Here is a 72,089-nt window from a genome sequence, read left to right on the forward strand (position 1 = left end):
AAAAGAAACTCTCTCTTTAAATTCCCTTTGTCGCTTTATATATATTTCTACCAAAAAGTATTTACGAGTCCTCTGGTGCTGCAGATGTTCATGTTCGGTGGTAATTACTTAACATCAGATGACGTCGGTCGTTTGCTCGCCATTTCCATAAAAAAGCTGCGCTTGACTTTACAGCGAACGACCACTTTATATACGTTTCGCCTTAATCTTAATTTACTGAGAGTTTATGATAGGATTAGCGAAATTAATCCCGACTTGATATAAAATATTCTCAAGCATTGATGTTCATTGACTCGGCTAACTAGATTATCCCTTTATGTTGTATTTCGATAAACCAAGTTCACTGTTTTATTACGAAACAGCTAAGATTATAAACTTAAAAGACCAACTTTGTAAAGTGCAAAGTATTAAACAATAAGGATTGAGTAACTTGTGAGCAATTTAAAAAAAGATAATTATTTTTAAACGTGTAATCAATAGTAACAACATAATTTCTCGTTTTGTTTACAGCAGTGCTAAATGTGTAAGAATAAGCTTAGTATATTTTACCGCCTGTTATTCAGTCGACCGGTAATTGTGTGCCGCCACTAAGTTAAAGTTGCACGCGAACAGACCATAACATTTATTCAATCATAGCATTCCTACCAAATAAACAGGTAAGTTTAAAGTATCTGACTTCACTAATTTGTATACAAAATCTTAAGTTTAAAAAAAATCTAGATATCATTTTTATAAAAATAGATCTACGAATATTTTAACCCTTAATACTATTTACTTCACGAAAGTTCAACACTGTTATAGTACCTTAATTAAGTACCATCTCTTCGACTAAAAATAGCCGTATATAATTTATTAAAAGGTCACTGAATTTAAAAAGGGAAATCCCCGCATTAAAAATCCTAACAAGTCCTAGAATACGCTTATATTAAAATGAAACATATATTCTTGTCAACTTAACCAAACGAGAGAATTACAAATAATATTCCGTGTGTACTTAACTATTTATAAACCTTGAGAAAGACAGTAAACATGGATATTATTTACGCTGTGTACAGAGCTGGAAAAAAATGGAAACAGTAAACAAAAATGTATTTGCGGTGTTTCTTTGTTTCGTAAAATTTGCAACATACATATAAAACTTTGTTAATATTCAGGAGGGCTTTGTGACCTTTCATAAAAAACTGGTAAACTGTTGTCCTCTGTAATGTTCAACGAAATGTATATAATAGTATATTACAGACTTTAGGAGGCAGAACAATACTAGACATAGCATAGCTTATTACCCGGCTGCTTTAGAAGTTGTGTATTTGTAGGGTTTAAGCGTGTGTGAGTGAATTTACCGCTACTATAGAATATTACAGACTTAAATATATTTGAAATTGCTAATAATATTTATATAACATTATTATTTGACATAATGTAGATATGGTGAAATTGAAACAATCGTATTTTTACTTAATCTAATTAAATGTTATTCTATTTAAGTTTACAACATCATCGGGATAAGGAAATTTAACGGTCATATTAAATTTCCTGATTCTAACGTCCTATATACATCTAATGATACAACATTTGTTGATATATACATCTAATGACACAACATTTGTTAACCTAGCCGCTCAGACTATTTATATTAAGATCCACATACAAGGGCGTGACATATCTATCTGTAAAGATAGAATAAAGAGTTTTTTTTTTCTTATATCATTCCTTCAATTTTAATAATTCCTTCGTAATCTACGCTACGTAAAAGTAACATAGTCTACCTATTAAATATTATGATAAAACTGGGTGAAAAGTCAAAGCAAACTGGAGTGAACACAGAGATCTTTTTAAAAGGCAAAGGCAGAAATAAGTGAGTACAGCTTAGCTAGTATATTGTAAAATTTAACACACAAATATATAAGAGCCATGACAAAAAAAAAAAATGGTTTTAAAATGTCAATAACATAAAGACAGAGACTATTTAACTTTGTTTTCTATTATTACTACATTGTAACATACAACCTCCTTGTCACTTGTCCTTTCAAAATTGAACTTTTGACAACCAATTTATACAGCTCGTTCTTGCTTAGTACAGAGAGCGACTTCAGAATATAATTACCTCTTGTGTTGGTAATATATACATATATATTTAAAAATACAAAACTAAAAGATAACAACGCTACATTTGCCAGTAGAAAGAACCGTTACGTTTATTAATAAATTATATATTTTTATTAATCAACTAGTTCGAAAATATAAAATGAAACGTGCACCGTCAAAATTTTATCTACATTGTAAAATAACGCTTGATATAAGTGCTTGCACTACACTAAGCTTGCTCACCAATCTTGTTGTCACCTGTGCACATAAAATAAATTTAAAGATACATTATCTGTGCACTACCAAGATCAAGTTAATTTAACTGCATTGTAACTTATTTTTCGTTACAGGAACTTTATTTTTACACCAGTAGTAACACAAGTTTTATAGTTCTTATACTAGTTTCGTTATTAGAATTAAATTTAATCAAAACAATAACAATTAAAACAATTAAAATCTTACGGTTGATTGTAGAGATGAATGTGAATATTGGCAAAAACACATGTGTTATATACTAGACATTTATAAATGTCATAAATCTCTAGTGATAAGTAACAATACAATCATTCATCATCATCATCACTTCAGCCAGACATCCCGGTTTTCCGTAATCCTCATCTAGCCTACACCGGCAATCTCCAGCAAACCGGCAAATCCAGCGAGGCGAAGGGCGACCCACACTTCGTTTGCCAAGACGCAGTCTCCACTCCAGGACACGTCCGCTCGAACAGTCATCGGTCCTGTGACAAAGAGAACAGCCCACTGCCACTTCAACTTGCTAAATCTCTAAGCTAAAAAAAAGAAAAAATATATAAATAAATAAACGCAAAAAGTATTCTTTACAAGTTCCATTTGATAACAAGTTGTAATTCTCCAAGGTTTTACATAAAAACAGTTAATTAAAATGTTAAATTTATGTACGTGGTTTAAATACTCTAATAATAATAACATCATAATCATCATCATCATCATCATTTCAGCCTATCACAGTCCACTGCTGGACATAGGCCTCCACAAGTTCACGCCAAAAATGGTGGAAACTCATGTGTGTTACCCATAGTCACCACGATGGGCAGGCGGGTTGGTGACCACAACATAACAATATACGAGTACTAATAATATAATGTGCAAGCGATTGTAAATAAAAATCTTAGTCAATATAAATGAAAAATTCCCGTGCCCTCTTTTTAAGTTTCATTTCACTTTTATAATAAGCGAATTTATTTACTTCACAAACATAACAAAACTAATTAACGTGAAGCCCGCCGTAATTAGCTCACAGAGTTCCGTAGGAAAGTAAAACAATAAACGATAACGCAGACGCGGAAAATTGGGCTTCTGTTACTTACTTCTTTATCAAAGTTATTATTACACGCTCATTTTGCTTCTAAACACGTTAGAAATTATTCGGTTGAAAGTTAAACTTTCTGCTACACTGAATTAAAAATGAATCATATGTCTGAAACGATCTGAGAATATTTTTAAAACAATATATTTAAACAATCTCAATTCAGCCGGAATACTAGCAGATACATATGAGTGAATGTAGAACCCAAGAACCGAAACAAGTAAGACAAGTACCAAAATAAAAATTTGAATCGTAATAATTTCAATTCCAATTATGAACTGATTTTATCACTGTCACAACTATTTAATCATAACATAATAAATTAAATGTTTTTTTAAAGTTTGACGTAACAGAAAAAAAACCTAATAGATTCAAAGCGCGCGAAAGCCAGACTTTCATCATTTCAAAAAAAAAATTTTTTTTTAGTACATGCTCCCAACACCAGTAAAGCAATGGCCAAATAATATATGAAATTTAACTCATAAGCGCTTTGGCAGATACCAGGTATCAAAGGCGTAAAGGTAGCATGCGGTAAGAAACTTTCAGCTTTTTTAAAAAATGAAATTTTTTACCAGAAATGAAATTTTGTACATTATTCTTCACTGTCTAGAATAAAATAATTAATGAAAAATTAAACAATGACGACCCAGCTTTGTACTGGAACTATTTAGTATTGATGTACAGTGTATAGCTATCGGCACGGGTATTGAGCGCTCGACAACAAAGTAATCACTTTTCATATCATGCAGGGGCTGTAAACAGATTTTTTTGCCACAAACACAAAAATAAAAATAAATAAAACTTACAATATAATTCCATTAAATACCTACTTCTATGCTCATAAAATATTGAAGTACAGCTGAAAGTCAGCGTTAAATATCCGTGCTACTAACTCAAAATATTTTGTATGTTATATAACACCAAACGCATGTCATGCCTTGTCACACCCAGGATATCCATCTGAACACGTCCATTTCCGCAATTTGAATAGCCCTAATACAGCATTGAGTGTCTGCTGCTAGCTATCAGAGATCTAATTTGCACAAATGATTATCCTGTTTAGGCTTATACGTAAATACGTTACAGATTTATACTATAATCATGTTTTGTGTAAATATTCCAAATTGAAGGTAATTTGATCAAAATCTTTTCTAATCGTTTATTAGCTACATGTTCTTTTAAATCTTTAATTTCTAAAATAATTTATTATGATACTGAAACATGAAAAAATTACATTTCATAAAATTGATTGCTTTAATTTCTCTTTGTACAAATAAAAATTTACATACAGTAAAATGAATATAAAATTTATAGTTTCAGCGCGTTTTTATTTCACACAAAAAAAATTTAAAAGGCAAATTAAAAATAATCTTAATCAGTGGAACTACATGTATTATTATTATTATTTCAATTCCCTAAAAGGTTATTTTACTTCTTATCCTATTCGTGTTATTACAATAACCCTGTAGTTAAGTCATAATTATCAATCATATTTTTTTTTATCAAAGGCTACGCGTTTGTTAGGCAGGTAGTTTAAATTTGCGAGTCAAAACGTTTTTAGAGAACGTTAGTTATTTGAATTTTTACTGTCCGCCCTCATCCCTAACTGAGTTATGTTATTGTTTTGGATCTATGTGAACCGCAACGGTTTATTCACTGCACATTTTACGCGGGTTTTTTAGTTGAATCAATTAATTTTATTTAGAGATATTCGATATAGACCCACTTTTTTATAATAAATCTTTATTATCATACATCTCTATTTTAAAATTGTAATATTTAAAAAATTATTACTCGGACAAGCTAGCACTTGATAAAATTCAAATTTGGAAGCCATTACGACTCGTCAATCTTAATTTAAATGCAACTCAAAAATAACATATTTCGAGTCGTTTCAATAACATTACACGTATCAAACAATTTAAGGTATCTTTCCACCACCTTCGATCACCACAACTGCATGTGACCCGTCGGACTCTAACTGGTTCACTGAGGTTTTGTAATCGCTCGCCAGATTGCAGCACCTGATTTGTTTCGGATTTTAATAGTCCCTATTTCAGTTGTATCTGTTCCTAATTGTACCTGTGGTATAATATATCTATGCCTAGGACTGCTTGTGGTAATTGGTTGAGAACAACTAAGCCTTTCAGTATTGTCTAGAGATAGAGTGATCTAGCAACTATATTTGCCAATCACTTTTCACACTTTTCACACAAATGGAGACGCACTATGTAAAGAAGATATATATCATTTTTATAATCAGAATAAGGGTAGATTACTCTGGCATTCTTTCTTTTGTTATAATAAATGGCCTTCTTATAGCATTTGCGTTCGTGTATAGATTACAATTAATGTAGCAGCTGCATATGCTACAAGTGAGAACCCAAGACGGATGTAAAGAAATCAGATTAGAATCCTTTTGCCCCTTAATTTTCTTTTTCAAATAAATAAAATATCACACAAAATCTTTTTAAAGTCTGATGTTTGTCGTTATCTTTTACATATTCAGACGAATCGTGGCGAGTAGAGGGTTAAATATTCATTTTGTATAATAATATTATAAATTGCACTGTTTATTTTAGTGTCAGTGAAAGCAATGATTAATAAATATAACCTATAATTCCATAACTCACCAGTCACCACTAGTCTAAGAGGAGTAATGAAAAAAATAGCTAAAACATTTATAAAAATAATACAAAATAAAGCTTAAGTTAATCCTAAAGTTTACTTTCTCGGCAAAGGAATTCATTCTATTTTTAAACAGGAAAACAAATTCGCCCACCGGCAACGTAATCAACGAATAATAATATCGGAAATTGTGTGGATATTTGTATTGGAGCCGCCTGGTAGTGAGGAAACGGTCCGCTTTGTATTATTTTTAAACTAAATAAATGCTACAAAAAACAAACTGAATATAAATTCATACAGTAAAAACTTTAACCTTCATTAACAAAAATTGTCAAAAAGGTAACTTTAAAAAAAAGTAATTTAAAGTAAAATGTAACTTTTGTAGCAGTAGGACGACCTCTCTGGTGTAATGGTGTGTGTGTCGTGTTGGCACCTACACACTGGTGTGAATATTTGTACGTGTACAAATATCTTATTACCGGTGTCGGTGTCAGTAGTATACGTATTTACTACATTTTATTAATAATAAATGAATAAATGAACACCTTAACCGTAAAGGCTTTCAGAAGAAATTACTCGTGTGCTATATCTTCAGATAGTAGGCATCAGGTAAAACATAATTCTAAAGTCTAGTCTATTGAAAGACAGTTTCTGCGGGACGTTTCTATGAAAAGAAGATTATTATCACCCAATATCATGTATACAACATTTTAAATGTAATATTATGCTAGAAATATAAATAATTATTGTCAAACAGAAAATTATTAAATTAATATATTATAGTGAAATGTGTTGAACAATTTGTAAACAGCACATTACAAGCTCATTAAAATTTTAACATAAATAAAATTTATTTAAATATGTACTTGTTCATCCCGGCTATATTAAATTATTTTTTCTGTGTATTTGGTGATTCTTGAAATGTAGGATTCATTAATCACTAATTATACCATGCATCATAAATAATTCCGTCGTATTACATAAATGCCATTTTGGTGTTAGTTTGTACGGCTCAACGAACAACAAAGCAACTTTTGACATAATGTTTGTCCGACACTATTGACATTTATGACACATTAAGCGCTTCGATCATGGCGTTTGACAAATCACTTGCAATAGAGATAAAATTTTATCTATACTTTTCACGTAAAGTATAAACCAATTATCCTAGAAAAGTATGCTTGTTTCAGCCTGTAATATCCCACAGCTGGGCATAGGCCTCTTTTGCCATGTAGGAGAAGGATCAAAGTTTAATCCAGCACTCCGCTCCAGCTCTCACAGTACTGTTGTTATAAATGGGTGGGTTATATGGGTTATAAATGGGTATCGAACACGCGACCGCAAGTGCAGCAGCCTGTGTAGTGACCATTGCGCAAACACGTTGTCAAAATTGAAGTAAAAACAAATAATTAACTGCTTACATGCGGAAAAAAACATCTTCAATTTACATTGACAAGAAATATGAAGTAGGTAGTCAAAGAAATTATTTAATCATTATTAGGGATGACTCAAAATATACTTATCATATCTCAATTGGAAACTGTTTTGTATAATGTACAGTTTGTTTCCATAAAAATGAATTAATAAAATTAATTAATCATATCTCCCAAATGTAAATGGGACAAAACAACGAGCACTGGTTTGTAATAAAAAAAGTCTTCAAAATTGGTACACCTAGTAAAAAGGTAGGAGGTAAATAAGAACTTACTACTATTTTTGAGGTCTGTCAGAAATAATTTATATTAATGTATTTCGTATGAGAAAGACCCCTTAAAATTTTAATATTTCATTACATATTATTCGAAACGTTGTGGCGACACATAAGGAAAATGATCCTCAATTTAAAAGCTATCACTCAGATTGTAAATTAAAATACGAAATTATTTACGGCAGAAAATAATATTGAGTTTGTTCGCAAACGAAAAAAAAACCGACCTCAATTACATCGACAAGTTTTCTTAAGGCCCCAGTATCTTTTAATCTTGGAGCACGGTATACTATAACATCAGCTGCTAATGATTACCTATAATTTTATTTGCGATTTCCATTCCGTACTGATTCACATATAGTTTTCTAATTTTTACGCAAATTTCACTCAGTATAATGAAACAACTTTATCGGATTTTATCGCGGTTTATTAAATTATTTAGATGCCCGACGGTCAGGGGAGAACTCAGTACCTAAAATCTGTTAGATTCTCTGTTAGATTCGGTAATGTTTACCGTGAAGGAGCAATTATTTATTTATTTTTTTCTATGAATGTTATAAGTGGTTGTTTTTAAACGCATTAAGAATCATCTTTGGAAATACACTTCAACTGAGAAGTAAGAATTTTTACATAAGAAACTTTTGAAATGAAAATTATTTTTAACTAACTTAAAAAAAAGAAGGAGGTTACTCATCTATATATATAACAGAATCTAATGCTTTTTTGTTGGAAAGAAGATATCCCAAGGGTGGTACCATGATAAAGAAACCAGGATCGGATGATGGAATCCCAGAGAAATTGAGGGGAACCCTCGAAAATCGTGGTAATGACTAGTGCGTTTGTTAATTTTTTTCTTTTTTTTTTATGTCACTAGGTCGGCAAACAAGCGTATGGCTCCCCTGATGGTAAGCGATTACCGTAGCTTATATACACCTGCAACACCAGAGGCATCGCAAGCGCGTTGCCGGCCCAATCCCCAATCCCCCCAGAGCTCTGGTCACCTTACTCACCAACAGGAACACAATACTGCTTGAAAACGGTATTATTTTGCTGTGATCTTCTGTAAGGTCGAGGTACTACCCCAGTCGGGCTGCTCCATATTTTGAGCAGGAAATTCCTGCTGTGCCCTACCTCAGTAGTCTACTTACGTTGTATTACTTGTCGATGTAATTGGTTTTTTTCGTTTACTAGCAAACACAATTATCATTTTAAAATATGTGGTAATATAAAATTATTTTCTCGTTCTTCAATACATTTAACGTAAAATATTATTAGATCCTATAAAGATGGCGATAAACATAATGTACACGATTCAACTGTAGTTCGATACATTGTACACGACATATAAAACAACTTTGTTGGTCTTATTTTATTTGAACGTTTTACTATGAGACGATGCATTTCAGAGTCCGAATTACATAGACTGTGGATGGAGTATTTTATTTAAGATGCTACTGAGATACGGGTAGCGACTAGCGGAGTGTTAAATTAAACACATCATTTAGACCTCTATTTTATTGCAATATGGATTATTATTGCGTGAATATTTATGAATTTAATGTTGCTCGTGGATTGCTGTAGCTCTTTGGATGACATAAATAACTTGAGGAGGACAGAATAGGGTGGAATTAGGTGCTTGGGGTCGGAGGGTAATTTGAATTCAGAGATTAAACCGTATGCGCCAGATTAAGTCAAATATATTTTATTTACTCTGGCATTATATCATGAAACCTTATTTGTTGCTCATAATTGACAATCATAAAAAATTAGGAAAGAAATGTGCTTTTTCATTCATTCATTTTTTTTTTCACTTTTAAAATGGTTTGAACGTTTTAGAAAGAAATGTTTTTCATTAGCCTTTTGTAATTATTATACAATCACAATAGGGATATAGAACGTAAAGCGAACAGGTTAAAAATATTGATGATTCCGATTTTAGTAATATTCTTATGTGTTATACCTGTCCTCAGTCTGATTGAATAATATTATGCCGTAATATTATATAGTTATCGAGATAAGACATTTGAGTAACCAACAGTTGCGCGCTACTGTAAGTCCCATTACTAGGTATTTAAAAGTTATTATAAAATAAAAGAAGATAGAAAAACATGAACAACTCCATAACTATAATTATTATCATAAGATCAATCACGAAAACACGATTAGATTTCCAAAAATGTCTTATCAATATAATCGAAATTTAAGCAACAAATAGAACATAATAAAACGACTCCACGAAGGAACCAATGAATATGGCAATAAATTTATTCAGCGCAGTTAGCGGCGAACGTTTCATGTTGTAACTTAATTTGCTGTTATACCTCTTGCAGTATTAAAATGCAAATATTTTCGTAACTACGACTCGTTTATGTTTCCGCGCTAAGTAATCTATTCGCTTTATTTATATGTTGTACAACTTAGCTTTAAATATCTAACAAGATAATTAGCTGTCCTTTCATAACATCTTTTCTCGCTCAGTAGTTGATATTAATATTTTCTTTTCTTAAATGTTTTATTTCTGAAATCGCTTAAACATATATTCATTTATTTCTAATCAATAGCCATTAATTAAACTACTGCACTTTTGACTTCAAAATTGACTAATAATTAACATATAGAAACCTATATGTTAATTGCTAGGCAATTTATTATTTTGGCATTTCTAGATAAAAAATCGAAAACCTATGTTCAAACTTTCAGCGCTCATTTTACCCCTTCAATAATGAAATATTTTAAAAAGTTTCAAAATTTTAAATTGTTTACTGGTCAAATGCAGATAACTAAAACGAATAAAAAATATATTTCCAAATTGAATAGTGGTAAAATAAAACGTAAAAACAATACAATATATATATTAACAACAAATTTTTCAAAAATAAGTTAAAACTAAAAGCGTTAGCTAACAGTAAACATTCATGCCTGTACATCTGTTTCCTTAAATTGCCCTCTACGTATAAAAATTTAAATCGTAAATTTTCGTAGGTATATTTCATTTTACTCGTAACTTCTAACACATCTAAACAAGCTTGCAAAGCACTTTTACAAAGTGAGCTATCACCGATGTTTGCTTATGAGACGATGACCAAACGTTTACTCAGAGCAGTGTCCGGTAGTTCGGCTAGCGAGTCATCAATATGCATTTACTTACGCTTTACTTTAAATGCAAACTTGCATTAGTTAAAATTAGCAGAAGTTAAATTTGATTAGTAAATTGCACAAATTTTTTTTCTACAGATAATCAAATATATTTAGCTTATAAATACCGGTGCGTAAACACAGGTCGCGGATTCGATTCCTGCTCGGGGTGGATATTTGAAAAGAAAAAATGTGGCATTTGCATTAGAGTAGAAAACTTAGCAAAACTTAGCTTTCAAATGGTATATATTATTAATCCTACTAATATTGTAAAAGCGAATGTTTGTGACGATGTATGTATGTATATATGAATGTATGTATGTGTATATGTATGTATGTATATATGTAAGTATGTATATTTGTTATCCTTTAGACAACCCAATCGGTGCACCTTATATGTGTTGACTATATGGATCACAATACAACAATATTCGGACTTAGATTTATTCAACATGTCTAAAACAAATTAAAAAAAAAAAACACTCAAAAGTAAAGACGCAGTTAATAAAAAGACACACACACACACACACAAACGCGCGCGCGCGCGCGCGCAAACAAATAGATTCTAGTTTATAATAAATATTAATATATTTAAGCCTAAACTGTGTAATCCTTTTTTGGTTTTTAGTCATTGTTATATTATATTCTATGTAAAAGTTATGTATCAAAAATGTTGGATTATCTAATAAATAAATAAAAAATGAAGATAATGAAAATGAAGGTACGAAGGTCACCGGATCAGCTCGTGCTTAAATAAAATAAAATAAAATAATATTTTATTTATGGTCCTTGATAAATTCTACAAACTAGCTGTACCGACTCACTGATGTCAGAGAATTTCATCTGGAGGCATTGTAAATAATTACTTCTGAGATTAAGAAAAGAACAATCACTTCCTCATCAATCACAATCACTGACCTCAGGTCGCCTGCGAAAAGATGAAATATAAAAATATTATTCTTTCTTCAAACCTATGTAAATAGAAGAAAACACTATTTCCCTACATATCTATGAGAAGTGTTTACCTTTATTATTTTACAAGAAGATCCTTTAAGGAGTAACCAAATAGAAGCCCTAAAATAGAAACCCTAGTAAAAAGAACAAAGTGATAACTTGCCATATGGAAAAACTTACAAAATTAAAAATAAATCACCGAATTTTATTTACACTCACCTTCTGAACGACTGCACCAAGTTAAATATTTTTTTTTTGTTGCTGTAAGCATAAGGTTTGTATGATAGAAAATATTAAATGAAAAATAGAAAAAATTACCAAAAAAAGTTGTGGTACGAAGTTCGGCGGGTCTGATTGTTTAAACAAAGACAGTGAAACTAATTCGTAAGTTATAAACTGAACTCAGTCAGTCAGTCAGTCGTTCAGCATATTGCAGACCACTACTGGACATGGGCCTCCCCAAGTTCTCGCCAGACATCCCCATTTTCTGTAATCCTTAATCCTCTACCAGCAAACTTACACAGATCGTCGGTCCAGCGAGAGCGGGCCAGAGGAAATCGCACACTGTGTTTGCCAATACGCGATTTCTACTCCAGGACACGTCAGCTCCGATGGCCATCGGTCCTGCGACACAAATGACCAGCCCACTGCCACTTCAAGTTGCTAATTCTGTGTGACGGTTACTTTCGTTCTCTCGCGGATAATCTCATTTCTAATCCTATCTTTATTTTTTATTTTATTTAATTTTTAATGGAAACAAACAGTATATAATAATTTATATTAAAAAAAAGCACACATTTGGAAAATCATCACCAGAACAGTTTCCAATGACTAATAATACATAATATATCTTTGAGAATAACCCCAAGCACAACCCGTTCCATTGCACGTTGAGCGACTTTAACCTTGTGTACCAGTCCCTTCGTCAGTGTCCACGTCTCGTCTGCGTATGTTAATACAGGCAGGACGCATTGTTCGAAGACTTTTATCTTCAAACATTGCGGAATCTTCGAACCAAAGTATCTGAGACTGATTCAATTTTTAAATTGTTACTTCAAGTTATGCCGAACTAGCACTAATTATTTCGCCAAGTTTAGTGATATTAAATAGACTAAAATTTAGTTTAACCCTGTTAAACGTCATTTTATATTCTAAAGTGACGTATCTTAATTATATTTTAAAGTGAGAGAATTGAAATACTTGATTTAAACGTTGAATATTGTATGTTAGTATCTAGGAATTGAAACACGGAATACACCAATCAATATGAAATAAGTAGCTTTAGAATGTGAATCGGCTACATTTAGCTTTGTATGGGCTTATATTCTGGCATTAACAATTATAACCATAACATATCTATCAATAGCTGTTAAAACCACCAAGTTTTTGACAAAATTTATAAGTTATTGATAACTGAACTGGAGTCATTGACATCATATATAAATATACTATTTTAAGTAAATAATAAAAATATTATATCCCCGGTTTATATTGTTTGCTAAGGCAAATTATGTGATTTACCAGGCTAGTCTAGATGCTATGTCCCGGGGCGAGGGGGTGAATAATAGCGTGACCCCATCTCGCCCCACCCAGGCGGATGACTGCTCACACGTGGTGGTTTTTTAGTCAGTAGGAATCTGACATAACCCTTTGGCGCCCCCGCGCTGGAGGGTATCCATGAAGGACTTTCCCCACGTAAAACATAAAAAGATGCTATGTTAACGCTTAGATTAGCTCTAGGATCTTAAGCATAATCTCCAATAAACTACACTATCGTAGTGTATAATTGTCTTTAAGAAATTCATAAACTCAATTTTCCAATGTAAAATCTAATAAATGTTGCTCTAGATTTTGGTTAGTAGTGACCGAATTAATCCAAGGTATTATTTATAGTACATACATTAAAACTATTATAAATTCTAATGCCACAAAATATATTACGATATTCAATTAATTAATTTTCCAAAATTTTATATCATAAGTATTTATTTATTTACACTTTTTGCACACAAACCAAAAGTAACAAAAACAATAAAGTTGCATTAGTTGCAACAGGCGAAAAGTATTATGGTATATTTATAATAATAATAAAAAACGCTTCACACTCAATGGCCCCCAGTAGGATTTTCTCCTGTCCGGAAACACACACAATATACAAGAACTAACACCCAGACCACGACAAACATCTGTATGGCCGATGCAAATGTCTGTCGTGAGTGGGGATCGAACCCACGACCGCCAGCACAACAGCCAGTCCTATGACCTCTGCGCCAACGCGTCGTCAATGTTCGATTTTCAATATTCGATTAACTAATAAATAATTAACAAGATTCTTAACTTTGCTTCAGCCTATCGTAGTCCACTACTGGATATAAGCCTCCCCAAGTTCACGCCAAGATTCTAGAAAGACAATATTTTAATTTAAAATTCAAAATTTTTCTTACTTTTTATTTGCTTCTTCGTATGTGAACATACTATTCCTATTTTGCGTATAAACACAATAAGTGAAGAACAAAAACAAAAGTGTAATTTTTAAAGATTACTTCTAAATAAGAATGTTTAATAAATATATATATAACTAAAAACGGCAAACAAGCATACGGCTCATCTGATTGGAATCGATTACCGTAGCATATAGACGTCTGCAAAACCAGGAGCATCACAAGCTCGTCGCTGACCCTGCCCTCAATTCCCCCTCCCCCGGAAACTCTGGTCACTTTTCTCACCACAAGAACACAACACAACTTGGAAGCAGTGTTATTTAGCTGTGGTATTCTGTAAAGTCGAAGTACTTCCCCAGTCGGGCTGCTCTAGATTTTAAGCAGGGATCTTCCTGCTGCACCCGACTTCAGTAAAAAAATTGCAATTTTTTAGTATCTAATTTTATTTAGCGCCAATACATTTACAAATAACCTCATGACAAACAAACTACTAATTTATACGTTAATCAATACATTGACATATTGATATCCAATACTTACCTATAAACCGTTATGTTCAGAATTAACGTTATATACATTTCACACTTGCATTGGAGCAGCGTGGTGGATTAAGCTCTGATCCTTCTCCATGGGGAACATGGAAAACATAGGGAAAGAGGCCTATGCCCAGTAGTGGGATATTACAGGTTGAAGCGACATTTCACACTATATAATAATATACTATGGCATCGCGCCAATATTTCTGAATGTCTGAAACTAATATCCGCTCCGGACATAACATCGAAACCAATATTATGATATCACAGCAGTGCTTCCCACATTCAATATTCTAACAATCGTAAGATTAAAATTAACAAAATGCGCTTAGCAACATTCATTTTATTTATATATATTTTTTTAAAACATCAACAAAGTATACACCATATTTCAAGAACATCATATAATAGCAGTAAATACTAACTGTGACTTTAATTATAGGTGATAAATTTTTTTCTTTTTGGTATCGCAGGGGAACCCATTTATGGGTGATATCCAGGACGCCCGGGTAGTCAGTCCTAGACCATATGTCGGATTCAGCACTTGGGGGTGCAATACCGTACTTAACCAAATAGGTGATAACTACATTAAACTTGACTGACATACAGTAATAACATACATAATAATACATACACATGGCAAGAACTTAAGTTAGTGTTTTACATTACAATGAGCTGCAATAAAAATTAAAACAAAAAAAAAATCAAAGGATTAAAAAGAAAGAGAAATAGTATTTACATATTATACAATACTAAAAACTGATCTCAATTAAGCTTACTTTGCTGATAAATATAATTTAATCATTTTTTTTTTAATTTAAAAATAGTGTCTTTAAAAATATCTATGTCCAGATTTTTTGAAATACCGCTGCGGAACCTCACCATCCTGTTTAAAGGTGCTTGATAACCCAAGTTAGAACAAACATTATTACAACGTCACCGAAATATCAGGACCCCAAAAAGAAGACTACTTCTAATCGCAATATATCTAAAATTATTTCATGATACGTAATATTATTGTCACTATCGCAACAAACAAATAAAAATATTGAAGTAAAAAAATAAAAGGTTTCCCTATTTTAAGGCAAGGTCATTGCATGCCTCCAAAGACGCTCCGTCATATGTTTTCTTCACTTTTTTACAATAAACACAACGCCGATTGCTTATTTTAACGACAGTTATGCGCTTTCTTTCAATGTTAGTATAATTTTTAATTGCACAAATGGGAGTTCCACAGTTGCCTTTAGTGATAAGAAGAATGGAAATGCAAGACTATTCAAAGAGTATGTCGCATCCTTTGCGCTATGGATGACGCATTTAGTTCACTATAAAGTTACCTAAAAGCATCTCTTTCAATGTTTCCAATTTGTCTGTTTTCAATTCGTTTACGTTTGCATTATTTTCAACTATAATGATGTTTCTGAGAACTTGTCTTCCATCCGCCTTTGTGTTATGTGAATTGCTCGTTTCATTGACCTAATTGTGTCTTTTTCAATATAAAATATGTGTACAGTAATTTTAATGAAGTCTACATTTTGTTGATATAGAGAATTCAATTTAAGATTCAATTCGAAGAGCAAGCTATTATTAAAGCACAGCTTTTCTCAAAAATAGATATCCTTTATTAATATATACATATATATTTTTCAAGTATTTATTTGCAGTTTTGGACGTACGAATGATAGCAAAATAACAATAGAACCACTTGACGAAATAAGCTGATCTTTTCTATTATGACAGAAAACTATTAAATAAGAAGCTTATTGAATATAAAGGGTGGAAAATTGTACATTTTTTACAATATATATTTATATTTTTAGTTTCTCACATAATCAAATAGAATGTGATAAAAATATCGTGCATGAATTAGATCCATGTGTGATTATCTGCAAGAACAAAATCAACAAATCGAACTTGAATGGTAGATTATTAGTTCTTAAACAGGCTTCTAGAGGGCGCTGCAGAGTATTAGCTGTAAACAATAGTTTTAAATAAATGCTTGGAGGCGTGCACTTTAGGATTTTTTAAATAATTATAAGTTGCAAATAACTATGGCGTGTGACATCTTAAATAAAAATAAAGTTAAATTAATTTACCACTTTAAACCTAATTATCTATAATTCATTATATAGCTCATACTAAGACTTATTATAACAAAAGCAAAACTTTAAATATCAAAGCGGATATAACACTCTACGTTTCCTAGAATATCTAAAGACGATCTAACACCATAGAAAGTTTTAATAGATGTAGAACTCAGGTAGCGTTTGATAAGTCCTGCTGTCGGTGACAAAGCACTTTTGTTGAAAACAAGCGAATGTGACCAATATATCACTGAGTTTAAATTTCATACCCAGTAGGGTTATTTATTCACATGTCTTTACATAGTATATTTTACTAAAACGTTATTTCTTGGAGTCCAGTCCATACATCACGTGTATTTCAACTGATAGGTCGAAAGTACTAATACGGATCAGTAAAATAGTATTTTTTTTAAATGATAATTTATATCACCTTGAATTTTTAATTTGAAAGCACTTATCGTTTTTCTGTGATAGAAAATCGCAAAAAAAAATAAAGTATGAAAACTAATTAATACAAAGTCCTGAAGACCTTGACGAAATAAACTCCGACATTTTTCTTAATTAAAATAGGCTTTTATACAACTATGCCTCTATAAGCTGTTTTAAATAGAGATATTTAATTTACACATAAAAATTTCCATTCTATCATCGAAACCCTTCCAATTAATTTACTTTTTATATATTTTCGTTTTCCTCGAAAAGAAACTGGAGTTAATCCACGTCAAAGGTTAGGTCTAGTAATTATCTTTTCGACGCAGACTTCTACACAAATATGAATATAAAAAATATTTGCAAAAATAATGATATAAAATAAACACAACGTATGATTGTAACGTATGATGTGTGAAACGGGCTATTTATTACATCTATACTGTTACTTATTTTGAGTTCTCGATATTTCAGCAAACGCCATAATCACGGTGCACCCATAAATCATAGTTCTAATAACTTAAAAGTATATTTTTTTTATAAAAGCTACGTATTATAATGATTCTTAAATATACGAGGAAATTAAATTGAGGAATCTGTCAGGCTGTAGTGAACAAGCGTAACGGGTCAAGTCTCCCCTTTCCATTCGTCTAACCTGCGCCCTATATAGAAGGAGACCTTTACAGCCTGTTTTAGTTTCATTTCAATAACCATTTGATGTAAGTTTTACGACGGTGTATCTTTTTTGCGAGGAAAGTCATTTATTAATAACTAGCTATCCGGACAGCTTTCGTTCTGTCAAAAGTTAATAATTTAAAAAAAAATTGTTATTATTTTTTTTTTTGTATCAAAACCTTCCATGCGCCTTAAGGAGCATAAAAAAATTACCCGGATTGGTAGAGCCATTCTCAAGTTATGCGCTTAGCACTGAGGTAGGGCACAGCAGGAATTTCTTGCTCAAAATATGGAGCAGCCCGACTGGGGTAGTACCTCGACCTTACAAAAAACCACAGCTAAATAATACTGTTTTACTGTTTTCAAGCAGTATTTTGTTCCTGTTGGTGAGTAAGGCGACCAGAGCTCTTGGGGATTGGGGATTGGATCGGCAACGCGCTTTCGATGCTTCTGGTATTGTAGGCGTCTATAAGCTACGGTAATCTCTTACCATCATATGAGCCGTACGCTTGTTTGCCGACCTGGTGATATAAAAAAAATGCGCTTAGCAACATTCATTTTTATTTATATAGTATATATAGTACCTGGGTGACCGAGTATAGCTCGGTATTTTTAGTAAATCGTGTTTTTTTTTTTAAATCATATTTAAATATGAATTACATATTGATAAAATATTAATAATATTTTCCGATTTTGCCGACATAATAATGAAAAATATAAACTGGTTAATTAAATAAAAAAATCATGATTGCAATTAGAAAAAAAGGAAATAATAAAAATAATCGATCTGGAAACATGAAGATTTCTGACCGGCCGATTTCTCACCTGAGCTATTACAACTTGATTGCCAATTGCAAAATTTACCTTCGTATTCTAACGATATTGTAGCCATTTTTTATTGCTTAAAAACAGGGATAAAACGACATTTTCTAAAAATGAAACCGTGGGAGCCGTTTCCGAGATTCAGATTATATATATATATATATACAAGAATTGATCGTTTAATAGTATTAGATATAGCACGCTATGAAACAGCATACGCTACAAATTTTAGAAGCACAGGAGATCAATAAATATAATAGTCTAATTATAACACATTACTTATGTACTTGTCTTCTATACAAATATTATAAACATCAAAGTTCACTTAGATTCGATAAACTTTGCAACTGTGTAGGTACATTAACAGGGATTCCACCATAAAAAAGACATATTACGCAAAAATAATAATTTTATAATGTAAAACAAAAGCCTTTAATATCAATGGTAACAAAATTAGGAAATTTATCTGATAAGAAATAATAATAAAAGGCATTTAAATTAATAAACACAAAAGCAATATTGGGTGTACAGTGCTACAAATTAGCACACGATAACTACTGCGCTCTAATTGCCCTCTCTACCCGTCGACCAAAATCGACCGAGAAAATTGAATTGAGGAATTTCAGATGAGCACTGAATATACACGAGGTTTTGTAACGTGTGATGAATGTATCTAAGGACTGAGTACGGAATAACGTCAAAATTGAAGTTAAAGGACAAAATGAACGAATATGCCAATAGAATTATCTAATTTGTACAACACGTGCAAGGCATCGTAATGAGAAAACAAAAATTTGCCTCTGACGATAATACATTTAATACGTTCCTCACATTTATTTTTGTTAAAATGTTTTAACGAAATAAATGAGAATTGTATTATTCATTAATTACATTAAGGTAGAAAGCGAATAAAGTATTTCGGTCATTAATTTTCTGATTAGTACTAATTATTCTTAATTATGTACAGAATATAATTTATTTAAAATGAAGTTAAGAAACTTTAACTTATTTCAAATATTTTACCATCACATCAAATAGCTTTGTAGGTGTCATAAACAATAACGGAGTGATCCACAATGAACTCTCATTGTTATAAAATACTGCACCCATAAAAACATCTCAATCGTAAATGTAACAAGTCAAGACGAGTCAGCGTTATACTGTAAAAGCTACAACGCTATTCAATTTTGTCAAAACACAACTATCACAACACCGACAAGCATATATGTTTATAAGTACTTCTAACAAAGGGAATTCTACAATATATTCATTATTCTGTTGAAAAATAATATCTGATTCAATCTCGCTGCCTTTTGTGTCTATTTTGTGTACTGTTAGTAAAGGAAGCGCATTTATGATATACGTATTTATTTATTCTAACAATACAAGTAAAAAGTATGGGAAAAACATAAACCTCGACTGCAGTGGAAAATATCTATTCGTATCTAAACTTACACACATAGATATCTCCCTTTAAATTTCATCTTAAACGTGTCTACACTTTATGTTTTCTGGTTTTCATTTGTTCTCTTAAAAATACTGCATTCTGATATTAATACAAACAGATTTTTACATAGTTGTTACTTTATTATTTATGTGACACAAAAATAATTTCATATGTAAAATATATAAGGAAAAACAATATAAATGTTCAACTGCATTGTTTTTGTATAATCTATAATGTAACTTTGAATTCTGAACAACTCGTAGCAATCTAATGAAAAGTAAAAATTGTAGAATTCTTGGGAGGAAAATCGCTTCTCCTTAATACAGATAGCTCAGCTACCTAGCTAGGAGAAGTAGAGATCATAATAGTAATTACTTTCAAATTACACCTAGAAACTGATTGTGCCTTTTTTGTTACTTGTTACTTGAATATGTTGTGTAAATACGGAAATAAAATAAATAAATAAATAAATTATTGATCTTTATTGATCTTTTATAACTGTGGTTATGTTAAGATTTATTTTTAGAAAAGTAAATATATGCCCAACAAATAATAATTTATTCAGCTTGAATATCCAACTGCTGAGCATAGGCCTTTCTCCATGTAGGAAAAGGATTGGAGCTTAATACACCATGCTGCTCCATTGACAGTTGGCGGATATGTTCTCTACTATGAGTAACGATCGCTATCAAGTATCTATGATAACAACCGTGACCGACGACTTAACGTGTTCTCCAAGGCACGGTGGGGAGACCAAGAAGAACAGACGTTCAAACCGAAAAGAAATATTCGTCCAAATACAAATATCCAATCCTAGCGGTAATCGAACCCGCAAGCCGTCGGTTTTAGGCGACTATACACACCACTACAACAGAACGGTTGTTGCTAATATAACAAAATAACTATGCATTTATTTCCATAACAATATTGATTTATTTCTTTCTTTTTATCATTCAAAGCGATCTGAACATTTGACACTGATTCCATGTTAAGTATAATGGGTACAGAAAAGTAATTAGGGTTGTAAGTCTAGTTAGAACTACCTCGCTCATCGTTTGGAGACATCATAAGTCATAATTATAACGTATTTAGCTTGATGTACACCTTGAATACGAGCTTGTCAATTATTGCATTTACATTTATACAGTTTCAATAAATAATCATGATTCAAATCATAAACCTATTTTTTTTTAATATTGTCAAAGATCAATTGAAAATAAAAACTTAGTTAGGTATAGTAAAAAGTATTTTTTTTTTTATTGTTTTTGAAAAGTTGAATATCTTTGTTTTACGTAAATACGATCACATCACCCAATTTCGTACTCAACTTAAGTGGCTCCCAATCCAACTTCGCCGTGATATGCACATCCTTTCTTTTCTCTATAACATACTCCATGACCAAAATGCTCCCTCCTACCTTCGGTCCCGTTTCCTTCTTTCTCCTACCCCAACACGATCTAGAAGGTCTTGCATCACATCGATGCTCGAAGTCCCCATAACACCAACTTCCTCCTCGATTCATTCACAATACGCGCTGCAAAACTTTGGAATCATTTACCGAGAGTGATCCAAGACAGCACTTCAATTTATGCTTTCAAGGACAGGCTAAGGAATCATCTTCTCTCCGAAGCTATGCACCTCTCATAATTGTTGTACTCTCAATATATGTATGTATGTATGTATGTATGTATGTATATGTGTATGTATATGTGTATGTATGTGTGTATGTATGTATTTATGTACGTATATGTGTATGTATGTATGTGGGTATGTATGCATGTATATGTGCATGTAACTGTGCATGTATTTTATATCACTAATTTTGAATGTATATATTGCAAAATAAATATATGGCTTTTTTTATTATTTTTTAACTTTTTGTACAGATTTTTTTTTTACTTTATCACAAATGCGCTTATGAGTCCCGCGATAACATCATCTCTCACCACCATGGGTAGACAGATCTCTGACAGAGATAAGTTCGCCCTTGCCAACAGTCTTTGTAAAAATGACTTGTAATTATGATTTTTTTAAGTGCAATAAAGAATATATATATATATATATATATATATATATATATATATATATATATATATATATATATATATATATATATATAAACTAATTGTTAAGTTTACTAGTATATATAGTAGTGTATTTACTTTAAAACTGAACCACTTAAAGTCCAATGGTTTAATCTGTCTTAATAGATCTTAATACTAGTAGCCTTCAAAATTAAGACTGTCGCGGTCGAAGTCACGATAAAGCTGGTAAATAATAATAAATTACATTAAAAATATCTATATTAGGCAGAGTTATTTAAAATTGGATTTCAGTTGTCTGCCTTAGAATCAGATAATCGAAATTGTATGTTTAGTTAGTTTTAATTGAGGTAGGGCACAGCAGGAAATTTCCTGCAAAATATGGAGCAGCTCGACTGGTATAGTATCTCAACCGTACAGAAGATCGCAGCCAAATAATACGGCTTTCAAGCAGTGCTGTGTTCCTGTTGGCGAGTAAGGTAAACAGAGCTCCTGGGGGGAATTGGGGATAGAGTCGGCACGGCAACGCGCTTGCGATGCTTCTGGTCTTACAGACGTCTATAAGCTACGGTATTTGCTTACCGTCAGGTGTGTGTGTGTTTATTTAATATTCTTTCAATACTTATAAAGTGATGGTCATGTTATGAGAGTAATGAAATGCTAAAAATATATTTACGAATTTTTCTAATAATAAATAAATATAAAAAAATACACTTGTCAATCTATATTTCATTTAACTTAAATGTCTCACATAAAGATCTGGATAAACGTGATACCAAAATTCTACACAAAAAATTTGTCATTTAGGAAAACATCGTTAGAATACTTACACGTTTCAAAAGAATTTTAAAAAGCGTATATCAATGGAGGGGTATGACCTAAGCTTCTTAACATTTGCTATATAAAGTGACATTTACCGAAATACATATGAGAAAAATATAATTTTTATACACACTCACAATTATAAAATTTAAATACAAAAACATTAAAAGCAGCTATAGGCTACAGTTATTATATGTATCGAAAATGTACAAACGCGTTAAATTAGTATTTAAAAAATTAAAAAATTATTATACTTCAATAAAATACTATGTACTAAGAGGTTAAAGGTCGGTCGAGAGGTTGGTTCGAAGTCCTGATATAGATCGAGATATAACATTATTTATTTATACTCGCTTCAGCCTGTAATATCAAACTACTGGGCATAGGCTTCTTTACCTCATGTAAGAAAAGGATCAGAGCTTAATCCACCACGCTGCTCCACTACGGGTTAGCAGGTTTCCCTACTATGAGTAAGGATTGTCATCAGGTGTACATGATACGCTGAGGAGACCCATAAGGACTAACAACTAGACTGAAAATAAATATTTCTATACAGACAAATATTCACTCCGAGTGGAAATCGAATCTGCGACCGTCGGCGTTTAGGCGCTGCCGACACGGCACAAGCACAATTACACCAGAGTGGCATTTATTTATGCATTTTATTTTATTTAGTTAATACTTTATAGCACTCTTTAAAAGTACTTAAAAACCCATTAATCTAAATAACAGCGTCTAAAGACAGTCTTATCGCCACATAACTACAATGATAGTAATTTCTATTACCGACAGTAATTTCTTGTACATAAGCCTATATTTAAACGGGATTTACATTATTATTATTATCATTATTATTATTATCATTATTATTTTATATAAATTGATTACCCTTAAGAACTTAAGCAATATTAGAATATAGACAATCGTGTAGAATTACCTTGTAACACGTACGTAGCAGATGCAGAAAGCTACGAATGTGGCTGTTCGTAGCGCATTCAATCGACTCTAACATACAAGTTACGTAACTACTAGGTTCTTTGTCGGCACTAAATCAAATGACGTAGCGGTGGCGTAGCGCTGGTGTAGCACTCTTGAAGCATTTGGATACTTGACTATTTTCAAATCTTTTTGTTTCAAAGCGAATATTCTTCTTTGTGTACGTAATATATTTTATGTTAACAATTTATATTTTACTATTAAATTAGGAATTTATTGTTCTCACTCTATACGACTCTTACCGTTTTAATTTTTATTTAAAAAGTTTATTCTATCAGAAATTCTGCACTAGCATTTTTAACACAACAATAAAATAGAAATTAATTTTCAGCTAGTAATATTATTGTATACATTTTATATACCTACTGTAGTATCTAAGTGTAAATACCTATGTTCACACATTTATTTTTCATAATTTTAAAAAGGCCCCAAATAGGGAATTTTCATATTTCCATTATTCCTGCTTTTATAAATACTTAAGCATTAAGTATTCACAATAAACTTTTTCTTTTGTTTCAATACATACAATCAAGCAAACGATACATAGAACCTGTTCAAGCTAGTTGAGAAAGTAAATGCACAATGAAGGTGATAGTTCTACCAGTTACTCGGACACTCGACTAAGCCAAAGCTAGTGTTTCACATATTGTTGTCCGTCCATTAGCCCGCAGCGGCCCGCGCCCGCAGTTTTTGCGCGCTCTACCGATCTCCATAAATCCTCGTAAGTGCCTCGTTAGTAGTTTCTGCTCGATGCAAGTTCACTTTCTATCTACTACACATTTTTAGGCCTTTTGAGCAATTTAATTTACTTGTTGAAATGTTAGTTCGTTGAGTAAAAGATTTCAATAAAGATCGAACACTTTTAATATTATTTTTAAACTAGAAAAGTAGTTTTCAAACCATATTTGTGTCTTCTTTAATCTTAGCACACCCATTTACTGTATGGCTAATATATGATCAATATATTAAAATGCGAAATCACTTAAGATTAATCTGACACCAAAAGCAAGTTCAAAGTAAATAGCTTAATTTATTTCACGAATCAAATATTTAATAAAAATCCTTTAATGTTATAAGCCAATAAACCTATTAAAACATGAAACATTCAAACATAATGGTAAATCGTTTGAAAGCTTATTTAACGCCGACATTTACTATTCGTCTGCGAGAAAAAAGATTAATAGATACATTTTTTATGGTTTTTCTTTTATGACAAGAATAAATATAAAAAGGGGATACTTAAACTTCGTTACTTGATTTCACGAATTGTAAAAAAAAATATTTTTCAAAATATTCAAATGCAATCCAGAGACTACAAATAAATATACAGCGAAATATGCAAAACACATTAATCCATAATATCTCAAAAAGTTTCAATCTCCGGATTAAAACACCAACCAGTTTAAGTCGCCTAATTTCACTCCCTCTGCTTTTCCACATATTTATTTAACCCAAACAAACTTGGCAAAATAAACTAGACAAGCAATACACGCTCATATTTATTATGAATAAAGATCAAAATTGCGTGAAACATCGTTAGCTATTTAAATTACTTGCTGACTGTATTTATGTCTTTTAGCATTCTTTTTTGGCTCATTAATACAACAAAATATCACGAAATAAGAACATGATTCGTATACAGTATAATTATCTTAAATATATATTATATGTAATTATTCCTGTAATAAACAAAGCTTACCTTCCAAGGCTGAGTTTACCTAGTGGAGTCATTATAAGGTTAGGAAGCTGCTGACTTGAGTACAATAAATATTTTCTTCTATAAGACGTACTTTATCGAACGAAATCAGGGGGTAAATGTCTCTGGGTTAGTTTCTAGTTTTCCATATATATATATATACTATATCATAGTATAACTATTTATAACTAGGTCGGCAAACAAGATCGGCAGACAACACCTGATAGTAAGCAATCACCGTAGCTTTTAGACGCCTGCAACACCAGAAGCATCACAACCGCTTTTCCGACCCTATTCCCAATTCCCTCCAGGAGCTCTGGTCACCTTACTCACCAACAGGAACACAACACTGCTTGAAAACTGTATTATCTATAGTCTTTTTATAAACATAAAAGTTTATATCTACGGATCTAATAAAAAGCAATTAAAATTTAATAAATTTATTCCTAACGTAACAAGTTTGTATTTCATAATGGTATTTATAACATTTAAACACAATGAGATTTATTTAAATTTACAGAAAGAAATATGTTTAAAAAATGCTTACAGTAAATAACTTATAGAAAGTCCGTCTTCTGCAGAATTAAGACAGTATCATCATATGAAATGGATTATTAAAAAATAAACATTTAATCCAAATTTCGGACAAAGCTGAGTGAAATATCTAGTATAAGTTAAATTAATTTCACAGTTTAAAACCGATATATGCAATAAATTGTTCGTTGTCGTACAAAATGCAGCGATCCGTATGAGTCCGGCTTGGAAACAATTACATAACACAATTAGTACTCGGAAATTGATGGTAAGAATGGCAATCATTTTACAAAAATATTGTGTTCTCGTTCAGCTTTTTAGCCGACATGGCTAACTTCATACCGAGATATTTTTTTTGTTTACGTACCATGTTTTTGTTTAATATCTTTCATACAAACCTTATCTTGAAAATAAAGAACATATAATAAAAGAATTATTAAATTTATTGTAGTCATTCTGAAGTTACGCGCGACATACATTTTGGTGATTTATATTTATAAATATTGAATATATAGATTTAACACTTTAATAAGTAAATAAAAAAATTAATTAAAATAAAACGATTCCCGGGGCACTGTTATCATTATTGCGATAGTGATTTCTAACAGACAACTGGTGTCTATATTGAAAACATTGGTAACAATAATTGTTTGCTAGCAAACGAAAAAAACCGACTTTAATTAAATCGGCAAGTAATACAACGTAAGTATACGAAAGAAATTAACAAACGCACTAGTCGCCACTACAATTTTCGAAGATCCCAATCGAGAATACCAGAAAAAGGTTATTTTTCTGGGATACTATCATCTGGTACTACCCTTGGGATATCTCTCTTAAAAAAATATATACGATCGAATTGAGGAACCTCCTTTTTTGAAGTCGGTTAAAAAGGAAAACTATGTGGTTAAAAACCTTCACAACGAATATATTTTGAAATCTGAATATAAACATTTTACAATTTTTTTCACCAATTCGACCAAAGTAATTAACAAAATGGAATGTTTATTTATTTAGTTCAAACTATTATCAGCTTATACACAAATGGAAAACATCTATTTGGGGTTGTTTGTATACGTTAATACAAACTTCATAACGATTCTACCATAATATATCAATAAAATATTGTACTATCTGACCTACCAATTGCTATCAATAATTTCACCCACAACTTCAATACACCAGACCAGGCGAACTATGAGTTCTTTTTGAAATGTTCTTTTATACAAACCATACCCTAAAAATAATATTATTACACCCTAAAAATAATATTATTACATATATTTTTACAAGTGATATACATCCACGGGCTTATGAACCCATGTTCTTTTTTATTCTAAAAACATGCAATTTTTATTTTTATTTTTTTCTATTTCAAGGTAGGCGTTACTAATTTGATATATTCAAAAGTTATGCACGTACCTACATTCACTTCAGCGTTTCATTTTTTCATGACACTGGCTTTTATACCTACATTAAAAAGCGCCTTAAATATACATATCATTACATAGTATAAAACAAAGTTTATTTTATATTTTATATTTAGTATCAGCATTGCACTCGTGCAAAGCCGGGGGGGTCGCTAGAATATGTATATAAAAAAAAACTTCATTTTAGAACAATTTGTATAAAATATTGCAGATGCGATAGTGCTATGGACAGGTCAGCTCCATCCTAAATTTAAACTGCCTTCTGATAAATTACCTCTTTGTCTTTTGCAATGTAATTTTAACTGTTATCGTATTACTAGTGAATTTTGTAAGTGAGTCTAGAGTAAAAATAGCTTATGATTATGAGATGCCATATTTATATACATAATATATTCAATATATTATAAATAAATGAATGGTGGTAATATTTAATTAAAAGAAGTCAAAAATGTATGTAACTTAAGATGAGCCAGTGAAGTTCGTAGCGCCATTTTTTTATTATTTTACACAAAAAAATATATTATTCAGTTTGGTGTAGTCGTTCGAAAGTAATTCATCATGTCATCTATCCATTTTTATAGGGTGATCGACTGCTCCTATTTACACATACAGACCTACCATTTGAAGGAACGCAGTTAGGAGTCGAACACCTGTACATAACGATATAGATTTAATATTGTCAATAATAATAATTCATCAAATTATAAGTTATCTTTACGCAATCATATTTGAACCTTGGAACTTAAGAAGCCGACCGATGGCGGGATAACCATCCAACTGCTGGCTTTGAAATACACAGGCCGAAGACGGGCCCGTACTGCGGTCACCAACCCGCCTGCCCAGCGTGGTGACTATGGGCAAAACACATGAGTTCACGTTATTTTTGGCGTGAACTTGTGGAGGCCTGTGTCCAGCAGTGGACTGTATAGGCTGTAATGGTGATGATGATGATGAATCATATTTGAATGCGGTTAAACAAAAGGTTGACGAGGTGGACCGACGGTCTGATCAGGGTCGCGGGAAGCTGCTGGATGCGTGCTGCGCAGAACCGATCGTCGTGGAAAGCTTTAGGGGAGACTTATGGCAAGCAGTCTGGGCGTCTGTGAGCTGATGATGATGATGATGATGATGATGATGATGATGATAATTAAACCCAAAAGTTGAATTATATTTTAGACACGAATGCGTGTGTATTAAAGCAAGCTCACATATATTTCATTCAAAGAGTCATCAAAATAAGAATTGGTTTGAACTTTTGTCGTTGGTAAGTAAATGCGAAACGGCTTTCTTCGTTCATTTTTTGTTTATATATCTTGCTCAAAATTTTGAGCTGCTCGACTGGATAAGTACCTCAAATTTACAGTTAAATAATACTTTTCTTAAATAGTGTTGTTTCTGTAATGAATAGGAGAGCCAGAGCTCCTTTGTATTATCAAAGTCTAAGTGACTGCCAAATTATCTCACCATTCAAATAATGAAGGCCTAGCTAAAAAAATACGATTATAGTAAAATGATTTTTATTCGAAGTTCAGTACCATAAATGTCAAATATTGATTTGTGTGGTCTAGGACTGCCTACTCTGGCGTCCTGGATACCGCCCGTAAATGGGATCCCCTGCGATACAAAAAAACTAATTTGTGTGTATACTGCCCTATACGACTAGCCCGTTGGGGCAGTTTGTAGTGCTTTCTGTTCTGCGGGTTGCGGGTTCGATTCCCGCCGGAGTCTGCGTGTAATATAATATTTGTATTTATATATGTATTATTTTTATGTATATTTACTAAAAAAAATATAGTTATAACAGTCGGCTGTTAGTGTAACACAAGCATTATGTTACTTATCATAGGAACAGACGACATATTGTGTGTATGTTATATGATATTTATTTATTTATTATACTAACTACCTGTAAAGTACATCTTTTTTTAAGTATTGTTTTCAAAACTGATAAAATCTTGTGATTTTTAATACTCTTAAAATAAATAATAACGTTGTTATAACCAATGTAATTTAAGTTTTTATAAATATATACAATGTATTTCATTTATACTAAACTATTTACATGTTTGGACTAGTTACATGCTTATTTTATGTAACCATTAATAACATTAAAGCATTTTAATTATTTCATCACTATAAAGCTGCATAAATAAGCAAACAGTAAAAATAACCACACATATTTCAATCCGATTTAAATTAACATACATTCAAAAATAACGCAGTTTATCTGACCCGTACACCAGTGAGAAGCTTAATAGTCCAATCAACATCAATACTAAAGGGTATCTGTCATTTAATTTGTATAAATCCTTTGTGAACTGTTGTTTAAACACGAAAAACGTTAAGAGTTGCGCAGTGTTTGTCTCTTCCAATAAATATGTTTACAGTATTGTAAACAGTTTTTTACTCTACGGTGTATTGGAATATATTAGGTCAGGGAAACATTTTCTTGATGTTTTATATGGAAATTCAAGGTAAGATTTTACAAAATTTATTTATATTAATTATAATATATATGTACGATTTTGTTTGATAACTTACCGTCATCTCGTAGGTAGTAACAGGATTCCGTTGCTATAGAAATTTCGGGACTCTAGGGCGTTGTCGTGATGAAAAACCGCACCCAATCTGTTTCTTAGTTCTGGCCACTTATTCTCGATTTCTTGCTTGTCTCAACAGCTGTTAACAGTAGAATCCAAATCGACGGTTTTGCCCAGCGGTAAAAGCTCATAATGAATGACGCCCAATCCCACCATTTAATCAACATCACCTCATTGCGTGTCATCCCAGGTTCGCGAACTTGTACAGCTTGACTGACTTTTGACTACGATCTCTTTTGTACATTCTTAATCGCAGATGATCCACGTTTCGTCACCAGTGATCAACCTTTTCAAAAATGGTTCGGTATCATTACGTCTTAAGAGAAAATCGTAAATAAGTACACAGTCCATTGAATTTCGTTCAGTGAGTTCATGCGGCATCCATACATAGCTGTTTTGTATTACCAGCCTTTTTCAAATGAGTCAAAACTATCTTATGCTCAATTCTCAGATCTTCAGCTATATTTTAATTACTCAAATGTCGATCTAACTCCACTTTTTCAAAAATTTCGTTACGTTTATCTTGAAATGCATCTTTCATCTTTCAAAATTTCTTGAATGAAAACGCTTTTGACCAATATTGTGCTACTCTTACTGACAGGTTAGGTTCATAAACGTCACCAATTTTTTTCGCGGCTTAAGTCGAATTTTTGCCTTTTTTAAAGTAAATCTTTAAAATGTACTGAATTTTATTTGTTGGATTCACTCATTTTGGAGGATAGGAAAACAAATAACCAAGAAAAAAACAAAGAAACTGTTTTTTTACTTTTCAATTTCAATTTTTAAAAGTCACCTTTTCATGGTATCAAAACCAGCCAGTTACGAACAATATATCCAAAAAGATTTTATTGCAACTTTTTACTATAAAATACGAAAAGACTTTTTCCGCGACCTATTAAAAAAATTCAGATATGTCTCATTCATGTTTTTTTTACAAAGGACGAAATACATTTTTAACAAAAGAACAAACAATGGCAAATATTAAATTGAATCATCATTTCTTTGTATTTCTTTCTAATGAACGGTTAAATATAATACAGAAACATTTAAGTACGCTTAAAAAGAAAACACTGATCCATATAAATTTATTTCTAGTTACTAATTACTATTATACTGAAATAAATGAATGAGATACCGGCAATACATTTACATGATAAATTTAACTATATATGTACATATACATGTACGTATGTTGGTATTAAAATTAATTTTCATCACAACTAAATAGAAAATGAAAAGAGGTTTTTTTATTTAAGTACGGAATAGTCATTTATTGCCACCTTTTAATATTTTACTATATTCTTGCTTCGCTTTCTAAAGCTTATAAAGCCATATATAAATGAAAGTAAAGTTATAGCAGCCTTAGTTGAATATGAAAACTATTCATTAAAAAATACGATACATTAATTGTGCAACAACAATTCACGCTCGACTTGTTTCGTCGAACTTTTAAAACTTTTACTCTAAAACATAATGTTCACACGAATTCAACGAACACGCAACATTATAACACAGCTTTGCAATGTAAATTTAAAATTATACCAAAAGTTACGATATACCCACTACCCTCACAGCACAAAGCTTTAAATAATGAATTAGTCATGTAAAAAGCGTATAATATCGAGCATTGATATTCACAGTAATTTAACAACCATTGTTTAAACCATTGTATTAGTATAAAAAAGGAGTTGTAATCAAATGTTATTCAAGAACAAAAAACAAGCACCTTTATCGATTTTTGACAATTATTACGATTACACCCACTTGGGAGCAGATTTTTGTGCTAACAAATGTCAAGGTACCTTGCCGTCCTTGTTACTAACAACCAAGCCTTGAAATATGTATGAAGCTATGTATTTGAGGTTGAATAATATTCTGAAATTATTTTAAATTGGACAGTAAGTAGGAATCCGAGCTGGTATAATAAGTAGACCTCGGTAGCGGAAACTAAAATATCTCAGTAATATGTTCGTCAAATTTTAAAAATTGTTGCTACTTTAGTTACTATATAGACAGATATATACCGACTACATCTACTTTTTTATTTTTGACAAAACAACTAATAATATCTATACACATAAATAAAATTGGAGTATCTGTTTGTAATAATAAAATATCCGCTTTTTACTAAATGCATATGGATGTATACACGATACATATACTAAAATAACATTTTTTACAATTTTTGTATGTCTGTCTGTTTGTTCCGACTTATTTCTGAAATGGCTGGATCGATTTTGACAGGACTTTCACTGGCAGATAACTGATGTAATAAGGGGTAACTTAGGCTACTTTTATTTTAGAAATTTATTTATTTTATAACTCGTCAAAATGAAAAATAACTTTTTTGTTAAATTCCACGCGGATGAAGTTGCGGGCACAGCTAGTAGTTACATAAAATCAGTACTAGCCCATACAGCCAGCAAAAAAAAAATACACAAAAAAAGAATCACAATAATAATTAAATTCTACATATTATTTATGAAATAGTAAGTTAAAATAGATAAAAATAGTAAAAGTACTATGAAAAATAAAACATAAATTAAATTTGACAATTTAATAAGCCTCTAAAACACTTTTCAATTGTCATTTTTAATATAGTATTTATTTATTTACGATTATTGTGAAGTAACCGCTGATTCGGAATGTAGATTTTGCTGAGAAGAATCGACAAAATAGACTCTTTAAAGTATACATGATGCCCAATCATTAGTATTATATGCTCTTATATACATACTAATATATACACGTATATCTAGAATGAAGCTATGGCTACATGAACCGTATGGTAGGTTTTTTACGGCGTCTATTTGGACCATAGTAAGATGGAATTGAGCCAAATGAAAACACAGGTTTAATCTAGCCTGTACGAGTGCCATGCGACAACTGTAACCCCTAACAATCGTGAGTAGTTTGATTGAAATTAATGAACTAAGAAATCATTTTAGACAGTTTTTTTTTATGAATACTTATTATTATTTTTTACTGGATTACTTTATATGAAACTAGTCATACCTAGCTGACTATAATTGTGTTTATTTACACTAGGTATAGGAAACTAATATTTACTTTTTTTGGTATCGTGTAGTATCGTGATATCTTGCTTTTTGAGATTTTTTTTTTGTATTATGATTTTTTTATAATTATACTACTAAATAACAAATAAGGGAAACAGCCTTAAAAGCGGGAGCCGCAGCGGAAATAGCTGAAACGTCTAAACGGCACAAATATTCGTCACTAATTCCAAATTACATCTTTGTGCCATTTGCAGTCGAAACACTTGGACCTTGGATTAGCAGTGCTAACAAATTTTTAAGTGAGATAACTCCTCTCCATATCTCCTAATGGAGGCACATTGGTGACAATAGGCCGGTGCATTTTTTGCCCAGAGAATCGGCATAGCGATTCAACGGGGAAATGCTGGCAGCATTCTTGGCAGAATTCCACGCGGACATGATTTGTACCAAAACTATCTGTAAATATTAAGTTTTTAAGTTGTGAATTGTAAATATGAATAAACTATTTTTATAAAAAAAATACTACTAAATTAAAAATAATAATGAACAGATATGTTCATATATATATGTATAATTTAGTTATACAACCCAACTCAGTTTAGATTCTATAAATTGATAAATTAATAGTAATGACATAATTATTTATTCCCTTTGTTCGTAATAATTTCGGGTGGCTATAAATGTAATCAGTTTCAATTTTATATGATTTTTTTCTTATTTCTCACTTTGATGACAAAAAACCGCTAAACTATAATTAAGTTATCCGTAAAAATTCTGTCCACTATTTTCCCCTCTGATGGTTAATAAGTGAATTCAAAAGTTACTAACTTTAAAGGAAACTTTTTTTTTAAATATCATACAAATAATGGTGTAAATCGAATAACGCACTACAGAGTTATTTGAAGTAGAATGGTCATCTATAGACATATATTGATTTAGGGTAAGCAATCAATCTTGTTCTATTTTCGTACCCTTAGGGTTTGAAATTTTTATTATAACAAATATTATGGTGACAACTTCAATACATATGTTATCCAATAAGAAAATAATAATCGAAATAAAACTATTTTGTAAGAAAAAAACTTTTGTGTTTCAAAAATAACTCTTTATTAGGCAATAGGACATGTATGTATAATTTATATGCCTAAAGCTATAATTTAGTAATGAAGTAAAGAGAAGTAGATGGTGGTACATATAAATACCAATACACAAGTTAAAATAAAACAAATTATCCTAAGTTATTAATAAAAACTTTTTTATTTTAGTTTGTATATTAATTAAATTGTTTAATTCCTCTAACTCTTCAATGATGTACCAAGATTACATACAAGTTACTGACCAATTCTTAACTTAATTACAGTCAATTAAAACAAGTGAGTTAAGTTAATTTCGTTAATTTCATGTAGGCAATAATAATTACAAAACCGTAATAATCATGACCAATTGTTGGAAAAATTAGGGCACAGGGACGTTGAAATAATATACCCAAATTACTGTAGGGAATATAGTACGTAAGGATAATGATTATATGATACATAATTCATTTTTAAAAATAAATAAAATAAGTAATGAATTATTGTAACATAACACAACTGAAGAATACTATAGGAGGAATAGCGGCTAGGCTTTAGATTAAGAGCCGCATTTTGAAGTTAGATAGGTTAGGGTTATTTTTTTTTGTAACGAAATCATGCCGATAAACGATCAAATTTTGAGCTTAGATAATTCCACGGTTCTTAATCTAAAGCTTTACCGGAATAGCTAAATAATACTGCTCTCACGTAGTGTTGGGTTCCTGTGACGAGTAAAGCGGCCAAAGCTCCTAGGGAAGGGGGGGTAGGCTCGGCAACGCGCTTGAAATAGTTATTGCGCTGCAGGCGTTTATAGGCTACGTTTGTATGTTAATGGATGGAAAAGAAATAAACATATAGACAAACAATAAATGACTCTAACTCACACCCACTAAATGAACCCTAATTTGTCATGAAATAGCCGATGATACGCAAGCAGTATCAATCTTTTTTTTTTTTTTTTTTTTTTTTTTAAATATATAGACTAGCGCTTGACTGCGATCTCACCTGAAGTCAAGTGAAGATGCAGCCTAAGGTGGTGCGCGCTTGCCTAGAAGATGCCTATTCACTCTTGATTTAAAGATACCTAAGTTATAGTTCGTTGGAAAAACGGAAGCCGGAAGGGCATTCCAAATTTTAGCGGTGCGAATTAGGAACGAGGAAGCAAATCGTTTAGTGCGAGATCGTGGGATTTCAACCACATAGCGGTGCAGATTCATGCGATGCCTTGCGGTTCGGTGGTAGAAAGGTGATGGTGGAACCAAATTGTATAGTTCTAGAGCACACTCTCCGAAATATAACCTGTAAAATACCGACAAACAGGCAACCTTGCGCCGATGTTCGAGACTTTGAAGTCTAGAGCGAACCAGCGATTTGTCACCGATGAGTCTTCTGGCGCGTCGATCCACAGAATCCAAAGCAGCGAGCTGGTACTTGGCAGAGCCATCCCATAAGTGGCTGCAGTACTCCATACACGATCGAACTTGTGCTTGGTAGAGAGTAAGAAGCTGTTCCGGTGTGAAGTACTGCCTGACTTTATTGAGGATACCAAGTTTCTTACCAGCAATTTTTGCCTTGGATTCTATGCATTGTCCGAAGTTCATATTAGACGAAATATTTATGCCTAGAAGATCAATACTATCGGTGATCGGAACAGATACACCCCGGAAAGTTGGGGCTAATGGGAATGGACTCCGTTTAGCAGTGAAAAGACACGCTTGTGTTTTGGAAGCATTAAATTTGACTAGGTTGGCGTCACCCCAATCGGATACCTCTTTCAAAGCCAAATTCATGCGTTCAACCAGGGCCTCTCTATGCTCATGAGTTTCAGCCCCACCAGCTCGGGGACCGGACACGTATCTCTCCGTAACAGTGCTGTCATCCGCGTATCCAAAGATACCGGGCCTGAGGAGGTCATTTATGTGAATCAAGAAGAGGGTTGCAGAGAGAACTGATCCCTGAGGGACACCGGCATTAACCGCCATCAACTCAGACGAGGAGCCATCTAAGACCACCCGAAATGATCGTCCACTCAGGAAATCTGATATCCAGTCACACAAGCTCGGGGGTATTCCGTAAGCTGAAAGCTTGCTCAATAGGCTCTCATGCCAGACCCGGTCAAATGCCTTCGATACATCAAGTGAGACAGCTAGCGCTTCTCCGTGCTTGTCCAAGGCTTCGCCCCAGATGTGCGAGGCGTACACTAAAAGATCCCCCGTGGACCTGTTACGGCGGAAACCGTATTGCTGGTCCGACAGGAGGTCATTCAACTCGAGGTATGCTAGGAGCTTTTGATTCAGTATACGCTCCAAACTTTTACTCAGTATGGAGGTGATCGCGATAGGTCTATAGTTAGCCGGGTCGGCACGACTACCTTTTTTAGGTACAGGTTGTACGTTGGCAATCTTCCATGCTTTAGGGACTTGAGCAGATTTTAGAGAGAGGCGGTACAAGCGCGTGAGAATAGGAGACAACTCAGGAGCACAGTGTTTAAGTACTCTTGCTGGTATCCCGTCAGGACCACTAGCCTTATTCACGTCCAAGTTACGGAGTACTCTCAAAACCTCAGTTTGGCGAATGCGTAGTTCTGACATAACAGAGTCGCAAGGTGGATGTCTGGGCGGTGAGGCACTACCTGCATCAAGGAGCGAATTTTCTGCAAACAGATTCGCTAAAAGGTTAGCCTTTTCTGTCGCAGTAAAGGCCAGCGATCCATCTGGTTTAAGCAGAGGAGGCAGCGAGGGACGGCAGAAGCTCATTTCAACCGACTTGGAGAGTGACCAAAATGCTCTACTACCGCGCGGATGGGAAGCTAGTTGGGCTCCGATGCGTTTAATACGGTTGAAACGAGCTTTTTTAAGAACCCTTTTGTAGGACTTGGCAGCAGAGTTGAACGCTCTCTTCCTCGTAGTTATATCTGGAGATTTAAGGGTACGGGCTTCAGCCCACGCTGCAAACGCTGAGTCCTTACGGGCTGCAGCTTCGGCACATTCTGCACTATACCACCTAGGGATCTTGCCATCTAGTGATACATCAGCAAATGGAATGAAGTACTCCATCCCCTGACGTATCACTTCCGATATTTCTTGTTCGCAACTCGACGGATCACTGGAAGAGAAGCAAGTCCGCCGCCAAGGGTAGGATGCAAAAAAGTGTCGCATCTCATCCCAATCTGCCGACTTATATCGCCACACACGTCTGGTTCCGGTAGGACCTGTATCCAGAGGGTGAAAGTTAGATACTGACTTTACCACACAGTGATCAGATGTGCCCAGGGGAGCTGCAACTGATACCGAGGACCGGTCAGGGTCAGTTGTCAACAGAAGGTCTAAACAATTAGGTGTATGGTCGTCAACGTCGGGTACTCGTGCTGCTTCTTGGACTAGCTGGGTAAGATCTAGCGACAGAGCAAATTTGAGCGCCTCTCTCCCGGCGTGTTCGGTATTCTGGTATGGGAACAGCCAGTCCTGGTGGTGAGCGTTAAAATCCCCCAGAAATACCATTTGGGCAGCAGGATACCGACGTTGGACCATGTCAGCCGTCTCACTGAGATAGTCGAACATCCGAGTCGTCTCCCGATCACCACTATGCGACCGATAGGTACAGGCATACACAATCTGCTCCATGCCCGTATCCAATAAACACCACATGATGGAAAGGTTAGGTATCTCTAAGTTACGTAGACGCCGGCAGCAAACATCATCACGAGCAAACATACAGACTCCAGCGTGAGATTTAAAATTATGTTCGAGCGAATACCCAGGGTACTGCAGGTACGTTACATCTGCTGGGCTACCAATTTGCGTCTCCGTAAGAAAAAGTAAATGCGGCCTCTCAGTCTCCAGGTGGTGGTGGACTGCAACGAGATTTGAGTGCAATCCTCGTATGTTGGTGAGGTGCACTTTGAGAGAGAGGAGGTGCAGCCGCTGTTTAACCTTACTTTTTTTCTTGTTCTTCATTGTGGTCAAGGGGTGAATAGGAGGGGAAATGGTAGTTGTACGAGGCGCTGCGTCTATAGACTCCACGATTTTTGCAGAAACCACACTAAAGAAGACTCGACTGGAGACTGCGGGGACGCCCGAACCCCCCAGGAAATCGCCATCGGGTCCTCTCACCGGTCGCCAACCGGCACGATGGAAGCCATCCCTGGATTTTTCGCTAGGTGGCGGGGCAGCCTTTCATAGGTGGCGAACCTACTAGTTGGGCCCCCTACTGCCTGCGGTCGGCCAGCGGTGCACCGTGCTTCGGATCCCGCTACCCTCCAGGTCGAGACGTCCGGCGCAGTGACTACGCAGATCAGGATCCTGTCACTAGACGCAGCGCAACTGTACATACCCATACCCCTATGATTGGCTATTACGAGCATCGTTCCGGAACGCGAGGCGCCTCACGGCACGACAAGTCGTGTCGCAAGACGCGTCACTTGGCGGCGCGTCTTTGCTCGATGGGTGGTCACACTAGCCACGGCCGAAGCCTACCACCTATGTATGTTACTCGTTTTGCACCACCCAGGGGTCACGTGTAGGGTAAAGAGGGTTAAGACCTGACTTGGTACATCCTACGGACGCGAGTAACTTCGACCCCCAAAAAACAAATACAATCAAATGTAGAGAACAACTGAAATCACTCAACTAAACAATTATTTCTCACTTCAAATCTATAGTTATTCATTCACAACACACTTTTAACTGCATTGAATACGTTATCAAACTAATCACTTATACGCCACTTATCGAGCAGTAACGCTAGCCGCACAATAATTAAACAATAACTGCTTCGTCACTTACAAATTATCATACTTATAGGACAACAATTCCGCCAATACACGACAAAGATGGCGACTGACCATCCATCTTTATGCTCTTCCGATACTTCAACAAATGATAATCAGAATAAGATCATTTAAATGATAACAGTATTTATTGTCTAACTACCCTGCAAAACAGATAACAAAGATAGTGACTGACTAATCGTAAATTAATAGGTATTAACCATTCGGTAGATGGCATCACCATCTTTGTACTGGACCGGTATTAAGCGAATAAATAATAGACACAGAATCCAATATTTTAATAATTGTCAAAATTACAAATTAAAATGCTAACAAAATCATTTCGATCACTACGCCAACCAGTTGTCGATACCCTCTTTTTAATTTTGAGCGCCGTATTATTTTTTCTTTGCGTATCAAAACATAACATTTATTTTTCTGCTTCTATAAATCAAAAGGTTTACATTACATTCAGCCTATAACATATAAAACATATAAATGAAATCAGAATCATAAATACGTTTATTCAAATAGACTTCAAAAGCACTTTCGAATCGTCATTTTACAAATTAAATTTCAATTATTTTTAAAAGTGAAGCTACCACCGATTCAGAATGTAGATTCTACAGAGAATAACCGTCAAGAAACTCTGCAGTTACTATTTTAACAATAATATATAAACTTTGTTTTGATAATGAATGAGTAATATTTTGCATGAAATCAATCATCAATCATCAAAAAGTCCACACATCTTTATTATGTATGTAATCCTGCATAGAAAAATTGTGTTTAATAGTCTATTTTTATGTACGTGGTCACGACGGGCCATGTAACTGGTCCAAAATATCGACAAAAATCGTCAAAAAACTATATCGTGGTATGTACTCGTTTATACTTAAAAATAGACTATGTTTGAAAACCGCGAGTGTCTAAGTCTAAAAAAGTTAATTGTGTTTAATGTTTTGATAATCAAACGAATCTAAATGTCAAACGAAGTTCGCGCTAAAATATGGTTATAATCTCTCTATTAGAATTATAGTTTGGAGACTACAATATGTTTCAGCTTCATTACATTAATATTTATTATTTTGTGATTCGCGAGTAGTTCGCATATTTTCCACAAAGGTTTTTTTTTAACTTGACCTCAATCATAAAAGTCACTTTAAGTTTGTTTAAAACATATGACATAGTATGTGTATTGTGAAACCGCTTGTAAGAGCACTTCAGAACTTCATCAGGTCGTTATAATTTCGTAATGAGGTCGCCGGAATATTATTAAACTACATTTTCATATTTATTTTCTTTCCTCTTGTAACTCATTTTTGTTTTAATTTAAATATACTTAATTAAGATATCCAATTAGTTATTTCGCAAATGTAAAAAACGACAATAATTATATCGTCGTTTTTATCTTGTAGGTTAATCAAAAAAATGGAACTTTATATTCTATTTTTGAATATGAAAGAACTTCACAATTAATTCTTATTATTGTCATGAAAACTCGTCGTTAAAATATGTTAACACATTCGTTACACATACATACGTCAATTGGTAATATGACAAAATTATTAATCAATGCAATGCAAGAGCAAGTTTATCAATATTCATATGTATATTTATATTATTATTCATATGTATATATATATTTGGTTTTATTAATTTATTACGATACGGTACGATACAATTCAGCCTGTAACATCGCACTGCTAATAGGCCTCTTTCTCTATGTAGGAAAAGGATTGGAGCTTAATCCACCACGCTGCTCTACTGCGGGTAAGCGGATACGTTCTCTACTATGAGTAACGTTCGCTATCAGATATTTATGATAACAACCGGGATCGACTGCTTTACGTAGTCTCCGAGGCACGATGAGGAGACTCACTTGAATAAACATCAAACCGGAAAGAAATATTTGTAGAAATATATAATATAATATATAAATACAAATATCCATCCCGAACGCGAAACGAAAACGCAAAAATGGCCCACGCACAACTACACCAGAGCGGTTGTGTAGCAACAAGATAACGATGAAGTATTGAAAATACATTATTTTTAAGACAGGTTGTAAGTTCAACTCACTATTTCTCTTAAATATCAGATTTTTTTTAATTTTCTTAAAGAAGAATTAATAAATAAAATTCTTTTGATAGTTTTTTTTTTTCATAAATACAGACATAGAAACCAAAATACGTAGATATACGTTATAAAGTTGAAAAAACAAAAAAAAATAAGAAATAGTATGTTTGATAAGAAATATGTGACGACACAAAATCATATTATTACTATAAAAATATCTCGTAACTTTTTTGTTAATAACTTTATAGAAAACTAGTGACCCGCCCCGGCTTCGCACAGTTGCAAAAACTATCAGTGTTCCTTTACTATATTATGCATGTATTTTATAGTAAAGGAATATATTTATAGTACATATACCTTCCTCTCAAATCACTATATTTACTAAAGGAAACCGCATCAAAATCCGTTGCGTAGTTTTAAAGATCTAAGCATACAGACAGCGAGAAGCGACTTTGTTTTATACTATGTAATGATACACATTATAATTTATAAGTAAGCAAATTTGTATTCAATTGCTTTTCAAATGAGAAGATGAATATGCAAATTTCTATGTTTATTGAGTGTCATTTGATAGTATTTTCATATGTACTCACGTATGTGTCTTTAATTAAAGTTAACTGTAAAATACGAACGGAAAGCATTACGTACTCATCAATTATTTTGTTTTCAATTAACGTATCGTAAAATTACGTAATATTTTAAAGAGCTTATATTATTTTTGGCTGAAATTAAACCTTTAAATGTTAATTGTAACAACCATTACTTGTGATTTATTATTCGTCGTTATTATTATAAAAAAAATTAAATGCACGATAAAGATATAAGTAATACTGCTCACTATAAACCAAATGGAAATGTCTAATTCCTTCCTATCTAATAAATGATAGATCTTTAAAGTAATTGCCTACTTACGCCTCAAGCGCTCATTTGGTGGATCTTATAGATACACCCTCTTTAAGACAACAATAATCTCAACATTATCATAATCTTTATTCAGCCTGGTATTCGAAAATTCTATGACTGCAGTTATTGTGAGAATGTAGAAAATATCCTAACCTTACTAATAATATTGTAATTATAATGATTTAAATATTTCATACATCAAAATGCAGAAACGTTTACATTACTGAAAAACAGTTTATTTTAGTTAAAGTTAAATTTAGTTTAGCTTGTAAATTATTAACGGCTAATTTATCCAAAGGTCCGCCCGTTACCTATACTACATAATAATCTGTAGCTATAGATGAGTTTTGTTTGAAATTATTTTATTGTTTATTTATTTATTTATTTAATTTATTTATTGTACAATAAAGACACTAATACAAGTGTGTACAAAAGGCGGGCATAAGGCTTATGCATTTTCTACGAGCGAACCTCGGTATGTGCAAGAAAGTAAGTTTACAATAAAGAATAAAATAAATAATAATTGTGTTTGCTCGCAAACTAAAAAACACCAACTTTAGCTACATCGACAAGTAACACAGCGCATGTAGTAAAAATAATCAAGTAAATACGCGTTATCAATGATTACTCAAAAGTGGTCATCAGATCTCAATCAAAGTTTAATGGAACCACAAGACAAGCATCAGCTTTCGATTAAAATAATAATCGTCAACATCAGTACACAATCATCAAAGTCGAAATTAGAACCGCTTCCGTTTTTGGAAATCGGTTAAAAAGAATTTACTGACCAGAATTTGAATCCAGATTATTAGGGACAATCCACGTGTCCTATCCAATGAAACATCTCTACCATAACATAAAAATCCAAATTATACAAATTATATAAAAAACAAAACATCTCTTACATTATCAGAAAAAGGAAACGTGATAAAATTATTGTATCGTTGAGTTCAATTCAGAGGAAAACTAAAAAATTGTTTCAACGCCCTCCTTTCACAGTTAAAGGTTAAACTTTCAATTTCTAACATTCCGGTTGAGTATAGCAGGCAAATACTAACAACAGTATAAATCAGATCGTGGTACAAGTCTTTGTAATAAATTTTGTGATTTAAGCGTATTGAGATTCGAGTTTTGTTATGTTTATTATACCATACAACCTTATTGTATAAAAAAAAAAGTTTTCATTTGTAATAAATATATTCAGGTTAACACAATAATACTATTTAATATCATGAAATTTATTTATTGAGAAAACTATAACAAATAGACAAGTTAAGTAAATATCAATTATGTAAGTTATCGAAGAGACAACTACATATTGACCACATCACATATTTCAATGCGAATGAAATTGAGCATATCATCTAGTTAATTACATAAGTAAATTTAGATCGTCTAATCTGTTAAAACCGCAAATTCTATTCTGCGTAGTTACATGAAGTCCGTGTCAAGCAGTAAATCTCTTTCGTAAAGTTAAGAATGAGTCATGACTCTGCAGTGGAATTTATAACTTTAATATATTCAACTGGATATGGACGCGAGTAGTATAATGTGTAATAGTTACTTTCTTTAGTTTTCTGTACCTTTTTAGAACCAATTTTTACTGTGAATAAAATACTTGATTCTATACCTAATGGTCGTGGATTCAAACTGCTAGCGTTACTAAATATTAGACAGTTACGTTTATTTAAAAAATTCATTTTGTACTCAAAAATAAAGACAAATGAGCGTGGATTTTAATTTTATTTAAGAAAAGGCTTTTTGAACTTAAAGTTAAAGACACCAATTGACTCTTTTTAAGCGGTCTTAATTATGTCACTCGTTAATTAATATATCATACAAATAATGACAATCTTTCTGGTGCAGTGATGAAAAAAGTCCTAACGCAGACGGTCGTCAGTTCGACTGACGTTCGAAACAGACACCATCATTCATCACCATCATTTCAGCCTATTACAGTCCACTGCTGGACATAGGCCTCCACAAGTTAGCGCCAAAAATGGCATGAAATCATGTGTGTTGACCCAAGTCACCGTGCTGGGCAGGTGGGTTGGTGGCCGCAGGGCTGGCTTTGTCGCACCTAAAACGCTGCTGCCCGTCTTCGGCCTGTGTATTTCAAAGCCAGCAGTTCGATGGTTATCCCGCCATCGGTCAGCTTTATAAGTTCCAAAGTGGTAGTGGAACTGTGCTATCCCTTAGTCGCCTCTTACGACATCCACGGGAAAAGAGGGGCTGGCTATATTTTTTAATGCCGTAGCCACACAGCAATCGTAGCTACACAGCAAAGGCAGAGTCATCTAAGTAGCGAGACAAACATTTATATTGACATAAATATATATATATATATTTATATATATATTTTATGTGTAACATTAAGAAAAGCATGCATTACATTACATTTACTTGCAGAAGCCCTTAGGCTTGTCCGCATATTGCTATAACATTTACAACGACAACAGTTACAAAAACACATTTATACTAAGCTTAGACAAATTTTGTTAAGTAAACTTTTGCGTCTACCCTACTTATTAAAAGTAGTTTCTCCTTTATTAATTAAACAATACTATCATCGACGGTATGGGCTCAAAAACGATTACAAAAAACATACGGGTGTAAGCGAGATAGTTAAGTTGTTTTTATTTGCTCAGAAATAGTATATGTTTCTGGTATAAGCATACATCCTTATAAGTATTCCCTCTGTATATTTAAGAGCACGTTAAACCATCGGCCCGAGTTACCATCAAAATACTGGCTCGAAATTGTATTTTTACGGTAGCAATATCAAATCACACAAAACCCATTTATCTATGTTTAATATTTCTCCTATATGCAGCAGGGGGACGTTGACGAGACTAGGTAGGCTGATCAAGTTCCCGCTCACTATGATCATGATTCTACGGGACTTACCGCGATTATTATTTTTGAAACTTCCGATATTTTAGCGACGTAGCTGACGACATGGTGACTTACCCATAATGACAGTCGAAGTCCCTCCGAAACGATAGTAGTCAAGTTCAGTAGTCAAGACATTGTAATCAGACCAAATACCCTACTTTTTGTAAATAAGAGAATATCATTTACTTCGCTAAGAGCCTCAATACTTAAAACCTATACTTAAAACCGTGCATTTCATTTAACTTTGTTACGATAGCACGGATGGCATGTTATGTTGATGAATATACCGTTTTATACGAAACTCATACGAGGTTTAATTTTGTGAAGTGATTTTCATCAGTAAAGAAATGTACTCTCATATTAGAAATTCTCAAAGAATTATTTGTGTTTACAATATCAACATTCTCAAATATGCACTTATTTTTTACCAAAAATCAAAGAACTATGTTCTTACTTGCTTAAGTGTAAATTACACATTTAGCACAAGTAGCCTGTGTCTAGCAGTGGTATGTTACAGTCTGAATTGTTTCGTATAATTTACTCGTTAAAAAAAGCATACACCTCAAAACACGCACTTAAATATGTCTGATAGACTACCACTATTACGCTATCGTTTTGAAATTGGGGCATACAACAGAAACATTCTATAGGCGTCAAAGAAAAATCGTAACAATTTATTAGGCTCGGCCGACCCTGAATTGAATGGAGTGAAATTCGCTGTCCGCTATTAGTGTCTGTTTCTGTTACACTAGCCGTGCTACTCAGATGTAATTCTACTTTTTACATTGATATATATTGTTATTTTGTATTCTAGTAAGGATTGTTTCGTGAATAGAATACGTGAATAGACGCCAGATGGTGCGGGTTCAAAATTTGATGAAACTGCTGACTTTTTTTAAGACATACAAACACGGTTGTTTATTTCTAAGGTATGAAACTTGTTACGTGTATTATGTAGCAGATTTTCATAATAATTGCAAAAATATGTACACATAATACATACACATATATAAGTATTACACCCCGATGTGAGGCGGTAATCAAGCAGACAACCATTGGAGCAAAAGCAGGGTCTCAGCCAACAATGCCAACGGGCTAGTCCGATGTTTTTGATTGATAAATTTATTTTCAAATTAATTTTATATACGACAGTGTTGTAGGAATCAAAACGTAATTGCACAAAAAAATCTGGGTCCCGTCAACTCACAAAGCGGATTAGACTTCAATTATTTTCCTTCAAATGTAAAGTAAGCCTAGCTGAGGGAAAAACGTTTCTATCCTGGTCGTTCCGGTACATTCCTATTTAAATTTAAAAACGTATCACGAACTTTTTATACGTTTTATAATATAGGTTAATATTTTTATTTAATTTTTCCATTCCATTGTTAAATATAATATTCGCAATTTAAAGAAATTCTTATAACATAAGAAGAAGAAAAAACAAAATATTAATCGGTAATATTGCTTCAACGTTAAAAATAAAAAAGCTTTGATCAAAACGTCTTGCACATACAAATTTATCATGGCAAACCTATTTGGCTTTCTTAGTCCGCCTTATGTCTAGAAATTTCCCTAGAGCTATTTTCGTCTTTGAACTTTATCAAAAGAAAAATTGTGAACAGTTGAAAGAGCTCCATACGAACGTCGCCTGAGGCGTTAAGATTTTAGTTACATGGTGTACATCTCGATATTTTAGCAATAGAACTATTATTAGATTCAATCGAATATATGAAGCCTTCATTTCTCTTCGAACTATTCACGATATTAAAATATCTCGGATGCCGGCTTTCCTTATTCTCAAGAAATATTTCAATAGCTTTACAGTAAATACGAAAGATATTAGTGGGAATTTTACTCATGTTTTGGTATTTATTTCAAAAATTGGTGTAATTATTGTTATTATGTATATTTCATTCTGTAATTTTTTTATTAATGGACAAAATTCTCTTCCATTATTAAAACAGTTATACAGTTCCCAAAATGTTTTCATTAAATATCAAAGGCGAATGTTTTAAAAAAATACAAATTTATTTATTCAAAGTACAATAGCGGTCTTACAACTATGCATCCTACCTTTGAAAGGGCGACAGTCAGCTGTAGGTATATGTAGAAAATAAAAAAAGAAATGGTGAAACATAAAACAAATCAACAGAAACATATAATTAAATTTAATAGTATTCAGTAAAATTAATACCCGTGAACCAGTTAGAATTCACATATTCCGTATACTATCCAGCAGATTAATTTATAAGAATAGAATATTTTATAACATACTACTTCGGACAAAGAATTAGTCTAGCTATTCAAAGGGGGAACGCTGCCAATATCTTCGGAACCTTGCCTAAAGGGACTCCTTTTAATAATATTTTTTTGTTATCATACTATGTATATAATATATATACTTAAGGTTTTTTTTTAGTTTAATGTAATTTATCTAATTATTATTATAATAAAATATTTTATAACATTCGTTTAATGTCAATAAACTTCTCCTTCTTCTTTTGGGTTAATGGCTTTCAAATATAATCAATATATTAGCCATCTATGAATCTAAGAAAAATCCATTATTATAAAAGCCGTCACCATGACAAATTAGTATCAATAAGTACACAGCCTACTTATCTATCCTTCCGAGAATAGGGAATAAATCCATGGCAGTAAGCTGCTCGCTAATTAGCAAAATACAAACAAGAGCATCTGCCTTCGTCCGCTGTCACACCCACGTCAACTCTTACGTCATAAATGTGTCAATATATTTGCATAGTACCTTGGTAATCACGTCTTAAACAATTTGGTATCGCTTAAACAAAGTTTGAATAAAATTCTCAGATAAAATAAAAATATTGGTTACAAAACATTTTGAATACGACCACCTTCATTAGTCCATAATTAAAACAAAAGTTGACAATCAGTATGGGTTAATACCTATATATATAAAATAAGTATATGGCTTTTTTTTATTATTTTTAACTTTTTGTTCAGTTTTTTTTTGCACTTTATCACAAATGCGCTTATGAGTCCCGCGATAAAATCTTCTCTCACCACCATGGGTAGACTGGTAGAGATCTCTTCCAGAGATAAGTTCGCCCTTGCCAACATTTTTTGTAAAAATGACTTGTAATTATGATTTTTTTAAAGTGCAATAAAGAATATATATATATAGCCGTAAACTTGATTGATTGATCAGTATATTTTTATTCTAAATACAAAATCAAGGTAAATTTCTAAATTTAAATACGTACATTTAATAAAACTGTTGTATCTAAATAAACGTAATGCCAGTTGTCACACCTGCGTCATCTTTGACGAAAACAAACTTCAACATTTATTCAATGTTATTTAATTAAACAGAGGCTAGGATATATGCTTACGTTCAAATAGAAGTTATCGAATAAATTGAACGAAAATCCCAAACAATACTAAAAAATAAATTTTGACATTTTTTGCAATATTAACATTATATGTATATTTAAAAAAAAAATATGAACTTTTATAGCTTATTTCAGCTAAAAATAAAGATAAAAAACATACTGATTTATATTTATTTTCCAGAAGAAAAAAAGCCATCGCGCCTCAATACCAATACGTTTTAAGATATAGCATAGGTACATAACGCTTCACAAAGACTGGATTGACAAATATCATAAACCATTACATTGTGCTGTTAAGTCGCGCAATCTCTTTTAATACAATTCGTACACAAAGGATAAGATAAACGATAGTAATTATTTGCGAAACTATTTAGGTAGTGACTCAAGACAAATACGGATATGCCTACCCGCAGTAGTACTCCGTCGTCAATTACGACAACGTAAACTTGCTCAATGGATATAATTAACCGAAGAATTATTATTATATTTGTTGTATTTTTTTATTTTATAACATATTAAATATGATGAGCAAGAACTAAACATTAACATATTATACAATCTTTTTTTTAATATCTTAAAAAGTCGCATTTTAATAAATATTTTTTTATTTATAAACTAGCTGACCCGGCGAACTTCGTATCGCCTAACAGTGACTTTTAAGTATTATCACAAATCTTTTGTATGGGAGTATAGAAAAGTGTTGTTTTTAGACTTTTTCAGAAAATTTAATTTTTTTTTTTTTTTAGTATTTTTCTCTCCGTAAGAACCATCCTCGTACTTCAAGGAATATTTTAAAAAAAGAATTAGCGAAATCGGTCCAACCGTTCTCGAGTTTTGCGCTTAGCAACATATTCAGCGACTCATTTTTATATTATAGAAGATATTAAATGTTTTTACAAAAGTATTTTTTCACGGTGGTAGAAAACATATAATAATACTCATTATTTTGTAATTAACAATTATATAATTGTTGTAATAACATCAAATCTATACATATAATAAAATGTTAGGAAAGTTAAAACTGTACATTGAATATTTTTTTTAAAGAATACTTGGGGTGTGATCTACAATCGATACCGAAGCCAAAAATATAGTTTTTAGAATTTTTGTCTGTTTGTCTGTTTGTCTGTATGTATGTCCGGGATAAACTCAAAAAGTAATGCATGGATTTACTTCAAATTTGGCACGAATATTATTAAGAAGTCGGGTCAACATATAGGCTACATATTATCATGCTATCACTTACGGGGAATGAGCAGTGAACCTTTATTTCTTCAACGCATTCTGTAACAACGTGTAATCTAACGACGCATATTTGAATGTTGTTGTTATGATGTTAATAACCATGCTATAGCATGCTAGCTTCACACTATAAATAAAGACATGCTATAGTATATTATCAGCATTGCACCCGTGCGACGCCGGGACGAGTCGCTAGTTCTTAATCAAATTTACACTTTTATAAAGATTATAAAAAGCCAATTTTCTCTTCAAATAACCCTCTATAAACAATCAATTCAATGGTATATTGAGATACATTAAAAAACATTTTAGTATTTTATTTCTCCTGAATAGACTTTTTTTCAAATAAACGTTTCTCAAATAACCTCTAAAAAGAAAACTGTAACATCTGCAAATAATACACATAAAATTCGACGTTAAAATTTCGCAACCCATTTGTCCGTATACATTGCCCTTTATACTCGACTTCTCATCTATTTGAAGGTCAGTCGCTGAGTCAGTTGTTATTTGCCTAGACGTAGGCATTGCTTTAGAAAAGTTTTACATGAAATAAAGCTTTATTTGTACTCCTGAATGGACACGTACAGGTCTCTTAAAGCATACCAGTTTATCTTAACTCAGCATCTCGATTCATAACTGTGAATACCCTGCGTCAGTTGACTTGATGAGCTCACATGTTAAAACAAGGTGAAACTTAAATACCTATTTATAAGTTCATTAATCTTTACTTCAACTCTGCTGAAGTCATTAATCTTCACTTAATTTATTTAAAGTTATACTAATGGATATTTACGCTCATTATATTTACATTAAAGGCATTAGTAGGGGTCATTCCCTTTTTCCTAAGACTTCAAAAAAACATTTCAAATTTGTGGAACTATTACGACTTAGAAACTATCCTTATACGGCCAGCTCTACTTAAAGGGTAGCAACATGTAACAAAAGTCGTAAAAACAATCAATGTATTCTTGCTACCTCTAAAGTTGGAATTTATTACATAATAAATAGTTAACAGGCGTTAGTTAGCCGATAGTTTACTTAATATATTTTGTTTACTTAATTTAAAAATTTAAAAATGGAACGTACTTTAAATTATATTACAAAAAAAAATTGTTTCTCTTTTCCCCTTTTTTAAACTCTCAAACCATGTTATTATTATATATGACTTCATAGTATCATACATGTTATCCATCCCATGAGGGTCCAATAACATGGGAAATGATAAGAAACTCGACTACAGCGACTTAAAGGTGAGATGATATGCCATTACTTTTCCCAGATTGGGCGGCGAATACTAGATTTATAAATTTATCACCCAAACGTCTCCAGCGTTCTTTGCCGTTATTAATCTAAGGCTATTAATATTATAAAACAACCATAGAACTAATTTATTACTTATTTATTTATGTAAGCAATTTTAATATTTTTTTATATAAACTCTTTACATATTATATGATGTAATACATCATATTTTAATATTTATTCGCTTTTTATAACTTTTAGTCAACAGAAATTTCTTGTTATGAATATTTCTACCTGTCACGTATGCACTTATCTATAATATAAAAATGAGTCGCTGAATGTGTTGCTAAGCGCAAAACTCGAGAACGGTTGGACCGATTTCGCTAATTCTTTTTTTTAAATATTCCTTGAAGTACGAGGATGGTTTTTACGGAGAGAAAAATTCTAAAAAAAAAAATAAATTTCATGAAAAAGTCTAAAAACAACACTTTTCTGTACTCCCATACAAAAGATTTGTGATAATACTTAAAAGTCACTGTTAGGCGATACGAAGTTCGCCGGGTCAGCTAGTTGTAGAATAAAATGAAAGAAAGTAAATTGAGAAAACACGAAAAAATCGGCAATCCGTGTAACAATAAAAAGTGAACGATTGTACGTACAATGTGTTATAATCTCATTTCTTGTAAAAAAAATATGTTTTGCTTTGTTAGCTATTGTCAGGAAAAATTTGAATAACAAAAAAAAATTGATATGTTCCAAAAAATACTTAATTTTATATATATATATATATATATATATATATATATATAATACTTCAACATTTATAAACAGCTGAAAGTGTTGCATGAATTTTTCCCTGTATATTACAGGTCTGTTATATTACGAGTATTATCATTTTGTATGTTGGCGCTAATAACTCCAGTGTTGATAAAGACTTTGTTCTCTTCACAACTGTTTGTTAAGTAGGAAGATTACGACCATTATATATTTATACAAGGATTATGAACTTACAAACTCAACAAGTACGAATATAATACTTCAGTTAATAAAATAACAAGATTTGAAAATGAGCTCAAACTGTTGTAGTACCACGTATTATTGCAAGTTGTTCTACTAAACTATGTTTACTGGTACGAAATCTTCTCAGTAATTTGAAAAAATAACCTATCTACATTCTCTATGGACAAAAAGCCGGCTCTCCTGAAATATCTAAATAATTTATATGGGAAAGTATTTCTAACTTACTAAATATTATATTAAGACAAAAAAATTCGGAGTAACTAAGTACCTATCTTAAGAAGAAACGCCGGAGGAGAGGAAGGCCCGTTGACGCAGTTTTAGAAAGGGTACATGAGAGACTTTTGAAAAAAAGGTATTTGAATAAAATATTCCTGTCTCGCTGTATGCTGCCGCCGCGCTCCGAGACGAGAAAGACAACTGCAGCTCACACAGTTTTAGGTCGATAATTATTGACCAAAACAGCATTTAGTAGTCGACTATTTTCTTCCCAAAATATGCCAATTTTTTAAATTTTTTTTATGTAGCTAAAATATGCCTTCAGCTATGCCCCTATGTTCTTAGATTTTTTTAAAAATGCGTAATTTTTTTAATGAATGTCTGAAAATGTATAAAAAATTAGAATATTTTTTTTAAATTATTATTACAATATTTCTAGTTTTTAAAATACAGCCTTATAATATTTTTATTTTTATAATACGTGCGTGCATGTGACGTGTTTCAATGTAATAAACGAGAATATAATAAAGAACAATTTATGCACAGATCCTTTTCCTATATAGAGAATGATTTTATGTATCATCATAGAGAATGATGTTACAGCTGATTCAATCAAATAAACGCGCAGACGTAGCAACGGGCAGCTCGTATAGAATCATTCTAAGAACAATTTGTTAAGAATAAATTGTCTCAAATCGTTGGAATGGACACATATATTTCGAGAAGCGTCCACAATTCCCGCGAGTCACTTTAAAAGGAAATTATGGGTACAGCTAAGTTATTCAGATGTTTGCATAAAACACTAAATACTGAATGTGGACCCATACTTCCAGTAGAGGAACTTTAAGCTGCAGCCTATAATTTATTTGTTGCATGTGCCGATAGCTACATCTGCATTTTCAGAGAAATCATGAATACGAAGCTTGTTTAAAGAGAGGTTGGATAATATAAGAATAAAAAGAAAAGAGAAAAGGAAAGAGTTAGCCAATTGTTGAATATTTCCTCAGACGATCTGTAAGAGAGTGACTTAGTCAATCCAAATGCAAACATGATGTAATCAACTGTAGCCTCTGCTTTTTCTTCGCATCTTAGCATAACCTGATCTTATAACCCTTTAAATAAACGGATATTATGACGCAATAAAAAATGACTTAATTAGACCTCTAATGGACCTCTAGTATGCGTTGGCGCAACTGTTACAGCACATGGTTTGTTGCTGTTGCACTGGCGGTTGCGGACTCGATACCCGCACATGACAAACATTTGTATTGTCCATACAAATGTTTGCCGTGGTCTGGGTGTTTGTGCGATCCTTGTGCACCCACCACTGCTGATCGCACGCCGTCGATCCCGGTTATTATCATGTACACCTGATAGCAATCGTTACTCATAGTAGGCAATATATCCGCTAACCCGTATTGAAGCAACCTGGTGAATTAACCTCTGATCTGGTATTCTTTTATACCTATATCTTACCGACAAATTATATAGTATAGGATTTTTTATTGTAATACCATCGTATAGAAATATCATCTCTCAGCATCACTAAGCGTTTGTGTCACTAAGTGTCAGAGTCAGTTTTTTCATACCGTTTCATTCACCATGTTCTTTTTGTACCGCGAGCCCCATTCCTTAAAAAATAAACTCCAATAATATTGTTCATGTGTGCCACTTAATAAATATTTTTATGAATGGGTCATAGAAGCTAGTGCGGTTTCCTAGGAAATTAATATAGCACGGGAAATTAAAAGTAACATTTTATATACATTACTACTGAAAGCGAGGTTTTTATTCATAGATAAAATTGTAACGATACGTCCAAGTTGCTTCGCCTACACAAGTAAACAGGGACGTAACATTTAATGCATTAATGTAACTACATCGTATGACTCGTGTAACGCTACAATTTTGTGTTTATATTTAGCGTTAAATACATATTTTCTGTTTATATAAATAAAAATTAATTGCTGAAATGTATGCACGCGTATTCCCTACTATGAGTAACGATCGCTATCAGGTGTACATGATAACAACCGGGATCGATGGCTTAACGTGGTCTCAGAGGTACGGTGGGGAGACCCACTAGGACTGCACAAACACCCAGACCACGGCAAACACCTGTATGGCCAATACAAATTTTTGTCATGTGCGGGGATCGAACCCGCAACCGCCAACGCAACAGATACAATCCATGACTGTGGCCGCTGGGCGTCGTTAGTATACTGATAAGAATATTAAGCATCAATAATTTATGTTTTGATTCTAGAGTTTCATAATTTTAATTTGACATTTAAATTTTCAAATATTACGGTAATCGTTGTTAAGGAGTAAACATCAGTTTAATGTTTTGCGTTAAAACACACACTTTTTAGTATACACTCGCGATCTTTCTGATTCCAAGCAGCAGAGGCTAACGTCTTTGTAAAACTGCGTATACTACTGCGTAAAGCATAATTATGCTCGTCATTCTATCTCTGGCGAGAGTTAAATTATTCAGGATTATTTCGTAAACGTCTTGTTGTTGTTCGATATAAAAATATATTTCTGTAAGTTTGTAGTGTAACAATATTTATATACAGTAAAATATTACACGAGGTGTGAAATCTAGTAAAAATTTTGTATGACTCAGAAGAAAGGGTGTGTTTTTGAAATATATAATTATAAATTCATATATAATGTAATTCAGTTTCTTTTTAATGAAACTTCTACTAACTAACTAATCGAAAGTTAATGCTTGTCACATGGTTCAATTAAAAATTGATCGAGATATGATTATCTTTTTGAGTAATCTTTGATAACACGTATTTACTTAACTATTTATTATACTTATTTATTTGCTCGTATCCCTACGTTGTATTACTTGTCAATGTAAATGAAGTCGGTTTTTTTTAGTTTGCGAGCACACACAATTATTAGAAGTTTCATTTCTGCCGTGTGTGAATTACATACACATTTTTTATTCGGTATTTTAGGAAACTCTTGACGAATCGATATTGGAATGAAACCATATATCTGAATATATGCTGAAGATTATTGTACTCTGAGTCAGTTTCGTTTTGGACAATAGGTGTTGATAGTACGAGACGCTATGCTTTGGTTTGCAATTGATAAACTTGATACGTAGTTTCTATCGCACTGTGTCATCGAGGTTGTGGTCATTGTATTCAACTTCGGATGATTATAGACTGACACTTAGTCTAACCAATAGTACCTATTGCATATGCTATGCGATACTGCTGTGCTGTTTAATGATCTCGTTCATAACGTTGTATTCGATCGACTCGAAAATGAGAGAACTGGGTCTACTATATAAACGCGTTTAAAAATCCAATTAGAAAAAATAAACAAAAAAAATTATCATGATGATGATGATGATGAATAATTTGAATATTTGGGAGACGCTATTATAATAGCATGCGTTTGTTTATTTATTGTGAATAGAAATAAAAACTTTAAAATGTGGTTTAGTGACTTATGACATATTTTATGCGCCCTTCAATCCCACCTGGAATAAGACATTACGTTAAACAAAATACCTACTATTATTAATTATTCAGTGGGACTGATTAAACGTCAAAGTTTTCTTGTATTTGACTGCCTGGCGTTCTAAATCACGCTTCATTATTTAATTGCTTAAAAAATTTCAAAGGTTTTTGAATAGACATTTACTTTTTTTATATGTTTTGACTGTTGAACGTTAGTTTTAATTTAGTCTTAATAAAACTACAAATTATTGAGATGCTTTTAATTTTTTATATATTATTTAGAATATGAATAATAGTTGATGTCAATATTCTTTCAAAGTCGGATAGTAATAAATATCATACAAATAAGTTATAAGCTTGATCTGATACCTACCAGATGCAAATTGTCTTTCTTATAAAAAGAACGCCGAATTTATTGCCTTAGACTGTTCTATTGATAATTATGAAAGATACTTATTCATCGAATTTTGAGAATACATTTGCATATTTTCTTAATCATCATTCATCATCATTACAGCCTATACAGTCCACTGCTGGAGATAGGCCTCCACAAGTTTACGCCAAAAATAGCGTGAACTCACGTGCTTTGCACATAGTCACCACATTGTCTTTTCTTTGTATTTCCTTAATATTTGACTAGATTTGTGCTTTATTTATTATTTTTTTATGTCTGTTTGATGGTAAATGCATATCTCAGACTATAGATGCCTGGAAAGATAGGTGAATTGCAAGCGCTTTGCGAACCCTATCCCGGACCTCCCAAAGGAGCTCTGTCTACGTTACTCATCACTGGAACACACAAAACTACTTGAGGACAGTGTTATTTTATTATGATCTTCTGTGAAGTTCAGATACTTCTCCAGTTGCGCTGCTCAAATTTTGTACAAGATTATTCCTGCTGAGGTATGGCAACTTCAATCAAATTTCAGCAACTATGCATTAAGCCTCATTGTCTTTTAATTTAAAAGATATTTAAAATCAAAACTATTTATATAATAATAAAATATTATATTTTAATACACTAATAATTTAAGAATAAACAATACAATTGAAACAATACGTAATAAATTAGTAGTAATAAATTGCTAAATATTCAATAGTTTCAATTTATAGACTTGTGCATAATATGTATACGATAAATGCCTACATTAACATTTTCTGTTATAGGAATTCAAAATATGTCAATATCTAACCGGATAACATTCATTTTGCAAGTCTTTTATTCATATTCGAATCATTTATCTGTTGGAAGAGATAGTATTTCGAGAAATCGAATATAAATAAAACATATAAATATATAAAGGGTATTCGACTCCCAGCTACGTCCCTTCAAATCAGGCGGTTCTGTGGGTGCTATAGACCACGTTTTTCATGGGAAAAAACCTAGCTCTTTTTTAACTGATTTCAGAAAAGGAGGAGGTTACTCAATTCGACGTGTGTTTGTGCGTGTGTATATATATATATATATATATATATATATATATATATATATATATATATATATATATATATTATATATATATATATATATATATATATATATATATATATTCATTTTATTTAATGTATGTTCGGGGATAACTTCGTCGTTTATGAAGCGAATTTTATAATTCTTTTTTTGTGGGACAGGAAATATCCTAAGTGTGGTATTTTGATAAGGAAACCAGGATCTGATGATGGGATCCCAGAGAAATCGAGGGAAATCCTCGAGAATCCGTATAACTTTTTACTAGGTGTACCGATTTTGATGATTTTTGGTCACCTTTAAATTTTTCAAGATCTGATTACAACTTTTGGAGTAATCTTTGATAATGCGTATACACTTAATTACTTAATTATTGACTATTTTTTCGTCTACCTATGTTGTATATTGTACTTGTCGATGTAATTGAAGTCGGTTTTTTTTTCGTTTGCCTGCAAACACTATTATTACACTTTACACTGTCTTAATATACGAGCTACTATGGCAACGTACTTCTGCATTACCGTCCAATACTATTTTTCTTAGCCCTAAAAAGCGTCGATAAAGTGAAATATGAATATTAACTTCAGCATACAACTACAGAACCGCGTATGAAAACGATTTTTTTTTTCTTTTATTGTAAGCTTATAACCCTGCTTACACGCTCACGAAAGAGCATGCAGAACGAGTCTGTCAATGTAGCTCGTCTGTTTATTCAAATTAGCGCAGTTAGGGAGTCGAACACCTTATGCAAATAAATACGTATATTACACCCAGACTCGCAGCGGCAAACAAACATACAATCCCCAGAGCAGATAGCAGAGCAGCTGCGTCAATGGGCTAGTCAATACAGTAACTTACTTGTGCCTCAGACCTTGATAAAAACTGTAACTCGGCGTACATAACCCCTAGTAAATGTCGTAACTTGTTCAAAGTTGAATATCGTAGAAATATTTTCGATGGGATGGTGTCACTGCAGTGTGTTGAGGACTGTAATATAGTTCTATCTGTGCCTTCAAAGCGCACAGAGCGCTATCTTTAGGCTTAATCTATTCCACCTACGTACGACACACGGAAAAGGGCTTACAAATTACTTACGATTACAGAATTCTATTGAATACAAATTGTCTTTTAAAAATGATATTGTGTAAAGTTTTATTACTTCTGAGTTTTCAATTGTTACTCACTGATAAAAAAATGAGGTTACTCCTTAAGAAACGATATATGAGAAGTAAAATTGTAACGCTGACGCTCTCAGACGCTTAGTGACATCTTAGAGCGCTTTTAATTGCTTATGTATATATGTAAAATAGGTATAACAGTATACCAGCATTTACTCTACCATTATTTTTTAGTATTGTACTAGGTATCAAACTGTCAAAAGCAATTGTGATATTAAATAACCACCGTAATATCAAAATGGTAACCAAATAAAAAAATCATATTATAAATTTTCTTCCACAAAATATGGCGTGAAAGTAAAACATAACAATTATATTAAAAGTGAATTTCTCGCATGTCACAATTTATGATAACGTGACGTTAAATAAAGTCACTATTTACCTTAGCCAAGTTTAAATATTCACATAAAGTGCTTTGATAGTATCACGAAGGTCAAACGTATTTGCATATAGGCCTCGCAAGGTACATTTCCTGCCCTAGTAGCATTATTTGGCGCTTTGAATATTTCCACGTATTTACGTCTGAATGGACATGTACGGTTATCTTAACTGGACATCTGACTTCAGAATCTGTGTGCGCATATGTGTCCATTTGAATGAAGAGATTTCAATAAAAAGAGCTTTTTAAAACGATTCATTTAGATAGAGTTGCTTAGGGGAAAGGTCATATGAAAGGGACGCGTATTGAAAGGGACATTTCGAAGTAGCCACAAAATAAAAACAACAGCAAGCACCGATGCACATCCTTTCACTCCTAATTCATGCTTTTATCAATTCAAATATAGCTGTGCTAAGCTCAAAATTGTTTTTATATTTTAAAATAATAATAATAAATTCGCACAGTAATGTAGTTTATCAAATATTGTAAGATTTGTCTTTTTGATTAACATTTATTGTATTCGACTACATTCATGCACATTCTAGAACAAAAAGTTAGTAAGAATGCGATCAAGCTCATAGATTTTATAGCCAGTTTTTTTAATTTAGGTACAATATTTATGAAAGGGACACTAGATACGTCACGATAGTTATGAATGGAACATACTTAATAACTGACACTTAAAACTTATTTTAGAAACTGATTTTAACCTTTTAATAGATATATCTTCTATGCGTACACTTTAAAATAGTTATCTTCTGAAATCCTATCGATGCACACAAAAATAAGAAGGCACAAAAATTTATAAAAAAAAACTTATCTAGTTACTAATACGCTAATTATTATGCACTAGATATTAAGATGTTATATCGTTCATAAAGTGTAATTTTGTGTCATATTACGTGTGATTTGGACGATGTTTTCCCTTTAAAAATGCATGCTCCCCGTACAATACAGAATTTTAAATGCTTTAAATAAATATGAAAGAATAAATAAACATAGATGACGATACTCTTGTTCGCCATATAACGAAGGCTTTATTATAAGGTCCTAACAATTTAAATAAGTGTCGTGTATATTTTTAGGGTATCTAGAATAATTGTTTCAATTACATCGACAAGTAATACAACATAAGTAGACGACAAAAATTAGCAAACATCTATTAGCCACTACAATTTTCGAAGGTTCCTCTCGATTTCTCTGAGATGTCACCACCAGATCGTTATTTCCTTATCATTCTCCATCCATCCTTGGAATATCTCCTTTCCAACAAAAAAAGAATCAGCAAAATCGGTTCATAATCGACGAAGTTATCCGCGAACACACACAATATATATATACATATATATATATATATATATATATATATATATATATATATATATATATATATATATATATATATATATATATATATATATATATATATATATGTATATATATATATATATATATATATGGTCGAAATGAGAAACCTCCTCCTTTTTTGAAATCGGTTAACAAAAGTGTCCCTTTTATATGACCTTTCCCTTCCGTAATATCCGTCCTCCGTAAATAGCTTCGCTCTTATGATTTTTATACATAAAAACTGTTTGCGATTATACATTTTGACTTACATTCCATATGATGAGATGATCGATTGATTGTTTCAGCCAGTAAAGTCCCACTGCTGGTCATAGGACTCTATAATGGAAAATGACCATGTGTTAATATACTACTCCGCGAATTCCCCTACAATAAGTAACGATAGCTATCAGTTTTCTATGATAGCAATCGGGACTGGCAACGTTACGTACTCTCCGAGGCACGGTCAGAAGACCCACAAGGCACACTTGGATCAGTATTGGAACAACACACACACTAGCCACACACTTGGATCAGTATTGGAACAAATATTTGTACAAATACAAAAATATCTGCCCCAAAGCGACTTATTAGGCGATTTCACACATCAAGTCATGGTCAATTTTGGAACAAATTGTAGCTTGTGCTTGTGTTGTGGGTTTTAATCCTCACAAAGTAACTTGGCGTAGTTTGACCAATACACAAACTGTCAAACAAGAATATAAAATTACATTTTTAACTTCTGTGTCTATTATAGACGCCAAAAATAATATCTAAATTTCTCTAATACACTAAATCAGACCCACTACAATTTTATTATAATTATAAATAATACAAATAACTTTTACTAAGTCTCCAAAATAATGTTTTACATTTAATTTTTAAGCAGAAAAAAGATAATTAAATCCTCTTATTTATTTTCCTTAAGAAAAAAAAAAGATTTCCTTATTACTTTTAAGAGCCCTCCAAGTGAGTAGGAAGTGATTTATTCAGGTACTAACTAATTTAATAACGAAAACCACCTTTTCTCTCCTAAAAGATATTAGTTTAATAAATTCTCTTTGAGCGTGTCAAGGTGCTTCAAAACTACGATAACATCCGGGTTTATTAAGGACGTTTCGTCAGTATGTGTTGGGCAAGTCTACTTAAGCTTTAATTAAAAAGTTAAACAAGACAACTAGTGCGGTTTGCCCTTATCTTCAGCTTCTTCGCTTCATATCGTAATGTTTTACAGCCTTATGGTTTGGCAGATATACGGCTAGTTTTTTCACTAAGCAAATATTATTTTTTAAATTACTCGAGGTAATTCTTAGGCTTAGTGTTCAAAGAACGATTATATTAGTTTAGACTGTAAATATAAAATAATGATTATAATTTAAATATAGTCTAATATTAATTTATGTTCAATACTAAAGCTTTCTTGTACATAAATTTATATAACAGCAAAAATTAAAATGAAAAAAAACGCATTGAGGAAAAAAGGCATGAGCCGATATGTTCAGTAGACAATGTCTGAAAGTTCATGATAAATATTTAAAAAAAAATTAATCACGTTTTCTAAAAATGGCTGACCATTTGAACTATATTAATACAAACTTACTGATAACTTTTACCGAGAACTTTACGACAGTCGCAGGACCGATGGCCGTTTGAGCAGACGGATCCTGGAGTGGAGACCGCGTCTTGGCAAACGCAGTGTGGGACGTCCTCCGGCCCGTTGGACCGACAATCTACGTAAGATTGCCGGTGTAGGCTGGATGAGGATTGCGGGAAACTGAGATGTCTGGCGCGAACTTTGGGAGGCCTGTGTCCAGCAGTGGACTGCAATAGGCTGAACTGACTGACTGAACACAAACTTCATCCCAAAGTCAGTTTCTTACTCATTGTTGGTTAACTAGCACTGTAATTCACGCAAGACATGACTAAATTTATAATAATTAAATACATTAATTAAAAATCGAACTCTATAGATTTTCTACGAAGTTTTCTTAACGGTCCTGCAATATCTGCATTCCGAATCGGTTATAGCTTTACATAATTAAATTTATTTTTTTAACCGTACCCTTTGGACAAAATATTATTTCACTGAAATAATATCTATTGCATTAAATCTCCATAAACACAAAACCATTTAATTAAACAAGATTCCTTGCAGCCAGACAAACTTATCACAGTGTCTAGGAATTCCCTCGCGTCTCCTTCACAACAACTAACAGTTACCGCAGCATCGCCGCTATGTATATCAGCCTAAAATTTTGGACATTATTATTTTGAAAACACTATTACTAAGCATAGGAAAAAATGATAAATAAGAATATTATAATTAAGTAGCATGAAAGACAATCATAAATACAGAATAAAATTTAATTCTTTCAATAGTTAATAACAATTTGAAAGAATTAGCTACACACAATAAATACTAATAAATTCTGCTATAATAACTTTATTAGCTATTTTATATAGCTAATAATAATATTTTTTTATTGCAACAAAGTTCCTTACGGCAGGCTTAACATTTGGCTGGGCGAGAGAACTGAAAAAAAAATGTGATACTAAAACCGTAAGAAAAATATATAACGGAAGTGACTTAATATCAGTCACACGACTATAATATGACGTTTGTAAAACTAAAATATTACTAGTAAACTTTTTTTTAATTATTTATGTAATTTTATACTGTCGACAAAAATAAATAGAGCCATATGTTTTTTTATTTCACTTAATAGTTTGAATTATTATTATTATTATATCTTTTTTTTTTTTATTTTACGGTATTTTTTATTTCCTAAAATACTAAATTTCCTAAATACTTTTATGTACTTAATTAAAAACCAATCAATAAATTAAAAAAAAAATCAAGACCTAGAAAATGTATATAAAATTCAACATTTTTTTTTCAAATTGTGTTGCTTCTATACTATCCGAAGGAACTTCGTTCCTACCTGGTGGCCCATGACACCACATAATTATTTTTTTGACACATTGTTTTAATTCTAATTTGGATTTTTAATTTTTCTTTTTAATTTATCTTTTGTATTTAAATTTTTGTGAAAATATTATTTTTTTCCTTTTTTTTTTAAACGGATTTAATTCTAATTTAGACTTTTTATTTAGCGTTTTAATGTTTTGTAATTATAGACAATATAAAATAACTTCTTTTTATTTATTTATTATACTTAATAACATATAAATATCGTAATAGTATACAATCCTTAATATGTGCTCACTTCTAACCGCTGCTACTGTATAGTGTCCTGTACCCAAAGGTTATCTGAAAGAAATCGCTCTTTAGCGATTAGATCGCCTTTGTACATCTAGTATTGTATATTTCTTTATATGTGTCTGTATTTCGGTGTAGATTAATAATAAATAAATAAAATAAATACAAGCTAATAATATACTAAACGCTGTGTGGTTACGGCAGTAAAGAATATAGCCACCCGCTGTCTTCCCGTGGATGTGGTAAGAGGCGACTACGGGATAACAAGTTCCATTACCACCTTGGAACTTATAAAGCCGACCGATGGCGGAATAACCATCCAACTGCTGGCTTTGTAATACACAGGTCGAAGACGGGCAGCAGCAACTTCGGTGTGACAAAGCCAGTCCTGCGTCACCAACCCGCCAGCCCAGCGTGGTGACTATGGGCAAAACACACGAATTTGCGCCAAAATATCTGGCGTGAACTTGGGGAAACCTATGTCCAGCAGTGGTTGGATAGGCTGAAGTGATAACTCCATGGAGGAGAAGTCTGGCCTTTTCACCGAGGCCAGCCTGTCACTGGAGGTATCCTGTTGCCTGCAGATCCGGGACCCTCCAATTAAAGAGGCCGAAGGCTCCCGCAGGGATTTTGGTCGGTATTGCACCCCCAAGTGCTGAAGCCGACATACGGTCTAGGAATGCCTACCCGGGCATCCTGGATATCATCCGTAAATGGGTTCCCCTGCGATAACAAACAAAAAGGCTGAAGTGACGACTAATTAATAATGCAAGCATGTTTTAATGACCTCTAATAATTAGAAGCCGAATAAATTGTTAATTATTTGAGATATTTTCATTGTTATATATTATAATTTCTATCTGTAAATCCAATATATAATTGTAATTCCGCGTCGTTGCTAAAATCCAGCGGAGTTAATAAATAGCTACACCCGTATACAATTCTACAGTTACATTTTCTACATTCAGCTAGTTTAGTCAGGATAGTAAGTAGAATGCGCTCTTGTGCTCTTGTTATTCTCGTACAGTAAAATTAAAAATTGCTTGATTGCTAATTAAACGTAGAATTAGGTCAAAAGTGAATAAGATCATTTTGGATTACCGTTTTGGTATGATGGAGGGTTTCTAAATGTCAATTTAGACAACGATTCTGGTGTAATGATGCATAGAGTCACCTAAACATGACGATCGCCATTTTAATAGTTTCTATGACATAGATAAGATTTTAGATTAACATGGTTACTTGTATTACTAAAACTATTCAAAAACGGGATATTTACCATTTTTTCTCGTGAACAAGACATTCGTAGATAATGTCGAAATATTGAGCTCCGCAAAATGATAAGAAAAAACGTGGTAAATATCCCGTTTTTAAATAGTTATATGATATAGACATATATATATATTAAATATTGCTAATTTGATGAAGTGGGACATAGCCATAAATATTTTACTAAAATTCTAAAAGAGCCCGACTAGGCAAGTACCTGAACCAAACAATACGGTTTTCAAGTAGTATGGTGTTCCTATGGTAAGTGAGGTAGCTAGTGCTCCTGGGTAGGGTTAGGGGTAGGGTCAGCAACAATCCTACTCGTGACATTTCAAGTATTCATGGCCTACAGTAACCGTTGTATGAACACAGTGATGATCATAATAGTTGCGGCTCAATATTGTTAAAATAGGTTGAACTCGAACAATTCATTACGGATTCCGTTCAAAAACGCTCATTGAAAGCAATACCATAACAAAGGAGAGCTCCTAAGACGCATGTTAGATGCATGTAAGGTCTATGAGCAGCAGCTGCAACGGTTGATTAACTCATAAATATGCAGTATGTGTACGAAACACGCAGAGTGTATAGTTTGCGCTTAACATGTTAACATGCATGTACTATTTTTTAAAATGTTCTGCGAACTGGTGACATTATGTTTTATTTTATCCAAAAATAAATTATTTTATCCAAAATTAATTAACTAATAGGAGACTTCTGTCTTAATTTGTTACCTTATATTCCTAGCATAAATTAAATGTCGTGATTTGTAAATGTAGCATTGTATTTGACACATTACAAAATTTAAATGATTCCACATAATTATTAAATGCAATAATTTTACTGCATTACTATTTAATTTCCAATGTACGAGCTTTCAATAAAAGCTGACGCCCATCTGAAAGTCTGCGCGGCTATTGTAATATTTAAACTGATTTGGCTATTTCATTTAATTTTAAATTATGTTAAACCCTAATTGAAATTTAAGTTGCCAATATGAATATTGGATGATATTTACTATTTGTTTTCGTATGCAAATAATAAAATGGAAAAATAAATAAATAAGTAAATAAATATCTTATAACATACACACGCGGTCGTCTGTTCCTATGATAAGCAACCTAATGCTTGTGTTACAGGTAACATCCGACTTTTATAACTATTTTTTTTAATATACATAAAAATAATACATATATAAATACAAATATGTGGTGTGTATACTCGTACAAACTGTGTGGCTACGGCATTAAAAAATATAACAACACACATGAGTTCACGCCATTTTTGGCGCTAACTTGTGGAGGCTTATATCATAATAACTCGCGGACGAAGTCGCGGGCACAGCTAGTATTGAAATAAAATACAATAGAATAGATAAGTTACTAGAAACTTGATACTTAATATGTCAAATTGAATATTTATATTATTTAAAAATTATTATGAAATTAATAGCTATATTTCTGTTAAGAACGTCTTAAAATCGTTTTGATGTCAATTGTGAAATTAAAAACAAAATTAAATACGTTATTACTTTACGAATTAAGGTACAGAAACTAATTTTCTTTTCAATTGTCTAAAGTAACATTAGCGTATACAAAAAATATTAATTTACTATAACTAAACAGAAAACAGTCGCGCTTTATTAGCGACTAGTTTCAAGAATTTATCATCAACTTAATCCCACGCTTATATTTCAGAGACAAATGAAATAAACAATTCTTTTAATAATGACCAGTCGTTCAAAATTTCTGCAAATTAAAATAAACTGTCGACATTGACGAATATCATTAAAATGAATTCATATCAAATTATTAATTTTGCTCTGTTATTTATATCATAGAACCTGGTAATTTAGACATATTCATAAATAATTACATTTTACAAAATTGCAGCCATTTACTCCTAATTAAAAGATTCGGGGAATAAATCTACAGTAAAGTTGAAATTATTGAGTCCAATTTTTTTTTGGGCGAAAACAGCTTATGTTTCCTGCAGGTGAAGCATCTCCATCACGTAAACCTATGGTATTTACCCTAAAAATGTCATTCAAATTGAAACTACTGACGCAAACACAAATGAAATTACAAACGATACTATACTCACGTTTTTTTTTTTTGTCACAACCAATAACCGTATTAAAAAATATGACGATAATATTTTAAATAAAAGTAAAATCGAAGTCAACCATTTTAACACAGACTTTATTTAAAAATGTTTTTGATTCTACCACTTATCTCGTACACGCATTTACTAATCCTATACAAGCATGACACACATAGACAACCGCACACAAAGATGCTTTAAAGGATCTCTGTAACCGTAACTGTAATATAATATTTAAAAATCTATATTTATATACAGTTTTTGGTGAACGTAGAATATTCAAATTGAAAATATTGCATAAGCATTGAAAAGCACTTCAGAGAGGTCAATTTATAGATCAATTTACGAAGATGCTTCCGAAATCTCAAAATGTTATTTATAAGAAAGCCCGCAATGAACGTAATCTATTTTCTAAATATATAACTTTCATCTAAATTCTAATACGGTTTAGCAAACAAACTTGAACGGTAGTATAGACCACAATTGTCTTGGAATTTGCTTCCACGTCTTTAGTTGTTTTGCAGTACTTCAAACTTTAAGTTGGAGTATATCGGCAAACTTCGGAGCTACATTTTTTCGAACCGTCTTTTGAAAATTTATGTAGAAAATATTTCTTTAGGCATTGAAGATGTTGCAATGACCTGACTTTACAATTAATAAAATTGATTGATTGATTGATTGATTAATTAATTGTCCATGTAACCTTTTTTTTCTTCTTCTTTTTTACGTGGGGAAAATCCTCATGAATCTAGCGCGGGGGCACCGGAGAGGTTATTTCAGACTTTTATTGACACGTGTGTGAACAGTCATCCGCCCGCGAGATGAAGTCGCGCTAGCATTCGCCACCTATTCTCCATCCTGAGATAGGTATATCAGCTATCGAATAATTTCTCTTCCACGAGTAACGATCACTATCAGGTGTCTGTAGTAAGTACCGAAACCGCCAAATTTACGTGTTCTTCGAGGAACAGTAGGGAGAGAGAAAAAAGACACACCTAGACCAGAAACTAATATTTATTAAAATATTAATTGTCTGTCTTAAAGTTTAACTGAGGTAGGGCACAGCAGGAATTTCCTGCTCAAAATATGGAGCAGCCCGACTGGGGTAGTACCTCAACCTTACAGAAATCACAGCAAAATAATACTGTTTTCAAGCAGTATTGTGTTCCTGTTGGTGAGTAAGGTGACCAGAGCTCCTGAGGGGATTGGGGCTTGGGTCGGCAATGCGCTTGCGATGCATCTGGTGTTGCAGGTGTCTATAAACTACGGTAATCGCTTACCATCAGGTGAGCTTGTTTGCCGACCTAGTGATATAAAAAAAAATGAGAATTGAATTTGCGACCGCCGGCTCTTATACCAAATATAAGTTGTGTAAGAATTTCCAAGAAAATGAATTCAATTCACGTTAGATCAAAAGAACTGTTTTCAGTACTCACCCCTTCACGCCGCTACCGTCAGGCCCTATGTTGAGATCAGTGAGCAGCGCCTCTCGGTCCCACTTGTTCAACCCGGTCAACGGCTCGAGTGAGTTGATTTTGACCCCGGAGACAGTGTCTCCGGGGTCAAAATCAACTGTCTGCGAGCTATATTGACAACACACACTTACTTATTACAGTTGCAATGTGTAACCACCAATGACAGATTGTGATCCTCCAAATGTTATTTGTTCTATATCACTCAGCTCTCTTGTTTTACTCAATAGCTCATATTTGCAAGCTTTCTTGTAGCACTAACGCGCTCTTTTAAAATGACTTCATAAACTTTCAACAGCTTTTTCAGGTGTTATCATCATCATCATCATCATTGCAACCTATCACAGTCCACTGCTGGACATAGTCCTCCACAAGTTCACGACAAAAATGGCGTGAAATTGTTATCCCGCCATCGGTCGGCTTTGTAAGTTCCAAGGTGGTAATGGAACTGTGTTATCCCTTAGTCGCCTCTTACGACACCCACGGGAAGAGAGCTATATTCTTTACTACCGTAGCCACACAGCGATTTAGGTGTTAACATAAAATAAATTGTGGAAGTAACAACGATAAGTACTTATTCAATTGCAAACGACATCCATCATTATCAACTAAATACGTTCTTTAAATAGTGTGCTACAAAAATTGAAACAAGACTAAATGGTCCGTGAAATATATACGAAAAACATTTACAAAACGAATCCTCTAGTCTGTTACTATAAAACATCGCGCCAACGTAAAAAGTTTCTCCCTTTTGGCAACGCTATGCAGGTGAAAAGTTCTAGGAAACTAGGTAACACAAATTGTACTGAAGGTGCACTAAAACTACTCAGAAATGCATATTTTTTAAAATATACAACTCTGTTATACTTGTCATTTAGGTAATTCAGGTTTTTAGTTTTTAATAGACGTTGAGATTTTTTGACAAATGGTCTTTCCATGGAAATCAGTGCTAAAAAAATTATTCTAACGAAAATCCTTAGAAATTTAAGTTTTTATAATTATATATCAAAGTATGCCACAGCAATTTCATATTATATATTTAGGATTCAGGAGTGGAAAATATTAAAAAAAAACAAAAACTTAACAATTATTTATTTAAAATCAAACCAAAAAAATAGCTTACGAAAATACCCTCAACTGATTATTAACAAAATAAATCACCAGATTGTTATGGGAAATTTTACTTACAGAGAATACACCGATTTAGATCTAATTATCACTATTACATTTATAAAACACTACACAAGTCGCGTCGAACACCACCGGAGCCGAGAAGGAAAGGACCATTCCTAGAACGGTTACCGCTTTATATAGAGTTTTGATGGTGGGGGGTCGGTAACACCTAACTATATATTAATATAATATAAAGCGTCTTCGGTGCGACAAAGCCAGCCCTGCTGTCACCAACCCGCCTGCCCAGCGTGGTGACTATGGGCAAAACACATGAGTTCACGTTATTTTTGGCGTAAACTTGTGGAGGCCTATGTCCAGCAGTGGACTGTATAGGCTGTAATGATGATGATGATAATATAAATAATGTGTGAATAATAAAGATAAAAATGTTTTTTTTTTTTAGTACAAGGGTTAAAATATATTAAATATGGTGTACAAAAATGACTTACACAAATAGCAAAATATGAGCCCAAATAAAACAAAATATATTGCAATAATAGTGCTGCGATTGAAGACCGCGTTTAAGTAAGAATAATATGTAAAAATACATATTTAACGGACAATTTTAAAAGAGGCTGCCAACGGATATTTACAGTCCATACATGAAATGTCAAAAATGTACAAAACCGATATTTATTATTAATATAATAAATATGAGTAGCTGAAAGTTGTTTTCGATATATTTGTGGTTCGAAAAGTTTTACTTGTATTAATAACGAAATCATTTATATTATAAATTCGTTTATAAATAATACTATCGATAAAATTTACGAACATTTATAATTTAAATATACATATTTAAACATTATACCGCATTACATGTGTAATTTAAAGGTTTTACTATTTATAGAAATATCTGGAATATCAATTTATTATTTGTTACAATTGCTTAACTTTCTTAAACGCCTTCAAAACAGAATGAGCTTCTGAATTCGACTTTTTTTATACTTTTTCTTAAACAACTAGGTCGGCAATCAGACGTACGGCCCATCTGATGCTAAGCGATTACCGTATCTTATAGACACCAGCACCACCAGAAGCATTGTAAGGGTGTTGGCAACCATAACTCCCCCCCCCCCCCTGCAGAAGCTTTGGTCACCTAACTCACCACAGAAACACAACACTGCTGGAAAGCAGTATTGTTTAGCTGTGATCCTCTATAACGTCGAGGTACTTCCCCAGTTGGGCTGCTCCAGATTTTGTGCAGGCTATTTTCTGCTATGCCCTACCTCAGTTAGTCAGTTTTACGTGTGTTATCTCATAACTTTTTACTGAGTACGCCGATTTTGATGATTCTTTCTTTAATGTTTGTTCCATATCAATCTGATCGAGAACTATAAGTGTTTTTTGAGTTATCCCTAATTACGCGTCTTTAATTGGCTATTTATGTCGCATTACTTGTCAATGTTAATTTAATTCTGTTTTTTGTTTTCGTTCTAACACAATTATTTTTATCTATTTAAGTAAATATTTTCATGAAAATACACAGTGCTATCCTTATTCCCGGGAAAATCAAAAACAGCATGTCTGTCGGGACATTAGATTTACGAGTACAGTTTCAGTCTCCTGTAATTTATGAGAGAAAACTTTCTTCGTGCGTAAATAACATTGAAGTGAATTACCAAACGCAGGCTTTGTGGGATTTACTGAGTTTTGGTTTTAACATGACGACCAATTTGCTTGATTAGTTGAAAGCGAATACCTTGAACAATCTTTACTGTGAGAATGTTATTTGTAAATTGAGTGAAATTAGTGCATGAAAAAATGTTTTATCCTAAAATAATTTTGATTTTTTCGGAAGTAAATGAAAAATCTGATTCATTTTACACTGACAAGTAATAAAATTAGAACATAATTAACGTACTGAAGTCAATAAAAACGCATTACAACTTAACTCAAAAACTACTTTTTAAATCTCGTTAAAAATTTAAATAAAATTACATGCACCGCGCAAGCACCAGCTTTCGAATAAAAAAAATCTAGAAAAAAATTATCAGAATCGTTATACTCTGTAAAAAGTTGTGAGGTAACACACGTAAACAAAAAAGTACGTGTTTGCAAAGCACACACGGCGGTGAAACTTCTGAAAAGTAGCCTACGAGAGATATTTTTCACCGAGAATATAAAATACTGTATAATGTATTCTATCTCATTATCTTGCCGACTTTATCGTATACATTTATGTCATTGTTTCTTTATCGTGACGTATTTTGGTTTCATCGAATCCCAAATCACAACGATTCTAAAAAGTTTCACTTCGAAAATACATCGGAATTGAGACCTTCCTCCATTTTAATAAGGGCTAAAAGGGCTTTTAATACTTAATTTGTTAATTAATTAAAATTGTGCCGTATGTTGGTCTAAGCGATCTTTATAAACTCCTACTATTCATTAGTAGGGTGAGAGAGTAACTAATGAAAAATAAATGAATGAAAAATGTAAACATTAAAATGAACTCGGCGTACTCATTTATCTTAGATTAAAATGAGGTACGAGGCTACTTTCAAATCATCAAGTGCCGGATAATTTTGCATTGCAACTACAATAACCTTTCTACGATTATATTATGATCAAAAATATGTTCCTTAAGTTCCTTAACTCAAAAATAAATATTCACAATTTTGATATTTTTAGTTTTGTAAAAACTTGAGACTTTGAAACTAAACAATTAATCTTTTTTTTTTAAATAACTTATCAAAAATCGACCGTTCCAGCGGGGATCGAGCTTACATCTCCGACTCACCGTGTGCATGCTCTAGTCAATTA

At 32.6% G+C, this 72,089-nt stretch overlaps 1 protein-coding gene across 1 annotated transcript; it reads right to left on the minus strand.

Moving 5' to 3' along the window:
* Nucleotides 1-2,703: 2,703 nt before the first annotated feature.
* On the minus strand, nucleotides 2,704-38,455 carry LOC123661211. Its single transcript, XM_045596198.1, has 2 exons — nucleotides 37,025-38,455; nucleotides 2,704-2,871 (listed from the first exon to the last, which is right to left on the minus strand). The coding sequence occupies exons 1-2, from the start codon at nucleotides 38,453-38,455 to the stop codon at nucleotides 2,704-2,706; spliced, it is 1,599 nt and encodes a 532-aa protein (XP_045452154.1).
* Nucleotides 38,456-72,089: the final 33,634 nt, after the last annotated feature.

This window comes from Melitaea cinxia, chromosome 16 (assembly GCF_905220565.1).
Source record: "Melitaea cinxia chromosome 16, ilMelCinx1.1, whole genome shotgun sequence".
Lineage (NCBI taxonomy): Eukaryota > Metazoa > Arthropoda > Insecta > Lepidoptera > Nymphalidae > Melitaea > Melitaea cinxia.

Coding starts and splice junctions, on each gene's coding strand:
- LOC123661211 (XM_045596198.1), bottom strand. CDS start 38,455: ATGAAGAACAAGAAAAAAAGTAAGGTTAAACAGCGGCTGCACCTCCTC. Junction 2,872..37,024: donor GTAACTTGGACGTGAATAAG/GCTAGTGGTCCT, acceptor TTTTTAGCTTAG/AGATTTAGCAAGTTGAAGTG.